General features: G+C 45.1%; 1 protein-coding gene, 1 long non-coding RNA gene and 1 pseudogene across 2 annotated transcripts; 2 read left to right on the forward strand and 1 right to left on the reverse strand.

Annotated features, from left to right (window-relative positions):
- Positions 1–865: 865 nt before the first annotated feature.
- Positions 866–4727, reverse strand: LOC123398088 (protease Do-like 5, chloroplastic). Its single transcript, XM_045092595.1, has 8 exons — positions 4465–4727; positions 4205–4363; positions 3540–3602; positions 3326–3415; positions 3107–3229; positions 2848–2935; positions 1851–1925; positions 866–1080 (listed from the first exon to the last, which is right to left on the reverse strand). Exons 1-8 carry the CDS (start codon positions 4678–4680, stop codon positions 971–973), a joined length of 924 nt encoding a protein of 307 aa, XP_044948530.1. The 5' UTR covers positions 4681–4727; the 3' UTR covers positions 866–970.
- A 15546-nt stretch (positions 4728–20273) lies between these two features.
- LOC123396203 lies at positions 20274–20690 on the forward strand (annotated as a pseudogene).
- A 20400-nt stretch (positions 20691–41090) lies between these two features.
- On the forward strand, positions 41091–42423 carry LOC123397761. Its single transcript, XR_006610023.1, has 3 exons — positions 41091–41355; positions 41705–42014; positions 42109–42423. It is a non-coding gene; the product is annotated as an uncharacterized LOC123397761 (long non-coding RNA).
- Positions 42424–72089: the final 29666 nt, after the last annotated feature.

The following is a 72089-nucleotide window of genomic DNA, read 5'->3' on the forward strand; positions in this document are numbered from 1 at the left end:
AGAGGATACTTCTCCGGAAATAAGCAACTTGGGCTCATGTAACAAGATGCCAGTAACAAACTAAACCTGGGCATTGGCACGCTGGCCTGTCGGGCCCAGCCTAAAAGCCTCGACATCCGGGCTGGACATAGGCTCTTCTTTTAGCCCAAAACCTAACAGAGTTTTTTCATATTTTTTAAAAACAGGTACAGGTATAATCCTTCATTGATTATCCAAAAAATATTTATTTATTTATTTCAGAAATATATTTAAGTACCCATGTTCCTGGCCTGGGCCCAGGCTTGGCATTTTCAAGTCGGACTTTACACGGCCCGGCCCTTCCCGAAACAAAGCTTCGCCCAGTCAATGCCCAATATAGCCCGCCGTCCAGGTTTAGTAGCAATGCTTGCTGGAGAGACCAAAAGCCTGGATCCGGGCCAAGTTGGGACTTCTCTTTTCGCCCAAAAGCCCAGAAAGGCCCTAACAGAGCATTTTTATATACAATTAAAAAATAGGTATAATCCTTCATTAATTTATTCTGAAAATTATTTATTAATTTTTAAACACAAAAATAACCACTTTCCTGGACTGGGCCCGGGCTTCGCATATTCAGGCCGGGGCTTTACAAGTCCTGGCCTGAAACGCAGCTTGACCCAGTCAATGCTCAGGTTCGTAGCAAACAAATACTTGCTGGAAAGACCATTGTTATTAGGAGACTCATTTTGTGGGCCCGTCTCTCTCACATCAATATGTTGCTATTACTATTTGTCTTAGTAACACTCTAGTATTGGAGAGCTCGTTACTATTGATGAGTCGAGATATTCTCTTTTATCTTACCAGAACCTCCCTTGAAGAAGCATCATTGAGCAGATAGCAGTAAAGAACGTAGCAAAGAGACAACTTGCATTGACTGAGCAGAGAATGTGCATAGGACCTAAGAGACATCTTGCATTGACTGAGCAGAGAATGTACATAGGAGCTAATTAAATGTTTAATAAAACCTGTTGCTCACATCAGTTCCATACACTATGAGATTCGGTACCGACCGTACAACGGTGTCGATAGGGATGGCGAAGTTCACCCCAGATGAGATTCCAGATCCTGCGAACACAGAGACACGAGGATCCGTCAGTTTGCAGACACGCTTCTGCACTTCAGTATATCTTCTGCACAGAATCCTGCGCACTGAGAGATGGTCCATTGGTGGCTGTACTACACACAGCTCTACATTTAAGTAGTGAGGTCTGCTCCAAGAGTTATGTATGCCAGAACCAGGGGTAGCATCATGTCAATCTAGTACATACCAAGCTGATGATCTATGACTACTAGTTTCTAGCCGGTACAACCAACAGGTTTGCCAAGTTGCTGTACATCTATCATTAAATGAGTGAAAGTAGTGTAATCTTGACAGCGAATGTGCTTGAGTTTTGTACAAGAAGAGAAATCTAGCTTTCCGGAGAACCAAGGCAGAAAATGGAATAGCTTAACCATGGCGTAAGACACTTTGCCTACCGCCTAGGGAATATCATGAAAAGGAGAATAAATATTGATCTTGACATTCTGTTAACCATTCCTTCCATTTTTTTTTTTGAACTGAATCCTTTCATCACATAGAAAAGCAGGCTTAATAGAAGAATTCACAAGGCATGAAGTTAAATTTGCTTCGGTTAGTGCTACAATATGTTAACAGAAGATACTCAAGGATTAGCAAATATTATTGCCTATTTGATTTCATTGTGCAAAAATAAAGCCTACTCTAAACCATGCCATGTGACAAAAAGGAAAGCCGAGGGGCCAAAATAGTCAAGACAGAAAACAGGAGGGAAAACAAAATATCTTCAGCAATCCATCTTTTGATATTGAGGCAATACCTTTACGTGTGAATGTAGCTGTATTAACTCCAATTACATGGCCATAAGAGTCAATTAGTGGGCCTCCTGAGTTACCTGTCGACATTAGCAAATTTCGTAAATTATGTTATATATTATTCAATGCATGTTAGAGGTCAAATTGAGTTTATGTGGTCAATGAATTGTGCACAATGAGCAACGGGACTAAAGAAATGAAAAAAATGGAACATAAGTGATAAGAGGAACAGTAGAGTAAGAAACATATAGTTACACCCCAACTCTTTCAAGGATTAATGGGCTGGTGCCTCCTAAACGGTAGTTTATCGCGCTGAACCACGAGATATGCACACTGAAACGTTGATCTCTCCCTTCAACTAAACGTGCTTCTATGGCTTTGTATGTGATCTTTTAAAAGCAAAAGGAAGTCGGTCCGTCGGTGCAGTATGCCTGTGATGTATTTCAACGTATGGAGGGATGCAAATTACAATCCAACTATTAATGCCAGATTGACAGCCCCAGAAGGTCCCTATCTCCCTGCAATCGGAACGCATCACAAATCCTTTTAGCAGACACCATATCTAGTATAGGTAGACCTTAGCAGACTAGCAGTGCCTCCACAGCTGACCCTAACTAGACTATTGTCAACTTATATACAGAAAATATATCAAGAATTTTAGTACAGTTAAGATCAGGACAATGGGGCCATCAGTCCACTGACTAGCCAAGGGTATCAAGAAAAAACCTCCTGACTTCTCTTTTCTACAATCTCATTGAGAAAGTTATACAGGAGAGATTTAGTTAGGGTGCATTTTGGGTTTCAATTCCTGGATTTCATCCACCAAGAAGGATTACGTGTTTGGGCCAAATAGATTCAGCCATGCTGTCCCAAAAGGTTACTGTCTAAACTGTAAAGAACAATCCTTCACCAACAAGTTATTATCCATAGTTCCATATAATATAAATGTGTTCCCGTGTAATTTACTGGCAATGCATGATATGCAGTGAAGCAAGAGATTACCAGCATTTATAGCAGCATCTGTCTGTATGGCCCCACGAATCACCCTCCCATTTGGAGATGGTATCTCCCTCCCCAGTCCACTAACCACCTACAGGATACTTCAGATCACAATCAGATAATCAGAATACTTTGACATATCAAGGCAGCTTTAAAATTATTCAAAATTCCCTGGGTGCATCCATCTTGGAATGATGAACCTCTGGCAATTTAAGTAGTTGGTATCTAACGAGAAAAATGGATAATCTAAGGGTGGCATTACCCCAGTAGTTAAGGTGTGTTCATATCCTAAAGGGTTCCCAATAGCAAAGCAGCTCTGCCCAACTCGCAAACCCTGTGATGTGCCAAGCAGAGCAGGCCTCAACTTATCACCATCAACATCAACCTGCAGAACCAATCTGACTTCAAAGAGTGCAACATGGAACCAAATTCATATCATTGCAACTGCACTACTCCAGCCAAAAGAAGTGTCATTGCAAACCTTCAGAACAGCAAGATCATATGTTGGATCATATCCTATTAGCCTCCCTTCCTTTGAGTAACTAGTGCCACTTGAATCCTCCAAGAACACCTAAAAGACCATTAAACAATGGCTAAAAAAGGCATACACAACAGTCTCTCCTCTCTCCCTAAAAACAGTCATAAAAGGTAGCACTATCTTCAATGAGTAGATTGTAGGAACGAAAGGGAGAAACCTTGCAGCGATGAGACTCAGACCCATCCCCAGCTAATTTTGCAACCACATGGTAATTTGTCACCTGATGCACCAACATAAACAATCAATTAGAAATTCCAACAACATATTAGATGATTCAAGATGAATAATATTCCTGCAGTGTGCTCTAGTGAAAGACAAACGTTACATAGAAGTTCCAAGACAAATAGTTACTGAAAAGTCTTGCGGGATAACATGATTACAAGTACGGTTCTATTAAAGTTTTAAGAATCTACTTAAATTAGTGAAATATATCTGGCTGTTTGCTGTCATAAAAGTAAAGCAATAGTGCATGACAAACTTAGTCCAGGGAGATCAGAAGTTCCAGACTCACTGTGAGTGAGTGAATCAGCTCTTCAGGTTTGCATCAAACGATGCAAGCCTGCATCTGCACAAGCACATAAAAACTGCACAAGGGGGGAAATGCCAGTGGAATCGCCAGTTTGTGTACTTGTGCACTGTGAAGTACTACCAGATATCATTGAGATGTCAACCGAGCTCTGATTCCATCACTAATTCGCATCAAACAGTGGCCAAACCGCACGCAAAACGCCCCCACACTGTCTGCTCCCATTTTATGATTTATCTGAAGCTCGGTAATGAAACTGAACCCAAAAGGAAGGAAAAATTAAGGTGCTGACTCACGATGTGGCCGAGGGAGTCCCACACGAAGCCAGAGCCGGTCCCCTCCACCGTGGCGCCGCCCTCCTCGTCCTCCACCGGCTGCGCTCCCCCGCCGTCACGCCCCCGCGGCGGCGGCGCGACGAGGAGGTCCTTGATGAACACCACCGACGGCGTCGCCTCCTACATACATACATACGGTGACAGGCGGAGAGAGGGGTAGGGCCTCGCGAAATGCGCGGGCGAAGCGGAGGCCGGGAACCGGGGGTGCTGACGGATGGTACCTCGAAGAGGCGGACGACGTGGGGCTCGTCGACGTCGTCCTCGCCGTCCGGTTGGGCGCGGGCGGGCCGCGGAGGAGGCGCGGCGACGGCAAGCAGGAGGAGCGCGGCGGCGGCACCGCGGCGGGTGGGGGAAGGGGCCGGGAGGTCTGGAGTCCGGCGCGTAGGCGGGGGTGGGGGTGGGCGGAGGAGGAGGCGGAGCAGCGGGTGGAGCGCCATGTCGCGTCTTGGGGAGAGGCGCTCGTTCGCTTCGAGCGCGCCCGCTATCTGATGCGTGGGGCCGGGAGTGAAGAGTATAAGAGCATCTCCAACATCAGCGCAAAACAAGCGCCGCGCCTAAAAATATGCCTTTTTAGCGTGCGCGACGCGGCGGGATGCTCCAGCGGACGCGCAAAAACCGCACGCGCGCTAAAATAAGTTGGGCGCGCTAAAACATCGTCTTATCCCGCGCTGGTAATTTGGGACACTCACTTCCGCGCGCGGCAGACTCGAGCGCACGTGCGAACTCTCTCCTTTCTTCCTCCTTCGCACCGCACTCGAGCGCACGTGCGAACTCTCTCCTTTCTTCCTCCTTCGCACCGCGCGCGCCGGCGCCAGCGTCCCTGCCATCATGGACGCGCACACCGGGCTCAACGACTCCAATGGGGCGACCCATTTCATCCGTCGTCGTCCGTTGGATCGGCGCGGACAAAAAAGGCGGCCCAACGCGCTAATCGAACAGACGCGCATCCGGTTTTCGTCCGCGGTCGATCCATTTCCTGCCCATTTTTTAGGCGGATTTGCGTCGACGCGGACACGCGACGGACGCGCGCACGCTCACCTTCTCCTCCCCCGGGCCCGCTGGTCGGTGGCACATTGGTCTCCCCCCATCCAACAACAACCCTCGCCTGCCTCCTTCGTCGCCTACGCCGCCGCCCATTTTTGCTAGCGACTCTGTCGGCGCCTCCACATCCGTCCAGCAACGCCGCCCACTCCCACGTCGCCCGCCGCCGCCGTCTTGCCGTCGGGGAGCCGACTGCTTCCCACCCCCGTGCCCCCGACCAAGAAGCCGCCTCGCCGCCCGGCCAGATACTCATCGGCATGCTCTTCGGAGACTGGCCCACTCGCCGGCAGGGCGGCTAGCTGGTCTGTGCACGTCGCGACTCCCTTCGCTGGCCGTCTCCTCCGACGATGCCCGCAAGCTGTTCGACAGTTTGCCAAGGTACAAAATGGACTCCGCCGACGAGTTTTTTTTCACAATTTCCTTTGCGACTCTGACGATTCGTCGTCCGATGAGGAGGAGGAGATATTGACTGTCGTGTTGGTCCATCACCACCTCAACAGCCAGCGGCCGTTGTTCTGTGCCTCCATTCCGGGCCACCTTCCGGCGTTGAATCGCAACCGAGAGAGCGGGCATTTCCTTCTTTGGAAGGACTACTTTGATACAACAAACCCGTTGTTCAAACATCAACAATTCCGCCGCCGTTTCCGTATGAGTAAGCATGTTTTCAACCGTATTAGAGAGGGGGTGGTCGGCTATGATGACTATTTCGAGTGCAAAGAGGATGTCGTTGGCAAGATAGCTTTTTCGTCTTATCAGAAATGCATTGCCGCCATCCGAATGCTTGCATACGGAGTGTCTGGTGATCTCATTGACGAGTACGTCCGTATGAGCGAGTCTACTTGCCTAGAGTTCTTGTATAAGTTCTGCAAGGCTGTTATTGCTGTGTTTGGCTCTGAGTACTTGAGAGAGTCGACTGCTGAAGATACACCCCGTTTGTTGGCGATGAATGCCAGCAGGGGCTTCCCAGCGATGCTTGGTAGCATAGATTACATGCACTGGGAGTGAAAGAACTGCCCTTCTGCTTGGCAAGGGCACTATAAGGGCCATGCCAGGGCTTGCACTGTCATACTAGAGGCCGTGGCGTCTCAAGATCTCTGGATCTGACACTCTTTTTTTGGCATGGCTGGATCACACAGTGATATCAACGTGCTTCAGCGCTCGCCGATGTTTGCTAGGCTTGCCGAAGGCAACAGTCCACCGGTGAACTTTACTGTCAACGGCCACAACTACAATAAAGGGTACTACCATGGTGACGGTATCTATCCTCAATGGACCACTATTGTCAAGACAGCACTCGACCCTGTCGGAGAGAAGAGGAAAATATTTGCCCAAGAGCAAGAGAGTGCTAGGAAGAATGTCTAGCGTGCCTTTGGTGTTTTGCAATCTCGATGGGGCATCGTTCGATATCCTGCTAATACCTGGAGCACGCAGAAACTGTGGGAGGTGATGACTGCTTGTGTGATCATGCATAATATGATCGTAGAAGACGAGCGCCCGGAATGTCTGTACGATCAAGGGTTTCAGTTTCAGGATGAGAATGCTATGCCTGAGCATGGAGCAGCGGCAACGTTTGAACAGTTCATCCAATTTCATCAAGACATGCGTGATTGAGAAACTCACTGTTGGAGAACTACGCACACGAAGACCTATCATGGTGATGATCATCTACGAGAGGGAGATCGAATCCACATACCCTTGTAGATCGCTAAGCGGGAAGCGTTAATAAACCGGGATGATGTAGTGGTATGTCTTCGCGATTCAAATCGCCGTCCCACGAACAGCTCCGTTCAAGTACCGAACGGATGACACCTCCGCGTTCAGCACACGTACATCTCGATGATGATCTCCGCCTTCTTGATCCAGCAAGAGAGACGGGGAAGTAGATGAGTTTTCCGGTAGCATGACGGTGCGCCGGTGGTGGTGGTGATTGATACATCTCAAATGTATCTATAATTCTTTATAGTTTCACACTGTTATCTTGTCTTCTTTGGTTGTTTTATGTACCTTTTATATCTTTTTTGGGACTAACTTATTAATTCAGTGCCAAGTGCCAGTTCCTGTTTTTTTCCGTGTTTTTGACTCTTTTCAGATCTGATTCTGGAACGGAGTCCAGACGGAAGAAAACCCCGAAATGATTTTTTTTCCGAACGAAAGAAGGCCAGGGGGCTTTTGGGCCAAGCCAGGTGGGCTCCAGGGAGCCCACAAGCCCACACTCCGCCACCAGGGGGAGGCGGCGGTGGGCAGGCTTGTGGCCTCCCTGGGCGCCCCCTGACCTAGGTCTTTGGGCTATAAATTCCCAAATATTTCGCAAAAAATCAGGGGAGCCTCAAAAATACTTTTCCGCCACCGCAAGCTTCCGTTTCCGCGAGATCTCATCTGGAGACCCTTCCCGACGCCCTGCCGAAGGGGACTTTGGAGTTGGGGGCTTCTTCATCATCATCATCGCCCCTCCAATGACTCGTGAGTAGTTCACTTCAGACCTACGGGTCCGTAGTTAGTAGCTAGATGGCTTCTTCTCTCTCTTGGATCTTCAATACAAAGTTCTCCATGATCTTCATGGGGATCTATCCGATGTAATCTTCTTTGGCGGTGTGTTTGTCGAGATCCGATGAATTGTGGATTTGTGATCAGTTTATCTATGATATATATTTGAGTCTTTGTTGATTTCTTATTTTCATGATTTGATATCCTTGTAAGTCTCTCTGAGTCTTGGGTTTTGTTTGGCCAACTAGATCTATGACTCTTGCAATGGGAGAAGTGCTTGGTTTTGGGTTCTGCCATGTGGTGACCTTTCCCAGTGACAGTAAGGGCAGCAAGGCACACATCAAGTAGTTGTCATCAAGGGTAAAAAGATGGGGTTTTTATCATTGGTTTGAGATTATCCCTCTACATCATGTCATCTTGCTTAAGGCGTTACTCTGTTCTTATGAACTTAATACACTAGATGCATGCTGGATAGCGGTCGACGTGTGGAGTAATAGTAGTAGATGCAGAAAGTATCGGTCTACTTGTTTCGGACGTGATGCCTATAGAAACAATCATTGCATAGATATCGTCACGACTCTGCACAGTTCTATCAATTGCTCGAGAGTAATTTGTTCACCCACCGTCTACTTGCTTTCATGAGAGAAGCCACTAGTAAACACTACGGCCCCCGGGTCTATTCACATCCATCGTTTACACCTCCGCTTTTACTTTGCTTTGTTACTTTGTTGCTTTCAGTTCTCACTTGGCAAACAATCTATAAGGGATTGACAACCCCTTCATAGCGTTGGGAGCAAGTTTTTGTGTTTGTGCAGCATCTTGAGATACTCCTCCACTGGATTGATACCTTGGTTCTCAAACTGAGGGAAGTACTTACCACCGCTACGCTACATCATCCTTTCCGCTTCGAGGGAACACCAACGCAAGGCTCCAAGGCTACGGGGGAAATCCTTTGCATACTTGCCTAGGAAGTCCTTAAGGCGTAGCCGCAACTGAAGGATTCCTGGTGCCGTTGCTGAGGAGTATCAAGCAACACTCCTATTTCTGGCGTCGTTGGAAGGTCTTTTGTTGCAGTAGCAGAAGTATTCCTGGCGCCGTTGCCGGGGATACACAGCAAACATCAGAAGTATTTCTGCCGCCGTTGCTGGGGAGGAGAAATCAAGATCTGTCCAACTAGGTCTCACAAACTCTTCTCTCGCATTACTTTTGTTGCCAATTGCCTCTCTTTTCCTCTCCCCCACTTCACATTTGCCGTTTTCATTTGCCTTTCTCCTTTGCCTTTTTCGTTCGCCCTTTTCTCTTGCTTGCTTTCTGTTCGCTTGTGTGCCATGTGCCCTCAGTATGCTTGCATCTTCGCTTGCTGAAAATCTAGTGATATGGATCCTCATCCACTTGCTAGTCTCTTTAAGAGACCCACTCGTGTGGAACAGATTGCTAGTGAGTTGAGGGCAATTGACTATTTCTTTGGAGTTTTGCGTAAGATGCGTGAATCTGAAAATTGTGAGGAAGAAATTCATGAAGTGATTCACGAGGGTTCCTTGGATGAAAAGCATGATTCCAATGGTTTCACTATAAATTCTATTAGTGACAATCATGCTAAGAATATGCAAAACCCTAAGCTTGGGGATGCTAGTTTTTCTATGACCACTACTTATTGCAATAATCATGATTGGGGTAATGATCTTTCTTATGATCTTGAAAATTTGTTCAAACCTCATGATGAGTATGATATTTGCAACAATACTGAAAGTGGGATTGGAGAAGTCATGACTTTATTTGATGATAATCCCACTATTTTTGAAGAGTGTCAACTTTGCATGCATGTGGATCATGAAAAGAATATCCTATGGGATAGCTATATTGTTGAATTTGAATATGATCCCACATGTAATTGCTATGAGAGAGGAAAGTATTTTGGTAGAAACTTTCATGTTACCAAATCACCTCTCGTTATGTTGAGATTGCTATTGTCTCTTTCTTCTTCCTTGCATATGGCAACTATTGGTTGTCTTGACAATCTGTTTTCCTATAAAATGCCTATGCATAGGAAGTATGTTAGACTTAGATGTGATTTTCACATGCTTTATGATGCTCTCGTTGTGCTTCAACTCTGGTCTTTTGTGTGAGCATCATTGATGCCTAGCTAAGGGCGTTAAACAAAAGCGCTTGTTGGGAGGCAACCCAACGAATCTATCCTTTTTTCTTTCTGTTTTGTGTTTTCCACACTTTCATAATTCTGTTATGATTGTGTTTTTTGTGTTTCTTTTTGCGTTTGTGCCAAGCAAAACCGTTATGATTAGTCTTCGGGATGATCGTTTGCTCATGCTGGAAAAGACAGAAACTTTCTGCTCACAAAAAGAATTTTCATTTTTTCTGTAAGAGCTTTTGAGTTGATTCTTTTTGCTGCTGATTGCTACGCAAATTCTTCAGACTGTCGTAATTTTTCAGAATTTTTGAAGTACCAGAGGTATACGAAACATACAAATTGCTACAGACTGGTCTGCTGTTAACATATTCTATTTTTGTTGTGTTGGTTGCTTATTTTGATGAAACTATGGATAGTATCGGGGGGTATTAGCCATGGAAGATTTAAAGTACAGTAACCCAACATCAGCACAAGTAAAATTTAAGTTGCTACAGTATCTAAGGAAGTGGTGGTTTGCTTTCTTGTACTAATGTTATCACGAGTTTCTGTTTAAGTTTCGTGTTGTGAAGTTTTCAAGTTTTGGGTGAAATTCTTATGGACAAAGAGATAAAGAGTGGCAAGAGCTCAAGCTTGGGGATGCCCAAGGCACCCCAAGAGATTCAAGGATGCCGTAAAAGCCTAAGCTTGGGGATGCCCCGGGAAGGCATCCCCTCTCTCGTCTTCAATCCATCGGTAACGTTACTTGGGGCTACATTTTTATTCACCACATGTTATGTGTTTTTTGCTTGGAGCGTCTTGTATCATAGGAGTCTTTTATTTTTGTTGTGTCACAATCATCCTTGCTGCACACCTAGAGAGAGAGACATGCACACACCGTGATTTTGTCGAGCTTCACTTATATCTTTTGGTAGACAATTCAGCTCACATGTGCTTCACTTATATCTTTTGAGCTAGATACTTTTGCTCTATGAGATTCACTTATATCTTTTAGAGCGCAGCGGTGCGTAGCTTGCTAGTTGATTTATGCTTTGAAAGTAGTCTCAAAAGGGGTAGTTATCCAAAGGGATACGAAAACTTCCACCTTCATGTGCATTGAATAGTTAGAGAAGTTTGATTCATCTCAATTAGTTTTGAGTTGTGGTTATGGTAATATTGAAGTCATGCTAGTAAGGTGTTGTGGATCTAGAAATACTTGTGTTGAAGTTAGTGATTCCCGTAGCGTGCACGTATGGTGACCGCTATGTGATGAAATCTGAGCATGATTAGTATATTGATTGTCATCCTTTGCGTGGCGGTCGGGATCGCGCGATGGTTTATACCTAGCAACCCTTCCCCTAGGAGTATGCGTTGAATGCTTTGTTTCATTACTAATAAAACTTTTGCAACAAGTATATGATTTCTTCATGACTAATATTGAGTCCATGGTTTAGATGCACTTTCACCTTCCACCATCACTATCTTCTTAGTGCCGTGCAACTTTCGCCGGTGCACAAAACCCACCATTAGCCTCCCTCAAAACAGCCACCATACCTACCTATTATGGCTTTTTCAAAGTAATTTTGAGATATATTGCCATGCAACTACCACCATGATATGTGCCACCACGTCTGCATTGCCATTGCATGATCGCAAGATAGCTAGCATGATGTTTCCATTGATGTCTATGCCATGCTAGATCATTGCCACGGTACACTACCGAAGGCATTCCATATAGAGTCATAGTTGCTCTAAGTTTTGAGTTGAAAGTGTGATGATCATCATTAATGGAGCATTGTCCCATGTGAGGAAATAAAAGAGGCCAAAGAAGCCCACAAAAAAAGAAGGCCAAAGAGCCCACCAAATAAAAATAAAAAAATGAGAGAAAAAGAGAGAAGGGACAATGCTACCACTCTTTCCACACTTGTGCATATTGAGCACCATGATCTTCATGATTGAGAGTCTCTCGTTTTGTCACCACCATGTAGCTAGGGGGAAATTTTCATTATATAACTTGGCTTGTATATTCCAATGATAGGCTTCCTCAAAATTGCCTTAGGTCTTCGTGAGCAAGCAAGTTGGACGCACACCCACTAGTTTTCTTTAAGAGCTTTCACATACTCGTAGCTCTAGTGCATCATTTGTATGGCAATCCCTACTCATTCACATTGATATCTATTGATGAGCATCTCCACAGCTCATTGATATGCATAGTTAATGTGACTATCTTCTCATTTTTGTCTTGCAACCTCCACCACATTCCACACCATCTATAGTGCTATAATCATGGCTCACGCTCATGTATTGCGTGAGAGTTGAAAATATTTGAGAAAGTAAAGGTGTGAAATAATTACTTGGCCAATACCGGGGTTGTGCATGATTTAAATTTGTTGTGCAATGATGATAGAGCATAGCGAGACTATATGCTTTTGTAGGGATAACTTTCTTTTGGCCTTGTTATTTTGAAAGTTCATGACTACTTTGCTAGTTTGCTTGAATTATTATTGTTTCCACGTCAATAGCAAACTATTATTTTGAATCTAATGGATCTGAACATTCACGTCACATAAGAGGAATTACAAAGGACACCTATGCTAGGTAGCATGAAAGCATCAAAAATTCATTCTTATCACTTCCCTACTCGAGGACGAGCAGGAGTTAAGCTTGGGGATGCTTGATACGTCTCAAACGTATCTATAATTTTTGATGGTTTCACACTGTTATCTTGTCTTCTTTAGTTGTTTTATGTACCTTTTTATCTTTTTTGGGACTAACTTATTAATTCAGTGCCAAGTGCCAGTTCCTGTTTTTTCCGTGTTTTTGACTCTTTTCAGATCTGATTTTGGAACAGAGTCCAAACGGAAGAAAAACTCCGAAATGATTTTTTCCGAACGGAAGAAGACCAGGGGGCTTTTGGGCCAAGCCAGGTGGGCTCCAGGGAGCCCACAATCCCCCACTCCGCCACCAGGAGGAGGCGGCGGTGGGCAGGCTTGTGGCCTCCCTGGCCGCCCCCTGACCTAGGTCTTTGGCCTATAAATTCCCAAATATTCCGCAAAAAATCAGGGGAGCCTCGAAAATACTTTTCCGCCGCCGCAAGCTTCCGTTTCCGCGAGATCTCATCTGGAGACCCTTCCCGGCACCCTGCCGAAGGGGACTTTGGAGTTGGAGGGCTTCTTCATCATCATCATCTGTCGGGACCCCGATCCTAGGACATAGGAATCCAGCCTGTAACACATCGCATCTCTTTGCGGTCACGCACGGTTAACTCCACGGCTGCAGCCTTACCTTAACCGGGACCGTTTGGGTCTTTTGACTCACGTATGCAATAGTGTCGCTAGCATTCCAATGTCAAAGAACCCGGATCGACAAGTCTAGTCACAAACCAAAGTGGCCGTACCGCACAAGGACAGGCATACATGACACAACAAAGCAGGTGTCGGTCACCAGCGAGTGTAGACGAGTCGTAGCAAGCTACAAGGACTCCATTACATCGTGTGACATTTCCCCAAAGGGGACAGACACAACAGCTAAGAAGGACACATGCCGGTCAACCAAAGTGTCCGGAGCAGTAGCGAACTACCAAGGCTCGTTGGATCACAAAGGGGCATTTCCATGTAAGGAGTGCCACTAAAGTTCACGACTAGGTAATCGAACCCCATACATATCAAGTACGACACACGTACGCATGGCATACCGATATGTATAGATACATCGACGGCATCACAACATAACCATAAACATACAAACTTTATTTAAGAGGCTCGGAAGAGCCACACACATAATATTACACATTAAGGGTCTCACGACCCATAATAGCAGTCATTCAGTTACAAGCCAGCGGAAGAGTTTAAAACTGTCTGAGTACAGACAGGTGCAACTAGAAGGCACATGGCCTGACTATACTACAGACCCAACGTAGGGCCAGATCGTAGCTGGGACACTAGCTACTCGTCGTCGTCGATGTCTACGAAGAACCCTCCATTAGGGTCATTAGCAACCTCTGCAACATTTATTAAGCAAACATGAGTACGGAGGTACTCAACAAGACTTTAGGATAACTATCTACTCATGCAATGTATCAAAAGGTATTGTGGGGTTTCATGCGGGAAGCCAGCATTTGACTTGTGGCTAGACAACTTGCATTTTAAAATAATTTTGACAACTTGATTTCTCGCACACGAGTCCACTAACACCACAACAATACACCATCGTGGAATCATTCCGTCTCCATACGGAATTGCCGTCCACGATACTCACGCTTATCTTGACAATTTTATGAGTAGCCATTGAAGTTATCTATGAACAACATATGTCTCCAAGTAGTCCATATCCGCGGACGCGGCTATTCGAATAGATCATAACCCTGCAGGGGGGTACTTCGTCACACACGCTCTCGCCACTTATCGCCATGTGCACGTCATGCACCTTGGCAACCTTCAAGCGGAAGCCCAGCGAGGGAGTCGGCCACGACCGTTAACCACACTAGTACCTAGTCCAGGTTTATCGCCTATCTGAGGGTAACCCGCACGGAAGTCCGGCCGAGTTTTCCGCCACGGCCCCAAACGATGTGCGCAGGGTTCCCAAGCCCACCATCCGGGTGCCACTTGGTACACCGTGCCACTGCCTACCGCATCACAGCCCACCTCTCAGGTCAGCACCATGCACGGCCTCCAGCATGACTATGAACACCAGAAACTACTTGCAACTCCTGGACCGAGTACTAAGCGACTAATAAGTCGAGGGGGTCAATTAAGTATCCCAACGTGTGGTAGTATCTAGTCTTGGATTACATACACGAAACTCAGTTCCTAAGGACGGTTCCAATGAAACAACCCGCCATGTACTCCTACACAGCCTTTCACCGGTACCTTTACCAAATCAGGTTCAACACACAACCTTTGCTTACCGAACACATTCTCACAATTCTGTTCATCTCCCAGATGACAGACCATACACAACTCTAAGCATAGCATGCATAGCAGGATAAGGCACATCATGGCTCAAGAAACTACCATGTATGCTAGGTTGCAAGGTTCGGCTATTTACTGTGACAAGGATAGGTCATGCAGAGGAAGTGGGTTCAACTAACGTGGCAAAAGCAGTTGAAGCATTTGATCCTAATGCAATAAGTAAGTGCAGGAGCAAGAACATGGGATTTATCGGGATGATCAAAATGGTTGCTTGCCTTGTTGCTCAGAGGAGTGACAATATCCGTCAGACGGATATTCGGTGGAATCCGGGGGAGCGGAGCCTACCGATAGGAATGACAACAATCAATATCAAGCATATGCAATCAAGATGATGCATGAGCATAGCATGAGAATGCAAGGTGATATCTATTATAACTAACATGTATTAGGTTTGAAGTTGATTTGAATCACATTCAAATATCACTTCAAACGAGGTATTCTCGGATACCATTTTAATTGATTCGACCTGATGCTCAGATCAACTTGATGTTAACATGCATGGAATGACATGTTAGGTTGCTGGTTTGTAATTAGGACAGTATTTGATCATGTCAATCATAGTGAAATTTAAATATTTTCCATATTCCATTTATAAAGTATTTATAAGAATTGACTTATTCATTAATCTACATGTTTGGGTTCTGTAACTTTTTCAAACATGTTTGAAAATGGCATATTCAGATTCCTTGGATTTTTCTGATACTTTTTCATATATAAATTATTTTCATTGGAGTTACAGATTAATTTCTATAAATTTTTGAAGTTTTAAACATTTCTGGAATTATTCTTATACTGGAAAATCCCTTTACTGCATCAGCATGACATCAGCAGGTCCAACTGGCCGTTGAAAGTCAAACCTGACCAGTGGGACCCACTGGTCAGTGTCTCTGGTCAATTTTAGATTAGGATTAATCTTATTTAGTTAATTAAACTCACTGGACCCACATGTCAGTGACTTATCAATTTAATTGATTTATTTTTATTATTTCTAAACTATCCAGAGGCTGGCCCCACACGTCAGTGGCTCAGGCCAGTTGAGATCCACCGGCGGCGAGGTCGTCCTCGCCGGCGGGGAGCCTCCGGCGACCACCAGTACGGTGGAGGGCATCGGAAACTCACCTCCGACGGCCAAACTCACGGCAGAGACCACGGGAAGAACGGCCACTCGACGACGCGCACGATGGGACAAGCCCCAGGGGCTAGGGTGGCCGGAATCAACGCCGGCGACGAGCTTGGCGGCGACCAAGTTCGGCCATCGTCGAAGCCATCGAATACGGGGTCAAAACGCGCGGGGCTGGGCACCTAACGCATCTACATGATGTCCTGAGGCTGTTGGTGGCCTCAGACGGACCAACACTTCACTGGAGGGCTACCGGCGACGAGCTGCAGCGGCGGTTCTCGTCGGGCTCCGATGGAACTAAGCCTAGAGGATGGGATCGACGGGGAGAGCTTAGGGGAAAGACGCGCAAGCTCACGAGGAGTGCAGAGGAGGGCTCAGACGGCTCGGGGAGGCACTGAGGGCGACGAATCGAGCAGAGCTCGCCGGCGGCCGAAGGTTGAAGACGGTGATGCCGTGGCCGTTGCAGGGCTCGGGGAGGCTTCGGCTTCTGCCCGGAGGACCAGTTCGTCGAGGCGGAGCTAACGGCACACTCAGAATGAGGATCCTATGGCTAGGGGCACGGGCAGCTCGAGCTCGAGCTCCTGTCAATGGCGGCAGAGAGGATCGGGAGAACCGAGAGGAGAGGGGGAAGAGTGAGCACAGGAATGGATAGCTACGGGCTCGGGGAGCTTATCCCCATGCTTGCCAGCGCGAAGCGGCGGCCAGGCAGGCGCACAAGTGCGTGGAGGCGCGCGGCGACGCGGCGGCCAGCTCCTGCTCCTACCGGCGAGGAGGAAGACGACACGGGAGCTGGGCTGGGCCAGGTGAGCAACAGATAGACTTTTCTCATTTTTCTTTCTGTTTTGTTTCTATTTTAATTATTGACATTGATTTTCTATTTATTTCAGCTACCAAAAAGTTTGTAAAAGCTATTTTAAACACACCAGAATATTTGTTGGAATATTTCCAACCATTCCTAAAGTTTTCAACATTTTTGAAAGCTTAAAGTTTCTGATTTCAAGTTTAAAACTTGAAACCAGTAGCTTTTGCATTTATTTAAAATGCTTAAATTATCAAGAAAATGGTTTTCTTCATTGCTTATTTACTTTCATGAATTATCAGAAAGATTGAACTTTTCTTGAGGCCATTTTGGATTCATTGATTTTAACTAGTTTGAATTTTCCTTCATTTTGAGAAGTGGCTAGGGTTTTAGCATTTTCCTTCATCACTTGCTTTATTCTTGTTGAGAATTTCCTAGATGCAATGCAAAGAAAACATGAGCACAAAGCTAACTTGCTTAAGATGTCAGGGGTGTGACATCATCGCCCCTCCAATGACTCGTGAGTAGTTCACTTCAGACCTACGGGTCCGTAGTTAATAGCTAGATGGCTTCTTCTCTCTCTTGGATCTTCAATACAAAGTTCTTCATGATCTTCATGGGGATCTATCCGATGTAATCTTCTTTGGCGGTGTGTTTGTCGAGATCCGATGAATTTTGGATTTGTGATCAGTTTATCTGTGATATATATTTGAGTCTTTGCTGATTTCTTATATGCATGATTTGATATCCTTGTAAGTCTCTCCGAGTCTTGGGTTTTGTTTGGCCAACTAGATCTATGATTCTTGCAATGGGAGAAGTGCTTGGTTTTGGGTTCTGCCATGTGGTGACCTTTCCCAGTGACAGTAGGGACATCAAGGCACACATCAAGTAGTTGCCATCAAGGGTAAAAAGATGGGGTTTTTATCATTGGTTTGAGATTATCCCTCTACATCATGTCATCTTGCTTAAGGCGTTACTCTGTTCTTATGAACTTAATACACTAGATGCATGCTGGATAGCGGTCGACGTGTGGAGTAATAGTAGTAGATGCAGAAAGTATCGGTCTACTTGTTTCGGACGTGATGCCTATAGAAACAACCATTGCATAGATATCGTCATGACTCTGCACAGTTCTATCAATTGCTCGACAGTAATTTGTTCACCCACCGTCTACTTGCTTTTATGAGAGAAGCCACTAGTAAACACTACGGCCCCCGGGTCTATTCACATCCATCGTTTACACCTCCGCTTTTACTTTGCTTTGTTACTTTGTTGCTTTCAGTTCTCACTTGGCAAACAATCTATAAGGGATTGACAACCCCTTCATAGCGTTGGGAGCAAGTTTTTGTGTTTGTGCAGGATCTTGAGATACTCCTCCACTGGATTGATACCTTGGTTCTCAAACTGAGGGAAGTACTTACCACCACTATGCTACATCACCCTTTCCTCTTCGAGGGAACACCAACGCAAGGCTCCAAGGCCACGGGGGAAATCCTTTGCATACTTGCCTAGGAAGTCCCTTAAGGCGTAGCCGCAGCTGAAGGATTCCTGCTGCCGTTGCTGAGGAGTATCAAGCAACACTCCTATTTCTGGCATTGTTGGAAGGTCTTTTGTTGGAGTAGCAGAAGTATTCCTGGCGCCGTTGCCGGGGATACAAAGCAAACATCAGTGATCTATTCCTACAGGGCTTCGCCTAAGCACCACAGAAATCCGATCTAGAGGAAGAACTACGAACTAGAGGTTAGTGTTGCACGTGGAAAAGTGGTGTCTCAAAAACCGTAAAACATCTAGTATATATAGGAGGAACCAAGGGGTGGAGCCTTGCCTCCTACTCCAAGTAGGAGGGTTCGACCGAGCTAGGGAGGAAGGATTCCTCGTCCAATTCGGTTTGGAAGGAGGAGTCCTTTCCTTCCTTCCCGCCTCCTCCTTTTTTCCTTACCCTTGTTTGTTGTCTTGGCCGAAATAGCCCTATTGGGCTGACCTCACCAGCCCACCAAGGGCTGGTGCGTCACTCATGGGCCTATTAGGTTCTCTCCCGGGTGGATGGCCCCTCCCGGTAAAACCCTTGAACCCATTCGTCACTCCCGGTACTTTACCGGTAATGCCCGAAATCTTTTCGTAAGCCAAATGCAACAATCCTATATATCAATCTTCGTCTACGGACCATTCCGGAACTCCTCGTGACGTCCAGATCTCATCCGGGACTCCGAACAAAACTTCGGTCACCAACATACATAACTCAACTATACCAAAACGTCACCAAACCTTAAGTGTGCAGACCATGCGGATTCGAGAACTATGTAGACATGACCCGAGACACCTCTCGGTCAATATCCAATAGCGGGACCTGGATGCCCATATTGGATCCTACATATTCTACGATAATCTTATCGGTTGAACCTCTATGTCAAGGATTCATATAATCCCGTATACTATTCCCTTTGTCCTTCGGTATGTTACTTGTCCGAGATTCGATCGTCGGTATCCAATACCTATTTCAATCTCGTTACCGACAAGTCTCTTTACTCATTCCGTAATACAAGATCCCGTGGCTAACTCTTTAGTCACATTGCTTGCAAGGCTTGTTTGTGATGTTGTATTACCGAGTGGGCCCCAAGATACCTCTCCATTATACGGAGTGACAAATCCGAGTCTTGATCCATGCTAACTCAACGGACACCTTTGGAGATACCTGTAGAGCACCATTATGGTCACCCAGTTACGTTGTGACGTTTGATACACACAAGGCATTCCTCCGGTGTTAGTGAGTTACATGATCTCATGGTCATAGGAATATATACTTGACATGCAGAAAATAATAGCAACAAAATGACACGATCACATGCTACGTTTATAGTTTGGTCTAGTCCATCACATCATTCTCCTAATGATGTGATCCCGTTATCAAATGACAACAATTGCCATGGCTAGGAAACTTTGGCCATCCTTGATCAACGAGCTAGTCAACTAGAGGCTTACTAGGGACATTGTTTTGTCTATACATCCACACATGCATTTATGTTTCCATTCAATATAATTATAGTCTTTACCTAATAATAAAGAGAATAGCGTTTCTGTCGGAAAACCCGCCGAGTCTTTTTTACAAAAAGGCCCTCCTCTTTTTTGGTAATGAAACCCGCACTCTATTTTTAAGTTAAAAAACGTTTTGGTTTTTATATAAAACACCCCAGACAATCACCACTGCCGCTTAATTAAATTGGTTCACCACTCGTGGCTGACGTTGGCGAATCCTTTCACGCCGGCAGCGGCTTCCGACGAGGAGGCGAGGGAGCTCGGGCAAGGGGGAGGTGGCGCACGTACGCCAGGAGGAGGAGGGGTCGAGGAGGCGCAGGAGGTTCCTGCCGGTGGCGTACCACAAGCTTGACCTCGACGGCGACCTCACTGTCGCAGTCAAGGTGCTCGACCTCGCCGCCGCCAACCGCGCCGAGGCCGCGCCCTCGCCCTCGCAGCCGGCGAGTGGCTCCAGGTCCGACATGCGGAGGGTGTAGCGGCAGCTCGAGCTGCTCGCCCGGGTGAGGCATCTCAACGTGATGAGCCTCAAGGCCTACGTCCGCGACGCCGACCGGCTCTCGCTGGTCTACGACTTCGTGCCCGGGGGCAGCCTCGAGGACATGATGAAGAGGGTGAGGTCGCAGCAGGTCAGCCTCAGCTGGGACACCAGGAACAGGATTGCGGCCGGGGTGGCCAAGGGACTGCGCCACGTGCACTTCGAGTGCAACCCCAGGATACTGCATTGCAACCTCAAGCCATCCAATGTGATGCTGGAGGAAGGCTTCGAACTGGTGCTGGCGGATTGCGGCGTTGCGAGGCTGATCGATTCGAGTTCGCCTGATCCGGAGTCGTCCGGCAGCCTCTACACCGCTCCAGAGTGCTACCAAAGTAGCAGGTAAAAATTTATATGTTATCTTTTTTAAGTTTTCAGTGCTCAATTCAGTTAAATCTATTAGCTTGCAGATTGCAGTGTGCCTACTATTTCTCAAATTGACAATGTGCTTTGTGTGTCTGTTCATTCTAAATTATAATGAGGGGAAATTGAACCTAGGCTATTGCATCATTATCACTGTAAGGAAGGTAGCTCTGAATAAAACTTGTGTAGAATTGAGGTGTTTGTTGTTCAATTTTGTGCTTTTTAAAACAGAAATCATGCGTTGACATGTTCACATGTTGTATACTCAAGTTTATACTAGATATGATGCAAACAAGTCAAGGTATTTCAGATAGCTAGAAATCTATGATGTGTGATGTCTCCTATTGGCACTCAATAGCTTAAACTTTAAGCTATAAATCATATGGTAACCCATACTTGTATATCTGGCAGCTAACATGTGTAAATTGTGTAGTGATAATATCGTGTCATTTTCTTATTTAAAACATAAGCATTGCAACATTATATACTACCAAAACAAGTGTTTGACATTCCTTTTCATTATTGCTTGCATCCGTAGTTTCATTTGATTTGTGTCCCCAGTTAACAGTGCGCAATCATTGGCTATCAAAAACTGTTGTCTGTTTCCTCTCATAGTCTCATTAGACTCTTCTGAATTTGGTTTTCTAAGTTATCTAACTGTGTTGACGATAAGTGGACTTCACTTCCATGCCATTTGGATCTAATCAGTGAAATGAGTAAGAGAGAAGGTATAAAGCACATTTATAAAGAATACCCAGCTTTTGCTTTTTGTAACTGAAGAATCTTTTACTTTGTTAGGGAACCTGCATCTAACCTTTTTGAATTACCTTTGATTGTTACGCTTTCCATATATTCCCGCATGAGCACATACAGTTGTTGGCCCACCCCCTGTTCTACTAAATATATTGATATATTTCATTCTAGCCTCTTGTATAATGTATATCAATCAGAGAATAGATGCTTTGCGGATTGGTGTTCTATATTCTTATCTTTACCTAATAATAAAGAGACTATCGTTTTTGTCAGAAAACCCCCCGAGACATTTTAACAAAAAGGCCCTCTTCTTTTTTGGTAATGGAACCTGCACTCTATTTTTAAGTTAAAAAACGTTTCGGTTTTTACATAAAACACCCCAGACAATCACCACCGGTCACCACTGCCGCTTAATTAAATTGGTTCACCACTCGTGGCTGACGTTGGCGAATCCTTTCACGCCTGCAGCGGCTTCCGACGAGGAGGCGAGGGAGCTCGGGCGAGGGGGAGGTGGCGCACGTACGCCAGGAGGAGCGGTCGAGGAGGCGTAGGAGGTGCCTGCCGGTGGCCTTGTCTTTTTGGCTGCAGATCGAGCGGCGGCGCTCCCGATCTGATTTGGAGCAGGACGGAGCACATGAACGGTGCGGGCGGCACGCTTCCTGGACGAGAGGGGGAGTAGGAGGTGAGGCGCGGAAGTAATCAAACAACCAAGACAATAATAAAAAAGAAAGAGATATGTGCCCAGCTCGAGCAGAGAGAGACACTTGGATCCGGCGGCCAAGCGGACAGATTGAGGAGGTCGCCGAAGGCGGCGAACTCCAAGGCGCGACGCTCAGGTTGTGTTCCATGTGCGACTCTCTTCCGTGGAGAAAAAGAGATTAGAGAGAGAAGAAGGAGAAGGGGAGATTAGAGAGAGATGGCCTGCTCAAGGAGGCGGCTCGGAAGAACATAGGAGCTCCTCTCCACGCGATGTTGGAGGAGTCGGGGAGGCCGACTGCTGTCAGTGAGTGAGTGAGCGGCTGTAAGTGGGTCCGTGCTGCTCACCAGTTCCTGCAACTCCCGCCCAACCATGCCCTGTTGTCCGAAGCTCCGAGCCCGTGCCCCCACACCCCTTCTTATCTTATTTTGTTGACATATTATTTTCTTTTTTTTGTACTAGCTTAAAAAACATAACATGTAGTGATGGCTTAACCACGTGATATGTTGTTTTTACTCTCAAGGTATAATTTACTCCGTAATGGACCAATACTCGAATAATTGACACTCATCTACGTTCTTTTTTGTAACGACATTATTATATCGCAACAATAATTTGTATGTTTTCATATTATTACATCACATGATATTTTTCCGTAGCAACGCACAGACATGATAAGTAGTCTACCAGTCTAATAATACTTTGTAAAGTGAGAATAATATGGTCCCCACGTTTCTTCTAAACCTCGATTTGTGCGCCTGCTAGCCGACGGTGACACTGTTCGGGTGTCGTACTACATCGGTTGGGCGTTTTGAAGGATGAAACGATTAGTTTTCCTTCGTATCGAAGCACGGAGTGTTGTGTTTGCACATGCACGTCAATTTTTCCTTCCCGTTGCAACGCACGGGCATATGTCCTAGTATGGATAATAAACGATTATTTTGTATCAGGAAATATAATAATAACTATTTTATTATTGCCTCTAAGGCATATTTTCAACACTCACGTGCAACTGCAAAATGATTTGGTTGAGCATATGTGGGCTCATGTTGACAATCAATAGATTTATCTTCTTTTATTCGTTTGCAAAAGTGTGTAAGAACTATGTGAGACATTTTTATTTTTATTCGGCTTGTAATAGCTATGCTATTTTATTCGGTCCAAACTATAAACTATGCAAATGTACGCAAAAAGGGCGGCCGACCGGCCACATAGGCACACATGGGTCGACGCGTTGGGCACGCTGCCGGCCCATATCTAAAATAGAGCGGACGCCGGATGGCCGGCCGACCCAAACGGACAAAAAACGGACGAAATCGCCGTCCGTTTGGATCGGCGCGTTGGAGTTGCTCTTATATACTCTTTTACCCTCGTCAATAGTGTTTATTTCAAAAAATAAAAAACCGATATACATTCTTTATTTCAACATGACGTCTCGTATGTGTCATAGTTTATACTCCTTTTCCCTCGTCAATAGTGTTCTGGTGCTCATCTAATTTATCCTGTGCATTTGGGTACCCTAATCCGTTACCCGAATCAAATTACCTGAATTGTCGGGTAATTCAGGTATCAGGTTATTAGGATTCAATTTTTATTTCTTGGCTATTTAGTTTTTGGATTAGGGTTCAATTTCAGTCTAGAAATTCGAAATACCCATATTATCCAAATTATTCATACTGCCTAAATTATTTATTATATTATTATACCGCCATGTTATCCATACTAGCTAAAATACCCATACTACCCAAAATACTCGTACCCTAACCCGTTATATTATTACACTGCCATGTTTTCTACTTTTGACAAATATTGGCAAAAGTTTCAGGTGTTTGCAAAGAATTCTCACGAAATCACATTAGTGTAAGGCGTGGCGAGAAAACAAAAGGAAGTCTCCAAAATGCTTCTCGGAGTAACATTTTCAGACTATCAATTTTTTTGTTGGAGCGTCTTCTAGAAATGTGATACTATGACGATTTTTTGCAAGAGCTTAAAACTTTTGTCAATGTTTGTCAAAAAAAAGTTCAGATTTTTTTATTTTATTGTTCACTGAGCTCATTTGAACCCGGGAGCAGAAACTCTGCATCCCACACAAGAGAGTTAATGATGTTGTGGACTTGCGAAGTAAAGGGTAAAGAAAATGTAGAAAACCGAACCGTAGACATGCTAAATGAGTTGAATTCATTGAGACTTTTTAGTACGTCATTAAACGGAAGAAGGGTAAAGAAAATGTTATTGCTGATGCATTATCTCATTGTTATACTATGCTTTCACAACTTGATTTTAAAATATTTGATTTGTAGACCATCAAAAATCAATATGTGCATGATGCTGATTTTAAAGATGTGTTAGAGAATTGTAAAGAAAATAAAATATGAAACAAGTTTATCATTAATGATGGATTTGTGTTTCGTGCTAACAAGCTATGCAAGCCATCGGAGTATTTGTCCCATTTCCAACTAAGATTATTTTAAAAAGAAATCTAAACAAACTATAAATACGATGAGCAAATAAAATGTAATTTGATAAAAAAGGAAATGAACATATAAATAAGGGGACAATGAAAACAATTACAAAATGAAATATAAAAAATAGTAAAAAGGAAAAAAGTAAGAAAAACGACATGGAAAGAACAAAAAAGATAATAAAATAAAGGAAGTCGTCTAATGGGCCGCCCCAAGAAGTGAAACAAAGGTAGGGTTCTAACCCGCAATTCTAGTTCCGTCCCTAATCCCCCCAAACCTCCGTCGCTGGGTCTCCGGCGAGCTCTCCGGCCATGGCCAACCTTAGAGCCGGCGCCAGCATCGGCCATCTCCGCGTCTACGGTACGTCGCTGTTGTCAGTACTGAACCTGCAGACCAAGGTGGCGCCATCTTCAGTTAACGGACGGTCAGGATCGCCTACATCCAACGGCTCACGCAGCTCGCCGTCACTGTATCGTTTCACTTGTCGTTACTGTTTTAATTCCGTTGCCACTCGCCGTTGTCTGTCGCCAGCAGGCTATAAAGCCAGGGGCTCGCGTCTGTAATGGTTATGGATTGATTTGCTAAGAAGCTTATTACTATACAGTACATTTATATCAATATAAACCCTAGAGGGCTACTTTCCCCTTTCATCTCTCTCGATCTGTCTCGAGTTCGTTGTGTTCTTGCCGAATTCCTTAGCTAGGGTGCGACAATTGGTATCATGAGCAAGGTTTTTCCTCGGAGAAGAGATAGATTGTAGCCACCAATCCTTCTCCCACCCTTCCCTCCCTTATTCTCGGCATTGAGCGGCGATGGTGGCGGGGTAGGCGGTCACGACGGTGGTAGACTAATTCGACGGAGCTCGTTGGGCAAGACTGGTTGGAAGAGCACCCTGCTCCTCCAGTAAAATCCCAGGTCAAGCGACGGGTGGTGCTGTTTCGGCGGCGTTTTCTCGGGCGGCGGCAGGATTCAGGTTAGATCGGGTTACCGGAGCTATTCCGGCCGTAAAATTCCTCTCTGTACCACTGAATCACGATGGGGCACTCCAAATCTACCCTGGAGGAGTCGGAAGTTGCGGATCTACTCGCCATGAAGGGCGAATTCATGCAGCATAGAGAAGAAACTGCAGATCTGAGAGGTGAGGTTGACGACTTGCGGAAAGATGTCCACAACATAAACCTCAAGCAGGACACGATGGTCTCTGATTTGGATGGAGTGCAGAAAGCAGTCTCGACCCTCAGTTCGCAGCTGTCAACTATGGCAGACGTTCTTAAGTCTCTTCGTTCCACGGAAGCCTCAAGTTCAGCACAGCAGGGTAAATCATCCCCTGATCTGCCTCAAAAAGAAACTACAACGGTGGATAGAGCCATGTCTGAAGAAATACGCAGACAACTGGTGTTGGAACAGGAAAAATCCAGATTAGCTGCAGCACAAATCCCGACCCACTTACCACCCATCCAGGTACCCAGGCCTGCTATTCCTCCAGGATTTGGGAACAGTTAACCAGTGGAAATACATTCGGGCAATGCCACTCCTACTGCAGCATACAAGACTGCTAGGACACCTGGTTTCCATGGGTTTTAACCACCAGGAGTTCGTCAGAGCTGGGATGATTTCCAGAAGCATTATGATCAAGAAATGCGTACACAATTCCTGAAGAGCATCACCAAAGGGCCACATATGGATTTTCCTTGCTTTGATGGAGATAACCCAACAGGGTGGATCAGGCAATGTGAGAAATATTTCCAGATGGTGGAGCTCCAACAGAATTCAAGGTGAACCTGACCCAGCTCTATGTGACAGGAAGAGCTGATGTTTGGTTAAGGCGCTTTGGAATCCTAAAAAAGCAGTTGACATGGGCACAGTTCTATGAAGAGATCCTGCGCAGGTTCTCCTCAGCTAGCTCTTATGAGTTAACTGACAAATTTAACACCTTGAAACAGAACACTCTCATTGTGTCTGAATATGCTGACCAGTTTGAAGAGCTCATGGCAGAGGTTCAGCCTGATAATCCTGTCATGGATGAAAGTTGGTTTGTAAGGTGCTATGTCAATGGGTAGCGTTCTCAAATCAAGTTCCAAGTAAGAGCCTTGAGACCTACTGGACTAACAGAAGCTTTTTGGGTAGCAGTGGATCTGGAAAGGGGAGCTGCTGGAAAGAAATCCTACAGTAGTTACTCTGGAACTACTAAGTCCACCACTGGCTATCAGAAATTTACCACTGTCCTGCAGGAAAAACCATCTGAATGTAAACCTATTACTGTCAACCAAAGAGCCAGGGAATCTGGTAAGTGTTGGAGATGTGGTGATGCATGGTTTCATGGGCATAAATGCAAAATGGCTCCTGCATTGAATGTATTGGTTGGGGAAGATCCCACTGACCAAGTCAAAGATACTGAAGAAGGGGAGGAACAGGATGTGGAGGAACATCTGCAGCAAGAGGAGAACTGTATGACACTATCTGCACAAGCAATGAAATCTGATAATGTCAACACTATATCCCTATTAGTGCAGAATGGAGGGAAACATGGGATTGCTTTAGTAGACTCTGGAAGCAATTCAACCTTTATCAGCCTCAAATTTGCCCTCTCTACTAACTGCACCATTTTGAAAGACACTTCCAGGGCAGTAACTGTTGCTGGAGGAGGGACACTATGGTCTGGCTCCTATGTTCCACCCACTACTTTCATTAGAGGTAATACCAAATTTACTCAACAATTCAGAGTACTGGATCTTCCTGGACATGACATAGTTTTGGGCAGTGATTGGATGGAACAACATAGCCCTGTGGCTTTTCACTATAACCCCAGGCAGATTTCTGTTATGAAGGACAAACAAACTCGAGTGACAATTAGAGCTTATGACACACTAGCTGATGCTACCCCCATAGAAGCAAATGAAGTGGACAAATTATTGGCTCTAGGGGCACCTGGTTATGTTCTGCAGCTCATCAGAGATACTTCTCTCAAAGCACCAGCTCCACAAGAAATTTCACCACCAGTGCAGGAAGTACTGCAACAGTTCCCTGAAGTTTTTCAAGAACCAAAGGGATTACCCCCAAAAAGAGACCATGACCATAAGATTCCCCTTAAGGAGCAATCAGTACCACCCAACTCCAGGCCCTACAGAGTACCACACATGCAAAGGAATGAACTGGAGAGACAAATTGATTCTATGCTCAGAGATAAGATTATAAGAGCTAGTGAGAGCCCTTATTCTTCCCCTACAATTTTGGTCATGAAGATGGCACATGGAGAATGTGCATTGACTACAGGAAACTTAATGCTGCAACAATCAAAAACAAGTTTCCCATACCTGTGATTGAGGATGTGCTGGATGAACTCCAGGGAGCTACATACTTCACCAAATTGGATTTAAGATCTGGTTATCATCAGGTGAGGATGAATGAACAAGATATACCAAAAACTGCATTCACGACATACTTTGGTCACTATGAATTCCTAGTAATGCCCTTTGGTCTAGCTAATGCACCTGGGACTTTCCAAGCTTTGATGAATAGCATATTTGGTCCATATCTGAGGAAGTTTGTGTTGGTGTTTTTTGATGATATCCTCATTTTCAGTAAATCCCTCTCTGAACACTTGGAGCACATACAAATTGTTCTCCAGCTCCTAAAGGAACATCAGCTATATGTTAAACAATCTAAATGTGTGTTTGCTTCCAGACAAGTGGATTACCTAGGCCATATCATCACTGGAGAAGGGGTATCAACTGACCCTGCAAAAATCACAGCAGTTGCTGATTGGCCAGTTCCTACTACAGTTAAACAACTCAGAGGATTTTTGGGTCTTTGTGGATACTACAGGAGATTTATTAAGAACTTTGGCACCCTTGCTAGGCCACTGCATGATGTTGTGAAGAAAGACAATTTCCATTGGACAGTTCTTCAAACTACTGCTTTCTCTGACCTAAAACAAGCTATGATTCAGGCACCAGTACTAGCACTTCCTGAGTTCTCTGAGCCATTCACCATTGAAACAGATGCCTCTGGAGTGGGCATAGGAGCAGTCATGATGCAGAAAGGAAAGCCACTAGCTTATTACAACTCCACTCTCTGCCCCAAAAATGCTGCACTCTCAACTTATGAAAAAGAAGCTTTAGCAATCATTGCTGCTCTCAAAAGGTGGAGACATTACTTTCTGGGGAATGATCTCATCATCAAAACTGATCACCAAAGCCTACAATTCATGACAGACCAGAAGATTTCCACAAGCATTCAGCACAAGCTCATGCTCAATCTGTTGGAATTCAATTTCACCCTGCAATGCAAGAAAGGCAAAGAGAACATTGTTGCTGATGCACTGTCTAGAAGAGATTCTCTCATGCCTATCTCTCTAGTTACACCTCAATGGATTTCTGCAGCTGAAAACTCTTATACCCAAGATAGCACATGTCAAACACCGTTGGAGAGACTCTTACTTTCACCAAACCATACTGAAAACCAAAACAGCTTACACTCAGGGATCATTAGGCACAAGGGAAAGATTTATGTGGGGAAGGATATGGAATTAAGAACAAAGTTACTAACAGCCCTCCATTCATCAGCTATTGGGGGTCACTCTGGCAGAAAAGCAACTTATCACAGAATTAAACATATATTTTACTGGCCAGGGCTGAAACAAGCAGTAGACAACTTTGTGGCAGCATGCCCAGTGTGCCAGAAAAACAAGGGAGAAAACTGCCCTTACCCAGGCTATCTGGATACTCTACCACTTCCTGATATGGTGTGGACACACTTGAGCATGGATTTTATTGAAGGGTTGCCTAAATCTAGGGGACATGATGTTATCTTAGTGGTAGTGGACAAACTTTCCAAATTTACTCACTTCATCCCTTTATCCCACCCATACACTGTTCAAATAGTTGCCCAAGCTTTCATTGATAATGTGATTAAACTACATGGTCCTCCTTTGGCCATTGTCTCTGACAGAGATAGAATCTTCACAAGTCAGTTGTGGCAGGACATCTTTAAGGGCATGGGCATAAGCCTCAGGTATAGTTCTGCTTACCACCCTGAATCTGATGGCCAAACAGAGCGAGTAAATCAATGTTTAGAGAACTATCTTCGCTGTCTCAGCTCTTTGCAACCCAAGCAATGGGCCAAACACCTGGCCATGGCAGAGTATTGGTATAATACATCATACCATAGCTCCCTCCAAAAAACACCGTTTGAGGCTGCTTATGGATATCCACCACCAAACATATGTGAGTACATTCCACCTGACAATATGACAGCTGATGCACAGTAGTTTTTCTCTGACAGAGAAGCACTTCTCCAGCACCTCAAGGACAACCTCACTGCTGCTCAAGCTCGAATGAAAAAGTATGCTGACAAGAAACGCACAGAAAGGATCCTGGAAGTTGGAGATATGGTGTACCTCAAAATGCAGCCCTATCGACTCAATGCCTTCGGCCTGCGTACCCACATCAAACTCCAGAGCAAGTACTACGGCCCTTTCCGCGTCATTGCCAAAGTGGGACACGTCGCTTACAAGCTCCTTCTGCCGGAGAGCACTAGTATCCACCCAGTCTTCCATGTCAGCCAGTTGAAGAAGCACGTGGGACCTAAGGCGATCCCTTGCTCCGACCTGCCCTTGGTGAGATCCGATGGGATGATCCTCACCGAGCCAGCACTGGTTCTGGAAACACGCCAAATTCCTCGCAACAACCTGCCGGTCGTCCAATGGCTTGTTCAGTGGGCAAACCTACCTCCGGATGAAGCGTCGTGGGAAGATGCAACATTCATGAAGAAGACGTTCCCAACATTTTTCAAAGATACTGTCAATCGCCGGTTCAATCGCTGACCTCCTTGAGGACAAGTTCGATCTTTCCCGGGGGCATTGTCAGTACTGAACCTGCAGACCAAGGTGGCGCCATCTTCAGTTAACGGACGGCCAGGATCGTCTACATCCAACGGCTCGCGCAACTCGCCGTCACTGTACCGTTTCACTTGCCGTTACTGTTTTAATTCCGTTGCCACTCGCCGTTGTTTGTCGCCAGCAGGCTATAAAGCCAGGGGCTCGCGTCTGTAATGGTTATGGATTGATTTGCTAAGAGCATCTCCAACAGCCGCGCAAAAAGGCGCGCGCGCGCTAAAAACGGCAGTTTACCGCGCGCGGGACAGAATTGTGCGCTGCAGCGGCGGCAGGAAAACCGCGCGCGGGGGAACCGCTAGCGCGCGCGTGCGAAAAGGCGGCAGCCCGCGCGCCATTTTTGCGGCGCCGCGTCCCGCGCGCCCATAAAAGGCAGCGCGCTGCCCTGCCTCTCGCGCCGCGTTCTCTCTCCCTCTACCTCTCGCGCCGCCGCCGCGTTCTCTCTCCCTCTGCCTCTCGCGCCGCGCTCTCTCTGCCTCTCGCGCCGCCGCCACCGCCAACGAGCCACCATGCCGCCGCGCCGCCGTTCTGCGTCGGGCTACCGTGGCGTTCGCCAGCGCCCCAACGGCGGGTTCTACGCCGAGATACGCTCCGGCGATCTCCGGCTGAGCCTCGGCACCTACGACACGGCGCACGAGGCCGCCCGCGCGTTCGACGCGGCGGCGTGGCGCCTAGGCAGGCCGCGCCTCCAGATGAATTTCCCGGACGTCCGCACGCTCCAGCAGGCGTTAGACCTGGCCCCGCCGCCTCGTCTAAACTCCGCACAAGACCGTGCGGAGCACACTACGCTGCAGCGCCGCCTCCTCGTCGCCCAGGAGGACGAGCGGGTCATGGCGGAGTGGCGCCGGCGTCACCTGGAAGACGTCGCCTACGAGCAGGAATACTGGGAACGGCGCCGCGAGGAGGACACGCGCCGGCGCCGCGAGGAGCGGTTGGACAGGCGTCGGAAGGCTTTGGTGTGTGCGCAGGCCGACCTCGTCAATGCAGGCGGGAGGTCCTTCTTCACTGAAGAAGATGAACGTTGGTTTGACATCTGGCTGTCAACCTCTGACGACACCGACGATGATGATGGTGCAGATGACTGGAGCGACTAGGATTAGTTTTTTTTCCGAACTATCTAGCACCGAACTATCTATCTATGTTTTCGAACTACCTATCTAGTTGCAATCTATGTAAAATAACTTTGTATCTTTTTTATTTTAATGTAATCTATTTATTAAAAAAATTTGTGCGGGCGCTGCATTTTTGAGCACTGCTGGAGCGGCGCGCGCTGTGCATTATAGCGCGGCTGTTGGAGCCCGCGCCTATCCCCGCGCTAAACCAGCCGAAGGGCGCGCTGCAAACGCCTTTTTTGGGCACGGCGCGTAGCGCGGCTGTTGAAGATGCTCTAAGAAGCTTATTACTATACAGTACATTTATATCAATATAAACCCTAGAGGGCTACTTTCCCCTTTCCTCTCTCTCGATCTGGCTCGAGTTCGTTGTGTTCTTGACGAATTCCTTAGCTAGGGTGTGACAGCTGTCTGATGATGGCGCCCTGTCGTGGGAGGAGAGAGAGCAGGACACATCGCTCCTCGTCCGCAAGATCGAGCTCCACCGCGACGAAGCCGCCAAGCTGCTCGCCTCGCACCCCGATCTGCTACGGTTCCTCGACGCGGCGACTTGCGTCGGCCTGCTCGACCCGGTCTCCAACATAGTCGTCAGCGCCATGCTTGCCGCCGCAGCAGATCCCGTCGACGGGGCCGTCGCCGACATGGACATGAATCGGCGCTCCTTTGATGGCCTCGTCGCCTTCCTCACATGCTTCTTCCCTCACCTCACCGACTGGGAGGCCGTCAGGTACCTCGTCCTCGCCGAAGCCGACCCCCTCGTTGCCGCGCGCATCGTCGTCGAGGACCGCCGCACCACGTGCTTCCGCCCAGGCTCCGCGGCCACCAACGGCGCGCTCAAGCTCGCTCTCAAGTGCGCAGTGGTGGCCGCCAAGCATCAATGTCCCTCCAAGATCGCAGGCGTTTGGCTGTCGTTGTGCTCCTCCATTGACACCCTCCAGAAGGCCGTCTCCTTGCTCTCAGCGATGCCGCCCAAGCCCAATTCCCCCGGCGATATCCTCGACACTCTGGCCAAGCAGACGCCATGTCTCCCTTGTCCTGCTCCTGATGGCATTGGCAGCAGTCTCATCAGGCCATGGGAGCTTGCCGCTAGTCGCAGGAAGCACACCGCCAAGGTGACCCACCAGTATTCCTGGTCACTGAGGCGAGTGCTCCTACATACGATCCATGGTTTCTACCTGCAGGCCCTTGCAAGGATGCCGGGCGGCGAGCTGCGGTCTCGTTACCACCGTAGCATGCTCAAGGCTGGCCATTGCTACGGCCCTTTGTTGGTATTTGATCTAAGGCCCAACGGGCTGTAGAGAAAAGAAAGAAAGAAAGAAAAAAAAAGCCAAAGGATAAACATGAAAGAAACGAGAAAGAGAGGGCCACGATCCAACGAACGTGCCCTCGTCACAACAGAAGCGCCCTGATCGGAGGCACCCTAACCAACGTGGTTTTGGTCCCCTGTCGCCAGCGCACATAAAAGGGTTGGGGGCAGCCGGCACCTGCGTGTGAGATCCTATTCGCGTACGGACTACTGCTGCCCCCTACATCCCTAAAACCCTAACCGATCTGGGGGAGCGCTGCACGACGGGAAGACCATCACCAAGCTCTGCCCCTGTTCCAGGGCAGTGCCGGTGGCGCCCGGAGGGACGCCGCTTCCCGCCACGATCCTCTACCCCGAGCCTGCATCACGCCTGCATCGAGCAGGCACGGGACATCGCATCGGCTACACCAATGGCCTCAACCATTGGTGGTAAGACCCAATCTCTCTCTCTCTCTCTTATATTGTTTAGGTGGTCTAATTACTAGGCATAAGATCCAGTCATATGAATCCTACGGGATTACATCTAACAATGGTATCTTGAGCCGTTAAGCCTAGATTAGATCCCTAAGATTGATCTGGTTCATGATTATTGGCGTTTTAATGCCACGGGACAGTGCTAATTATCTCAAAAATGGTTAAATCACGTCTGATTAATGTGTTTATGCCACACTTCCGCTTTAAGTTTTGCACTTTAGGCACTGTTTCCGAATCATGATTAAGAAAGTAGAAGGAGGGGAGTCAAATGTGTCAAAGAAATCAAGCTATTTCCCCATTTTCTGAAACCCTAGTTTTTTCCCCATTTTTGTTCATGTCAAAATTCGAAATCAGAGGCAAAAGAATTGGAATTTGGGGTAAAATGTTTTGGGTCTCACCAAAATGACGCCGCTCCGGTGCTTCCCCTTACGGATTCCACCATCGGTGATGCCGTCGTCTCTCCGGACGACGCGTGGAAAGAGCCGCGCCCATGGACGCGTGGGTTGGTAGGGCTGCCTCCGCCCCGCAAGCAGCACCCGTCGTCGTCTTCATGGTGCAAGAAAGCACCGGCAGCCGCCGGCGAACATGCGTCACCGGAGCCACGCTCGACGGAGGAGCACGCGGGACGAAATCCCTTGCAAGCTGCCCCGGCAAGCGCAGCTGCCGCGTCGCCTTCTCCGGCGTGATTGCCGCCGCCGCCGTGCGGGTACTCTTCGCCGGCGCCCCCCGTGGCCGCGGTTCGCCGTCGCCGTCGTGGACGAGCTCTGCTCGGGGAGTGAGGCGGACCGAGGAAATGGGGAACAGGGGCTCGACCCGCCGTCACGGCGCGAGATGCGCGAGGGAGGAAATGGATTTGGGGGCTAGGGTTTCCCCCTATCCCGGTTTTCCCTCTGCTGGGAGCGATCCGAGCCGCTGGCTCGATCGCACGGACCAGCCGAAGCGGCGCCCAGACTGGGCTTCGGCCGCCTAACGGGCCGGTTGCGCGCATGGGCTTCGGCCCGAGTTGTTTTAGGCCACAGACAAATAATTTTTTTTTTCTTTCTGTTTGTTTTTATTTTACGTTTTTTTTGCTGGGCTAGAAGTTATAATGGGCCACAATAAGATTCTGCGCATTTTCTGTTTTACTCAGTGCATTTTCTAAAGTTGTTCTAAAAATGTTTTTGCACTGTTATAAATAGAAAATTAACAGAAGAATAATGTTGACAAATTATGTTTAAGCTTTCTGAATAAAATGGAACCAACGAGAAATTTTATTTGGAAATTTTTTATGAAAATAATGTCTATGTCATTTATGGCATATTAATGTGATGTTTTTTTTTTGTAATACAACCAACGTTGTTTTACAATTCTGATTCATATATATTTTATTTTATGTTAATTCCTTATTATTTTCTGCCCAACGGTGATATATTTTGGAATTAAATTTTTGCATGAAAATTGATCAACCAACGTAGGTTAATTTTTCTGCAATTTAATTTAGTTATGATGTTCTTTCCCTTTACTTATGATATTTTGAAATTATGACAGCTTCCGGTCCTCGTGGTTTCGAAAACATCGAGCCACTAACAGGAAACAACTTCCAAACATGGAAGGACTCGTTGCTATTGCACTTAGGTTGGCATGAGGTTGACCTCGCGCTTAGAGAAAGTAAACCAGAGGAACCTCAAAAGGGTGCCACTGGGTATGCTGAGCTTAAGAAAGCCTATGACACTAAAGTTGAGCAGTGGGAGAGGTCGAATAGAATGACACTCCTAATTATGAACTTCTCCATCTCAACTGAGATTAAAGGGGCTATTCCCACTAAAGAAAATGCCGCTGAATATTTGAAATCGGTGGAAGAACAATTTAAGGGCTCAGAGAAAGTGTATGCTGACGAGCTTTTACACAAGCTGCTTGCAAAATATGATGGGCAAGGAAGTGTGAGGGAACACATATTAAGTATGAGCAATGCCGCGGCAAAGCTTAAAACCATGAAGTGTGACTTGAACGAAGAGCTTCTTGTGCTCCTTGTTTTTAGGTCACTACCCTCACAGTTCAATCCATTTAAGATAAATTACAACTCTCTTGAAACTAAATGGAAACTACCTGAGCTCATTGCACCATTGCACATTGTGTTCAGGAGGAAGAGAGAATGAAAAGTGAACAAAAGGATCAAGTTTTCCATGTTAACTCTGGAAAAAGGAAGCAGGAGAACAATGCTCCTGGCAATAATGTGCCCAACAAAAAGCAGTTTTTCAAAAAGACTCCTCCAAAACCTAAGCAATGCAATGAGGCAAGCTGTTCACGTCTCGCTCCTCCAGCGGCTGCTCCACTCAATCTCAAAAATGCCACTGGAGAAATGATTTGCAACTTTTGCAAAGAGCCTGGTCATGTCAAGGCAGACTGTCCTGGTTTCCTCAAGTGGCTGAATAAAAAAGGTAAAGATGAGATCATTCTCGTAGATGAATCTCTATATGTTGATTTTTCTGAATCTACATGGTGGATTGACTCAGGATCGACTGTGCATGTCGCTAATTCCTTGCAGGGATTCCATACAAGCCATACCCTAAGAAGGGGTTCAAGAAGACTTAATGTCGCAAATGGAAAGGAGGCTGAAGTTGAAGCTGTGGGCTCCCTCACCTTGAAGTTGCACACTGGTTTCCTACTTCAGCTCCAGGACGTACTTTATGTACCTACATTAAGTAGGAATTTGATTTCAGTTTCATGTTTAGATGATTATGGTTTTCATTGTTCTTTCGGGAAGAAACAATGTTTCTTAAAATATTGTAATAAGGATGTTGGTCTCGCCGTTCGACGAGGCAAACTTTATATGTTGAATCTTTTCGAATATCCTATATGTGTGAATCTCTGTGAGCTGAATATGAATGTATGCAATCATGAAAAAAATGGGAGAAGTACCAATCCTTCTTCGAAATTGTGGCACCGTCGCTTAGGCCACATTTCGAGGGGGAGAATGGAACGATTGATTAAAGTAGAAATACTTCCTCCACTAGATTTCTTTGACGCAGGCAATTGCATTGACTGCATTAAGGAAAAGTATGTAAAAACAATTAAGAAATGAGCAGTAAGAGCCACAAGGGTCCTTGAACTTATTCATACTGATATATGTGGACCTTTTAACGTAAAATCTGTGGATGGTTTTGATTCTTTCATTACCTTTACGGATGATTTCTCTCGCTATGGCTATATTTACCCCATACGTGATCGGTCCGAAGCTTTGGACAAATTTAAGATTTATAAAGCAGAGGTTGAAAACCAACTCGATCTAAAGATCAAGGTAGTACGATCTGATCGCGGGGGAGAATATTATGGCAGGCATGCTCCTTATGGGCAAATTCCAGGACCGTTTGCTAAACATCTTGCTGAAAATGGAATTATTGCCCCAATATTCAATGCCTGGTGAACCTCAGCAAAATGGTGTAGCTGAGCGTCGCAACCGCACCTTGATGGATATGGTACGAAGCATGCTTAGTCATGCAAGCTTACCAGTAAACCTTTGGATGGAGGCATTGAAAACAGCTGCACACATCCTGAATCTTGCTCCAACTAAGTCAGCACCGAGCACACCTTATGAGATGTGGACGGGAAAGAAACCGAGCATGAATTACTTGCGTGTGTGGGGCTGCCCAGCTGAAGCTAAAGTATTCAATCCACAAATTAAGAAGTTGGACCCAAAGACAATTAGTTGTTTTTTCATTGGGTACCCTCATAGAGGAAAAGGATACCGTTTTTATTGCCCAGGTCACACCACCAAGTTTGTGGAAACCAGGCAAGCGGTATTTTTTGAGGATAATGAAGTCACTGAGGTTAGGGCAATTGATCTTGAGGAGAAGCGGGTGTACGTCCCATCCCCGACTATCCGAGAGAGCTTTATCCCTATGACTATCACGCACGAGACACCGGCTGGTGATCCCGAACCTGAAGTGGATTCTCAATCTGACGAGGAGCCTCAGCACAATGAAGATCCTCCTCAGGACGAGGACTCCCAACCATATGATGATCCTCAACCTAATGTTGATCCTCTACCTTCTCGGGCAAGAAGAAACACGCATACTAATGAGCCCGTGAGAAGATCGCAACGAGATAAGAAAAAGGCCATCCCAAATGATTATGTCACTTTCATGTGTGAGGATGAAAATGACATCGGGAAGGCACAAGATCCGACCTCATATAAAGAAGCCACTAAAAGTGAAGACGCGTCCAAATGGATGGTTGCCATGGAAGATGAATTGAAATCTATGAGCTCGAATGATGTTTGGGACTTAACAGAAGTTCCCGATGAAGCCAAAAGGGTAGGCTGCAAATGGGTCTACAAAACCAAATATGACTCCAAAGGGAACGTTGAAAGGTTCAAAGCGAGACTTGTAGCAAAGGGTTTTACACAAAGAGAAGGGATCGACTATAACGAAACCTTCTCACCTGTCTCGGCAAAGGACTCCTTCAGAATAGTCATGGCACTTGTAGCTCATTATGATTTAGAGCTGCATCAAATGGATGTCAAGACGACATTTCTGAATGGTGACTTGAAAGAAGAAGTCTACATGACTCAACCTGAAGGTTTTGTCATGGAAGGAAAAGAACATATGGCATGTCGTTTAAAGAAATCCATATATGGCTTGAAGCAGGCTTCAAGACAGTGGTACCTAAAGTTCGACAAGGTTATTAGAACTTTTGGTTTTAAAGAAAATGAAGTGGACAACTGCATATACGTTAAGTTCAAAGGCAGTAGGTTCACAATTTTAGTCCTATATGTGGATGACATTCTGTTGGCTTGCAGTGATAAAGATATGCTGCAAGAGACCAAGAGATTTTTGTCCTCGAATTTTGACATGAAGGATCTCGGTGAAGCCTCGTATGTCCTTGGCATTGAGATTCATCGAGATAGGTCCAACGGAACAATAGGACTATCACAGAAGGCATACCTTGAGAAAGTACTAAAGAAATACAATATGCATAAGTGCTCTTCTACACTTGCCCCCATAGTCAAGGGTGATAAGTTTGGGACATTCCAATGTCCAAGGAACCAAAATGAAGCTGATCAGATGAAGTCGGTTCCCTATGCTTTGGCTGTCGGAAGCATCATGTATGCTCAAGTGTGTACACGCCCTCACTTAGCTTTTGTAACCGGGATGCTTGGCAGATTTCAATCTAATCCAGGACCGGACCACTGGAAGGCCGCAAAGAAAGTCTTGCGTTATATGCAAGGCACTAAAGATTTCATGCTTACATATAAGAAGTCCGATAACCTGGAAGTTATTGGTTACTCAGACTCTGATCTTTCCGGGTGTGTGGATAGCAAGAAATCCACGTCAGGTTATATATTCACACTCGCCGGTGGAGCCATATCGTGGAAAAGCTCCAAGCAAACGATAGTTGCCTCATCTACGATGCAGGCAGAGTTTATAGCATGTTTTGAGGCCACTAGGCAGGCTGTATGGCTAAAGAATTTTCTTCCCGGACTTAAGGTGGTTGACAACATTTCCAAACCACTCACATTGTACTGCGATAATGAACCCGCAGTTTTCTATGCCAATAACAACAAGTCAAGTGTTGCTGCCAGGCACATTGACCTAAAGTATCATGTTGTTCAACATAGAATCCAGGATCAAACCATTAATGTTAAGCATATCAGTACGACACGTATGCTTGCGGATCCGCTCACTAAAGGCTTACCACCCAATAGATTTCGTGAGCATGTAGCCGGCATGGGATTATTGAAAGCCTCTTGATTCTGGAATAATGGGACCACTAATATAACCACTCCCCATTAAGTAATATGTATTCCGTTTCGAGATAGGATGAGTGCTATGAGTATGGCGGTTCAAAGGCATGGCATTTTGTCGTTGTAACACCTTACTCTGGTACATCATTCCTATGGAGAATGGACAAATGTTAATGAGCCTAACGATCAAGGGGGAGAATGTTGGTATTTGATCTAAGGCCCAACGGGCTGTAGAGAAAAGAAAGAAAGAAAGAAAAAAAAGGCCAAAGGATAAACATGAAAGAAACGAGAAAGAGAGGGCCACGATCCAACGAACGTGCCCTCGTCACAACAGAAGCGCCCTGATCGGGGGCACCCTAACCAACGTGGTTTTGGTCCCCTGTCGTCAGCGCACATAAAAGGGTTGGGGGCAGCCGGCACCTGCGTGTGAGATCCTATTCGCGTACGGACTACTGCTGCCCCCTACATCCCTAAAACCCTAACCGATCTGGGGGAGCGCTGCACGACGGGAAGACCATCACCAAGCTCTGCCCCTGTTCCAGGGCAGTGCCGGTGGCGCCCGGAGGGACGCCGCTTCCCGCCACGATCCTCTACCCCGAGCCTGCATCACGCCTGCATCGAGCAGGCACGGGACATCGCATCGGCTACACCAATGGCCTCAACCATTGGTGGTAAGAACCAATCTCTCTCTCTCTTATATTGTTTAGGTGGTCTAATTACTAGGCATAAGATCCAGTCATATGAATCCTACGGGATTACATCTAACACCCTTTCCATCCTGTCACCAACATCATCGTCAACACCATCTGGTACGAAGTCACATTCCCACCACTGAGTCAACTGGACGAGCTCGACATTCTCGGTACCTTGAACCTGATGCGGATCGAGTCACAATCCTTTTACGGACTTGTCTCTTTCCTCTGCACCCATGACAAAGACCTCAACGCCGATCAGGCCATAAGGATCCTGCTCGACACGGATCTCAACTTGGCCGCGACAAAGCACTGCGGCAGTGTTCAGGAAGAACAAGAAGAAGCCTTCAGGGCTGCTGCAACTGCGGCATGGCACCCCAGTCCTGATGCCCAAGCAGCATTCCTCAGTTCTTGCAAGACGCTTGCAGTCCTCTCACTGCTGTCAGATAATGGGGGCCAACAACAGCTCTCATCTCAATGTGTCCAGCAGCTTGCCATGCTATTGTCATCTGCTTTCCGTTCCACTGGCATGTTAGCCCAGTAGAAGCAACCAGTTGCCATTTACGAACGACGGTTCCATCTTACCATGTCGGAGGGACGCGTACAGCGATGGGCTCATAGAAGAATCTCCAGAAAGGTCAAGGCTGCACTAAGCATATATGAGGTGCAGAATTCATTAAGTTAGTTTATCCCTCATATACCTCTATATATATTTGTTTGTGTCCAAATTCCATCAACCAAAATCTTACTTGGATCAAAATAGCTGGTGGAACTTGCTACTGACCCCCTTTGATTAATAATTTACCCCGCGGACACCTAAACACTTTTTAATAGAAATTCCATCAGTTAGAAGGCGTGCTCGATCAAAACATGAGGTGGCACTTGTTGCTACCGACCTCCATCGATGATCATTAGACTGACTGAATGTGCTGCTGCAGTTCTTGTGATAAGCCTTGAATGTTCATTTATGTATTCCTTTTGATTATCCCGCTGAACCGTGGCCACCCACAGCACCATGTAAACAGAGTTTGGACAAGACCAAGAAGATTTTTGTTTGAGTGCATGATTTGGGCTAACACTTGGATCAAGGGGTTGGGTGGCAGTAGAAGAATTGTTGGTGGGAGATGTAGAGTAGTTCGCAAATATGTTGTGCTATAAGGGCCAATTTGCTATGAGAGGAAGTTGTTTTAAAAGATGAGCAATTAGTTTTGTCTTACATCTATGCCACATTTCCTGATTTGCTCGGTTTTTTTTGCCATCTTATAGGGACAAGCCTGTTATCAGCTTCATGTGGTCTGAGGTGTGAATAAATATGTGTCTGGCCCTGACAAGAGTCTACATTCCATCATGAAGCAAAATACTCCTGTTGAAGATGACTACTACCATCACACACATGCCAACTTTCTGGTGACCCGGAATGTTGGCTCTGTAGGTTCAGTTCGAGTACTCTTCTTTGCTGAGCTTAGCAACAAGAACGATGGCGACCAGGATAGCCAGCTTCTATGCTGCCCTGTGGAGTTTCCACTACCAGGGGCTGGTATGCATATATATGCTCCCGTTCTTTCATTTAAGATTCTTTTTTCATCTGATAAATAAGGATCTTCATTAATTATTCTGATGCTCATACCACACACGGCTATATCCATATATACATGATAAACTGTATCCATATATACATGATAAACTCTCAGTCCTTGGAAACGGTACAGTTTACATACAGCTAACACACAGCTCACCAGAATATCTAACTTCTGAAGTCAAGATAGAAAGGATATGTTTATATATTTTGTAGTTTAAATACCGATGTTGCCTTTTTTGTTGTTGTAAATTAAGCGCATGTAAATCAATGCTATGATTACTAATTGTGGTCTGCATAAGTGTGACAGAACCAGTGCGATGCCTTTTCTGCGAGCAAGAAGGGATCAGGATTGTGCACCCGGCTAGTGGGGAGGGATTCCATGGGCACGAGGTGGAGTTTGGGAAGATGGTTCGCGGGGAAGATTTATTCGAAAATGTCGACTATCCGGAGGAGTACGACAATGATCGCATACTAACTTATAGCGAATATGTTACGGACACTGTGGCCGATGGACTCGATGAGGACTGCATGTACCTTGGTAGCGATGACTTCACCATCAAGGAATCCGACGGTCATGAGTCAGATTTTTATGGAGAGGAGTAGTATATATAGTGACGGTGAGGGGTGTCGTATTCACTTCATGATTATCCTCGTTTAAGTAATAGCTAGTTTGTTTATTCACGGTGTGCTCCTTACTTTTATACTGGGCAGGTGTTCTGAAAGGAGGTGATAAAACCAAACTTCAGGAAACGGTCAATCAAGGAGTCTTGCATGTTGCTGATGCCTGACGCTGTGCTGTAGTTTTTCTGCTCCTTTGAACGCTGTGGTCCTTTGGTTCTAGTTCTCTCTACTGCTTTGAACTCTAATGTTGTGGTTGCAGGTGGTAGCAGGTTTTCGCCCCTTAGAGTGCTGCGATGCCGATCACTCAGAGCGTGTTTTCCCCCAACTTGCCGCCTCTCTTTTCCAGTTTGTTGCTCTTGTAAGAACTAAATATACAGGTTGAGCGATTAATGGAAAGGGGTTAGCACGGATGAAAAAAAAACAAGCTTGTTTCATAGGATCAGCAAGTTGGCTAGTCCTACATATATGTAGGTTGCGCGATTAATGGAAAGGGGTTAGCCCGGTTGAGAACAAAAAAACAGGCTTGTTTCATCGGATCAGCAAGTCTGTTGGCTAGTCCTACAGATGTATAGGTTGACATCAAAAGAATTTTGCTAAGTCACACTAAGTGGTTTTGATGAAAAGTCACGTGATTGCCAACTGAAAGCAAATTTGCCAACTCCTGAAGAAGGATGAAAGAAAATCGTTTTGCGCCCATTAAAGACCTGTTTGCTAAAACATTGTCTCCCTAGAATGAAAAATATCTTTCTATGGGTGGAAAGGAGATTATTGTTAAATCATGCACGTCGATCATCATGTCCATGTTGGACCAACGGGACATCGAAAATACTTAAGATTTTTAGATCCGTATTGGCCCGACAGGTTTCAGATGTTTTTAGTCCCACCTCGCCGCCTTACGAGCTGACCGACCAGCTTAAATAGCCAGACCATCCAACTGCAATAAGCTTCGGTCTTCACGGTCTATCTTCTTCACAAATGAAACATTGCTGTTTGCACGGCTCTTTTCCATTCACAAAGTATGTTTACACTGCTTTTTTTTTTAATCATAAAATATAAATCTCTTTCATTGTAGTAGGGGCATCAACGTACATGCATGAGATGAACTTGACACAACGAGAATTGATCCATCTATGCAATTAACACATAATATTGTACCTATCCAACGGCATGGGCCGAGCGGGTCTGGCTACCGCGGTGAGGTGGGCTTAACATATGCTCTTTGAGTGGCTGCAGGTGGGACCACTATAAAATGGAGCGGAGTGACCGGTCGCGTCTGGGTGCCCGCATATCGTCACTACATTTGGTCCCAATTTAAGGGATGCCGGTCAGTCCGGACGTATAGGGACCAAATGAGGAGTCCGACCGAGTCATCTTTTTTTGACCGGACACTGATCGGACGAGCGCTTCAGACGTTGAGGAAGGAAGCGAGGGAGGGGGGGGGGTCCGACTGTAGATGCTCTAAGAGCATCTATATATCATCTACAACCGAACTTAGCAAATATGACCCCCTAAACGTTTGTGGACGCGCCCGGTTAGTGACCGGGCGTGTTTCCTATTTGTCTGTCCGCGCAGTCACATTTCTATTTTTTTTCCTCATATGTCCGGTCCCTTGCATATGATTGATGGAGAGGAAGAAAGAGAAAGAAAAAAAATGAATACAAACAAAGAAAAGGTGGTCCGGTATGGGGTCGTGTCCTACGTGGAGGATTGATCGGACGCGTCCGCGAGCCCTCATATCGTCTCTATATTTGTCCTCAATATGAGAGTTCGCGGACAATTCAAACGTATATGGATGATATGAGGGTCCGTTTGGATCGCCTTTTTCTTTCTTTTTCATGTCCGATCATTGACCGGCGCATCTAAAAATATATGAAAGGTAGTTAGGCGTCCGGTTGTAGATGCTTCAAGAAAACAAGAAGAAGATGGACAATGGCAGTTCATCCATAGGAAACAACCAAGGCAAGAAAAACAGCAAGAGCAAGAAACGTGTGCTGACCGCGGGTGGCTAAGAGTGTGTTTGTGTTTGTTTGTGTGTGAGATTTTTCTTGTTTGCTTAAGTTTCTTGCATAATTAGGTAGAAAAGCAAATTAAAGCATGTTAAATGGACATAGTCGGGGGATGTCGTGTTCTGATGGTGCGTGTGCGGCGGGCAATACGCGATGGCGAGTCTCCTTCGCCCCCGATATCGGCACGCGGCGGCTGTGGTTCGCCGACGGCGAGATGCTCCTTCGACAAGAGGCTCTTAGGTTAGTTATATGGGATGAGAAAGGGGAGACCATTGATGCTCGCTGCCTTCGTGAAGGGGAAACCCTAGATATTGGCGAGATGGTAGCGTTCCCTTGCCATTTTGCGAGGATTTGCGACCGGCTGCCGGCGGTAGGGGTGGCTCCGGTGAGGGCAGCCGAGGAGGTAGCTGCGGCTGAGGCGAATGAGGTGTTGGGTGGGGGTGGTGACGCTCTACGAGGGATTGGGGCGGGTCCCACCACCACTCGCACGCCAATGGCGGATGGTCGGCACGTGGGGGGAATCCGAGCGCTCGTTCTGGTCATGGTGGTGGTATAAAAGCCCACAACGCCCCGAGGCTTGACCAAGAAGAGTCACTCTCCCACTTCTGGTCGGCGGAACCCAGAAACACTAGATCGAGATTCTCAGACTCCTTTGGTTGGTGGAGAGGGAAGGTTGGGGGTGACCAGAGATCCTACGCTGTTGTGGCCGCGTCTCCCCCTGAGATGGGTCCCATGAGTATGCTCCTTCGTTCTGTCCACAAGCTTTCTGTGAAAGATGTGGTAAAATGGGTCATCTAGCTTCTGTGTGCTGCGAGTTCTTACCGTGGGATTGTGTTGCTTCTATGTGTGCCTTTCAATCTAGGGGTCAGGGGTTTTACTTTATTCATGATTCATGCTCGGCTAATCAGATGAAGGAGATGTCTAATAACATTGTAGTCACTATTGTAGAAGGTGAGACTTCCACTAGGCAGATGGAACTTGATTTGAATGATTACTTGGCCACAGGTTGGCGCTGTTCGGCTCATGCTGTTGGTCCTGGAGTCTTTGTGGTGAGGTTTCCTAATCCCCGGGCTGTGGCACAAATATGTTATGTGGGTAGAATCATTCTTAAAACTAGTGGTGATGTTATAAATGTGACAAAATGGTCGTCAGCTGTTGGTTCAAAAGGGGTGATGGAAGTTGCGTGGGTTAAAATCAGTAATGTGCCTCTTGATAAAAGAAGTGAAAGAAATATGGCCTATGTTGCTTGCTTGGTGGGTGTCCCCTTGGAGATTGATAATGCTACCTTACATCGCCCAGCTTCTGCTAGGGTGAAGATTGGGTGCAGAAGTATTGATGATATTCCTTCTATGGCTAAGGCTGTTTTGGGTGATCATTTTTGTGATTTCTATTATGAGGTGGATCAGATTCTGGTGAGGGATCCTAATAGGGGTGATTACATCAATAGCTCAGTGAGGAGCAGGGATAAGGAGAAGTCTCATGATATTGATAAGAATTTGAGTAAGAAACTTAAAATAGATGAAGCTCCCAGGGGGCTTGAGGAGAAACTACATGATAATACTCAGGTTGGGAAAAAAAGAGCAACTCCAAGAGTCTCAAGAGAGTATAGAATATGATGTATCTTTGCATACCTCCTTGTTGATTGAGTCTATGGCAATGGATTTCATGGAGGAAGAGAAACATGTAAGTCTTGAGAGGTTGGAGGTTAAGAAAGATGAAAAATCAATATCCCCTGGAAGTAATAAGAAGTCCTTTGCTGATATCGTGAGAACTGTTCCTCAGGTTGTTACTGTTGATGCTGATGTGGGGGAGTATGAAGCTGGAAATGTTGGATACATGGTGGAATCTCCTGATACTGCTGTAGGTGTGGAGGTGATTCCTACTCCTCCCCTGGCTATTGAAGAAAACTTGAGAGTCAGTCTTCGTAATGTGCAGAGCAAGATGGAAAATGTGCAGTTGAAGGTTGTTGCTGTTGTCAAGAAGAGAAATATTGAAGGTACCTCTCATATTCATAATTCCTTTGATGTTTTATCTAATCCGAATATGATATTAGCTGCATCTAAAATGGGGGTGCTTATACCTGATGGTGATTTTGCTAATATTGATGTGATTAGGGAGTTGAAGAAATTTAGGAATAATAACTCTAGCAAGGAGAGAGTGGACAAGGTAGATGTTGAGGGGGATATGAATAATATGGTTTTGATTAATTCTAACGGAGAACCAACCCCGCTAGATTTAAACTGGGTTGAAGAAGTTAATATAGATGATGATGAGTTTACGGTGGTGCGGTCTAGAAAGAAAAAAAAATGAAAAAACCTGTTATGATTGCTAGACCTGTCACGAGGAGCCAAAAATGTGAATCATCTTCAGAAAAAAAAGGAGGGTGCCCCTACTATGCTTCCTAGTAGGGTCCCCAAGGAGAGAAAAAAAATCAAAAGGTGTAATATGAATGGTTTTTTTTGGAACTGTAGGGGAGCAGGTAGGAAAGGGATGGCTACCTGTCTCGCTCACATAATTAAAGATCATTCTCTTGATTTTATTGGGATCCAAGAAACCAAGAAGAGGGAGTTTCCTGCTAAGTTTTTAAACATAGTGGATCCTTTTAGTAACTTTGTTTGGAATTATTTGTCTTCAGTGGGGAGATCGGGTGGTATCGTGTGTGAGATAAAAAAAGAGAGCTTGGAAGTGGTTTCCTGGGTGGTAGGGAACTTTCTGATTCAGGTGAATGTTTTTGATGTTAAAAATAAGTGTGTGTGGGCGCTGATTGTGGTCTATGGAGCTGCCCACGATGATTGTAGGGAAGATTTCCTGGAAGAGATGCTTAATACTTGTAGTAATATAGATATCCCCTATATTACAGGGGGTGACTTTAACATCATTAGAGGGGTGCATGATAAGAATAAGAAACCTGGTAACCTAAAGTTTACTGACAGGTTTAATAATGTCATTCACTCCTTGGGTCTGAGGGAGATTGATATGGGAGGCGGTAGGTATACGTGGACGAATAAACAAAATCATCCTACTTTGGAAAAGTTGGATAGGGTGTTAATGAGTTTTGGCTGGGAAGATTTGTATCCTTTGGTTTCAGTTCGAAAACTGTCCAGGGAGGTGTCTGACTATAACCCTTTACTTCTGACCACGAATTCTGATAAGAAGGGGCCTCGTGTGACTCGAGAATTTAGATTTGAGCTTTCCTGGTAAAAAATGAAGAATTCTATCCGAAGGCAAAGAGTATATGGGAACAATCTGTTAGGGCGGAGAACCCTATTGATGTTCTTAATATCAAGTTGAAGCGTATTAAGAAGTATTTTAAAGGATGGGGGTCCAACAAGTTTGGACATAGTAGGAAAAGAAAGGCTGAAATCAGGAAAGAACTGGAGGAGATTGAGAGTTTGGAAGAAATGGGTCCATTAGATCCTGAAGTTTATGAGAAGAGAACCATGCTTTGTGCCGAGTTTAATGAAATTCTAGCTAATGAAGAGCTATTTTGGCTCCAGCAATCGAATGAGCGGTGGCTGTTAAAAGGGGACCGAAACACGACCTTTTTCCATAGAGTTGCCAATGGGAGGAAGAGGAAGAACACGATTCATTCTTTTGTTAATGAAGAATAGTGATTGAGGGGACCTCAAACCTTTTGGCTCATGCCACTGAGTTTTACAAGGAGCTGTCCGGTCCTGCTAGTGGGAACATGTTTCACCTGGACCCCGAGACATGGTCGATGGAGGAAAGAAATCAGTATCGAGGATAATGATTATATCACTAGAGAGTTCACGGAGGAAGAGGTGAAGAAGGCTCTGTTTTCTATGGAAAGCAATAGAGCTCCTGGACCTGATAATATTCCAGCTGAATTTTATAAGCATTGCTGGGAGTTTGTTAAATATGATTTGCTGAAGTTGTTTGAAGCTTTTCATAACAATTCTTTAGATGTGGCTCGCTTAAACTATGGGGTGATTACTCTACTTCCTAAATTGAATGGTGCTAACAAGATTCAACAGTATAGACCCATATGTTTATTGCGGTGCCCATACAAGCTGATAAAAAAAGTTTTAAATGATAGGGTGGCTTTATATTATGATATTCTGATTAGCAGGCATCAGAATGCGTTCATTAAGCATAGGAACATTATGGATGGAATCCTTACATTGCATGAAGTTTTACATCACACGCAGCGTAACAAAAAAAGGGGATAGTTTTAAAGCTGGATTTTGAAAAAGCCTATGATAAGATTAACTGGGACTTTCTTCTGGAGTGCCATAGAAATAGGGGATTCGGAGACACCTGGTGTGGCTGGGTGAAAAAGATTTTATATGATGGCACGGTGTGCATCAAACTGAACAATGAGAAAGGTCCATACTTTCAAAGTCATAAAGGGGTGAGGCAGGGTGATCCTTTTTCTCCGTTCGTGTTTAATATAACAGTTGAGGCACTGTCTAAGATGGTGCGGAATGCACAGAGGGAGAATCTTCTTACTAGTCTTGCTCCTTACCTTATTGAGGGAGGGGTAGCAATTCTCCAATATGCTGATGACACGGTTATCTGTTTTGAGCATGACTATAGTGCGGCTGTTAATTTGAAGTTCCTGTTATATATGTTTGAACTGATGTCTGGGCTAAAAATTAATTTTGAGAAGAGTGAGATTTTGTGTGTGGGAGGTGATGATGATATCCTGAAAAGGTATGCCGACATGTTTAATTGTCAAATTGGGCATTTCCCTATGAAATATCTGGGGGTACCAGTAAGCTTTACTGGCCTCAGGAATCTGGAATGGGCTTTTGTGGTTGAAAATTTTCTTAAGTGCTGTGAGGCTTGGATAGGTAATGCGGCTTCCTCGGGGGGGGGGGGGGGGGGGTAGATTGATCTTGATGAATTCATCTCTTACCAGTATTGTGTATTACTACATGGCGATGTTCTTGCTTCCTAAAATGGTCATTTACAAACTTGATAAGCATAGGAAGAAATTCTTTTGGCGAGAATTTGAGGGGAATAAGAGATATCATTTGGTTAGATGGGCTCGCATTTGTAGATCTTAAAAGAAAGGGGGCCTAGGAGTGAAAGACTTACACAAGCAAAATATTAGTCTCCTTGTCAAGTGGTGGTGGAAGTTGGAAACACAGCAAGGGTTGTGGCAAGATGTGGTTAGAGCTAAGTATCTCAAAAGAGATGATGTGGCCTCAGTTACAAGTAAGTTTGCGGACTCTCCTATTTGGAAAGCTATAATGAAAGTAAAATCTCATTATATGGCTGGTAGAGAAGTGGTGCTGAAATCTGGAAATATTACGAGGTTGTGGCATGATTCTGTTGGTGGTAATCCCTCGTTAAAAAATACCTATGCTGATCTGTTCTACATCTGCAATCAGAAGGATATTACAGTGGGGGGGGGGGGGGGTTAAAGCGGGGGTGGGGAATGACTTCTTCAGGAGACAGATGACTTATTTGTTGGCTGGCCAGTGAGTGGAGCTGAGGAAGACTGTTGATGGTTGGATCATATCTGATGAGCCAGATCTAATCTGTCTGGAAGCTAGGGGGTGGAAAAAGGTTTTTTACTAAATCTGTTTATGAGTATCTAGAAAGGAATGTTGCTGGTTGTGACTTTAGATGTATCTGGAGAGCAAAATTGCCTCTGAAGATCCAGATCTTTCTATGGCAATTGTTTTAGGATGCTATTCTCACTCGGGATGTGATGAAAAAAAGGAAGTGGAAAGGGAATCCTAGATGTTCGTTTTGTTCGGAGAGGGAAACTTCTCAAAATATGTGCTTTACTTGTCCTGTGGCTAGGGTGGCATGGAGAACTGTGGGCTGTATGCTTGGTACCATTATGGGTCCTAGTAATATCTGGCAGTTTTATTCCTGGTGTTATGTTTATCTGCCTAATGGAGCTAGATTTTACACCTGTGGTCTTGCTGCTATTTGTTGGGCGTTGTGGAACTGTCGCAATCGTGCGACCTTTGAAAATAAGAAGTTGAGGTCTCCTTTTGATGTTATTTACTCTGCTTGTGGCTTCCTTACATATTGGGTAGGGCCGTTGACAGGGGAAGACAAAGATGCAATGGAGCGAGGGGCTAAGATGCTGAAGAGCAACACGTCGGCTATGATGAGGATCTGTGCGGCTCCGGAGGAGGCTTAATGGAGGGGTTTTCCAGTTTGATGTCTGGTGGTGTTTAGAGGTTTAGGAGCTTTAGTTCCTCCCTGTGTGGAGTGGTTTCAGGCAGAGACCTGTGTTCTTCTGTAGTTCTGATACTATTTTGAAGTTTGGCTTGCTGGGGCAAGGTTTGTTGTGCGAATTGGATAGGTGTTCTTGGATTTTCGTCCTGCGGTAGGCTGCTCGATGACGAGTGCCTACGGTGGGTTTCCCAAGAGTGCTTTGAACTCTCACCCCTTTCTGTTTTTTCCTTTTGAATGGACTATGTATTTCCGTTATGTCAAGTAATGGAAAGGGGTTTGCTCGGTTCAAAAAAAAGTTTCTTGCATAATTATGGTTGTATACTACGTACCTGCAAATCTTCTTGAGAAAACATGCTTGATAAGTTTGTGTTCTTTTCACAAGAAAGACAAGATAGAGAGTGACATAAATCGTTTGGATTTCTCTAGACACAAATCGTGTCAATAAAGTTTGCTTGATTGCACCATTTTATTAGGAGAGGTTAATAATTCGCATTCGATAGACATACAAATCTTTCTAGAGCCCCGCTTCGGTACCCCCACAAAACGTAAAAGGATAGGAAGGTCATTTCCTTCAAACGTATTCGCGTATAGTATATACGTACGCTGCCACGTCGGCCCGCCCCGCCCCACCTCGCCAGGTCGGCACCGCTCACGTGGAAAACCATCGCCTCGTCACGTCGCACCCCACGCCCCCGACCCCGGTTGACTCGTCGTTCATGCTGGGCCAGCCCGTCGCTTGACCTAATTCACGTCGCCCGCGGTTGACCTCGCCGCCGCCGACGCCCGTGACGATCAGCCCCCGCCGCACCTTCTCCACATCGCCGACGACGACACCGCCCCGTTCCGGACCACCACGTCGTCGCGGATCACCCCGCCGCCGGCCCGTCCACGCATTCGCCAATACCGCACATCTACACATCGCCGCCTGCGACGCCGCCTCGTTCCCGGCAACCACTCTGCCGCCGACCCATCCACGTTCACCGCTGCCGAACACCTGGCAATCGCAGCCGCCGATGTCACCCCGTTCCCGACCGCCACTCCGCCACCTCGTTCCCGATCACCAAGCCGCCGCCCCATCAAGGATCATCCCCTACCGCCGGAGTCATCGTAGGTTTGCGACCTAAGCTGTTGAAATAAAACCGAGTCTTATACAAAAATTTAATTGTAATTTTTTTATATCTTTACTGTTGTATAGTGCTTGACGTGTTTGAATGGAAGAGTACACTGGTTATTCAAAGGATGAGTATGATATAGATACCGTTGATGCAACTGATAACAGTTCTATTAATGATGATGATTATAATAGCGGCAATGAATCATGGTCTTCATATGATAATTTACCTTCGGAGGATTTTCAAAATAATGAAGATGATACATGCAGTGAAAACGTAAGTGATATATATTTAGATTTTTAAGTTTGTAAAATACAATACAATGTTTATTTCATGTGTGTATTTATTGTACAGGAAGATGTGGATGTTGAGAATGCGAAAAATAATAAGGATGACTCTTTCTACGATAATGTAAATCAGGTATGTTCAATCATTTATGTACGGTAGATAGTAGTGTGAACTAGATTGTGATAGAGCATAACTCTCATGGTTTTTTATGTATTTTTTCAGGAGGACATAAATGATTGTATCGATGATGACGGTGAAGTAGAGATTGACATTGCGGAGACTGAGAAGCTGGAAAAGATGATGGATACGCACTGTAAGGTTATGAAAATGACATTTAAATTCCAAGGGGATGCGTACATGTTCTACAACAATCACGCGAAAGAGCGTGGGTTCGACATCAGGAAAGAGAAGGTGAAACGGGGAAAAGGTCCTGCAGGAATTATAAGGTTCAGGCGGTTTGTTTGCTTCAGAGCAGGAAGATGGCGGAGGAAATTCATAACCATGGATGGCCGCACCCGCAGGTTAAGGGGGGGGGGAGACTCGTTGCGATTGCGGTGCGCACTTGGTGGTGAAACTGGATAAAGCCCGTGGAGTTTGGTTCGTCACGACATTTTTTGATGAGCACAACCATGACCTCGCTCGACCCGATGAGGTGCCATTTTTGTGGTCACATAGACGGATAGATGATTTCCAGAAGGCGGAGATTTTAGCGCTATCAGGGAAGGGGATCCGAAAGCACATCATAGTTGATAACTTTATCAGCAGACACGGTTCGTATGATAAATGCGGACTTGTGAGGCGTGATGTGTACAACCTATGTTGCAGAGAGAAAAGGAAGCTCCTTGCTAAAGGTGATGCTGACACGACGATTGGTATAATGAGGAGTAGAAAGGAGAAAGATCCGGACTTCTTTTTTGAGTATATGCTGGATAAAGAGGGGAGATTGAAGAGCATGTTATGGTGTGACGCATAGTCTAGGCGAGACTATCAGGATTATGGAGATGTGATTGTGTTTGATAGCACGTATAAGGTGAACATATACGGTATGCCGTTCATCCCATTCGTCGGTGTTAATAATCATCATTGCACCACCGTGTTTGCTTGCACCATTGTGTCCGACAAGACCGAAGGAACCTATGTGTGGCTGCTCGAGACCTTTCTGAAAGCAAATTGTCAGGTAAAACCGAAATCAGTAATCACACATGGAGACGCTTCAATGATTCGAGCTATTCGTACTGTTCTTCCGGATAATTTCCATCGTCTTTGTTCATGGCATGTGGAGAAAAGTATGCAGAGGCACCTTTATCACAAATCATTTATGGAGTTCAAATCACTGATTTATTATGCGACCTCGCCAGCCAACTTTGAAAAGAGATGGAACGCTTTCATTGTTAGGTGGCAGACAGCTAAAACTGAACAGTGGCTTAACAGGATGTACAGAAAGAAGACACTATGGGCAGCGTCATATCTTTCAGATGGATTCTTACTTGGTATGCGTAGCAATCAGAGAAGCGAAAGTCTGAACTCCTTCCTTCATCTCCATTTAGACTATGGTATGACTATTGTTGATCTGGTAGTACATTAAGAGAACTGTATAGATCGCCTATGTGAGAACGAGGCGGAAGATGATTGCACTGCTAATCAGTCACTTCCACCATCAATTACTGCATATAAGGCTATTGAGGATCATGCTGCCCTTGTTTTTACTCCAGCTAATTTTTATATTCCGCAAAAAGATCTTTTAAAGCTGGCAGAATTGGAGATATTTGAGACGCTTGTGGGAGTTCAGCGGTCTACTTATATTGTCACATGGCAGAATAATCACAAGTTCAGGTATGATGTTATATATGAACCAAGTAACTCAGATGAAACGATATCATGTAGTTGTGGAAGGATGGTTCGAAAAGGGCTGCCTTGCAAACATATTTTCTTTGTGCTGGTGAATGTTCTTAAATTGTTTGAAATATCAAATTGTTGTGTGCTACGTCGGTTGACGAAACATTCGAGACAAGGATTGCCTGCGCAGTGCAAGAGTGATCTGTTTGGCTGGGGTTGGTCAGGGGAAGAACATCATTCTCGGTATAGTAGGCTTAGCATAAAAGGCGCACAAGCTTTTCATGTTGCATCAAATGATACCTTCTTGTTCGATGATTTGATGGAGTGTCTGGATAATATAATATTACAGAGAAAGATCACACTTGAAGAAATGATAGGCCAGAGAAGGTATAAGAGGATGATTGCAAATGCACGTGAAGAAAGTGGAGGTACTATTGGTGATCCTGCGAATATAAGGTCCAAGGGTGCACCTAAAAAAACCAAGAAAGGTGGTCCAGAAGTTACAAAAATGGTAGACCAAAATCTTTTAACGAAAAATATTATGGTCCTTTGTGCAGCCTATGTCACAATCCGGGTCATAACAAGGCAACATGCAGTAAGAGGTACGTTTTACACAAATTGAGTTTTTCAAATGATATATTTTATTGACTTTATTTTCTAAAAAATATTTTATATTTATTATGTAGGTACGAATGGTAAACATGATGCTTTATTTGTTAAAAGAAGACAATATGAGACATTTGTTATTTCAATAAAATTACGTTGTACTTGAAATATTATATTTTGTGTGATGTGAGAAATGTACGGTCGCTGTGTGTCGTTGTTGTATTGAAAATCTATTTTATATTTATCTATGAGACATTTTTGAGGTGTTTTCTTGATTATGATGTTTTGGTTTATATTATTAGTGTTGATATTATGTTGTACCGTCGCTGAGCGTCGCTGTAGCCGTTGGTCCGTCGCTACAGCCGCTGGACCGACGTTACTTACGACGCAAGGCCGCTGGACCGACGTCATGTACGACGGGAGGCCGCTGGACCGTCGTTATGTACGACGCGACGCAGTGTTAGTATAAACATGCTCGCTCGCGCAGCGGCGGTAGCCCAGTGCCTTTCTACTCACCGCCAGGTCGCCGGGTCGACTCCAGCCGTCGCCTGCGACGGATTTTTTATATTTTTTTCACATGTCGTAGGGCGCGCGACGGTACAACGACAGGGGCTGGCGCAGAGCGTCGCTGCAGCGACAGGGGCTGGCACAGAGCGTCGTCGCTACAGGGGCTGGGACAGTACATCGACGCAGCGACAGGACACAGCAACGGGGGCTAGCGCAGATCGTCGCTACAGGGGCTGGGACGGTACAACGACAAGACACAGTGATGGGGGCTGGTGTAGAATGGGGGCTGGTGTAGATCGTCGCTACAGGGCTGGGACGGTACAACGACGCAACGACGACCAGAACAACACAACGACGCAATTACAGGTATATTATTCATAAAAACATATGAGACGTACAATCATGACCATAAAATCAATACAAACTTATTTCATGGAATACCAAACAAATTATCTTTCAAAGTATATTGTATCATTACAATTCAAATAAGTATCGAACACATCAGGGAAACCTTCTACGGGACAAAAACCCTCCGTGTGCTACAACTTAAGCTTGCGAAATAAGTCTCAATACTTTGTGCTTCACTTTCTCAAGAATGTTGTCCTCTGAAAATATAAGTTCAGCAAGAATTCTACTCCTTGATTCATTAATTTCGTCCGGATCAAATGTAGATGTCCACTTTTCTCCATCCCAATATTCGATACATCTCAGAACGAACAACCCGCAAGAAACTCTAAAAAAACGTTATGTTAGGTAATGATTGAATTAAGCTTATTACAATAAAAATGTCATAGCATTTATGACTTACCCATCAGTTTGTTTTGGCATTTCATACTCCACAATGAACCATGCAGAGACATCAGGAAATTTACTTTCAACTTGTTTATTGACAGCCGCAATATCTATAGCAATTTGTGCTTTCTGATAAAAATAAATTTAACGTTATCATGATACATGTTCCAACACGGTAGAAAATATGTAACGAAGAAAAGTAAACATACCAGAGTTTGAATGGTTTTACGAATATTTCTGTCAATTGGACCAAGTGAATCAAGAACTTAAAACTCTTTCTTAGTGTTGTGCATGAGAACAGTTATCCAATGATTACCATTCACGTTCATAGGAAAATAAGCCTACGAAAAAAATCTTATTAACTTAGTAAATAAAATGTTAACTTTATTAAGAAAACAATACCTTGTCTGTGCTGAAACACTCGTCCATGACTCTAGTGATAGTTGTTGTTCTCTTTACCAAAAGCTCCATCTTGGTCTTCCGGCCTGTCACGCGACCAGCAGCTCGGTCTAGAAGCCATTTCGACACCCATGTCGATAATATATGACGATCTGCTACTTTAGAACGCTTCTGAATTTGTTTACAATAAGCATTATAATCTGTAAAAACAATGCAATATTAACTTATAAGTTCATGGTCATACGCGAACCGAAAAATAATTATAAGTAGTAGCACTTACACACAACCAGTTCTTTTTTATGTGTCTCCAAGCATATCTGCGGTACAAATGTCTACATCTGGTGCGGGTATCTTAACCACTACATCTTTCCTATGTTTACCATTTTCTATGAGAGTGTTAATATAATCATTTGCAGCCTCTACGTGCTCTGCATCCAGGTACTCCGTACTAACCATAACGACATAATTTCCAAACAAAGCCGCATAACAATTTAATTACAGTCACATATAACTATGAAAAAACTAACAATTGTAATTTAAGTAATACTTACATTTCTTTACACGTTTCGGCCCATCCATTTGTTCGTAAGGAAACTGTAGCCATCTCGAAGCTTTGCGCACCCGCTTGGCATCCTGTATATCCTCATTCAATTTGTCAATGGTAGCCTCGGACCCCATTGGAGAAACATCATTTTGCATATCATCCAGTATTAAAATGCCACCATTCTCTGGGTTCGTGTAACCTTAGGGAATTCATTTGTTGGTAACGAAGATGACGATCTCACAGGTGAATTGTTACCATTAACAATGAAAGGATCATTTGGGGTACCTATCCCCGATTCATTGATGCGTGCGCCGGTGTCATCATTCAACTCCTCATCAAGAGGCATGTTCGTGAAAGATGCATTATTTTTCTCTTCCTGACGTTCACCCAAAGGAGATGAGTCAACTTCTGGAAAATATTTGGGAGCGTACTTCCTCTTCACTCAAACCTCACTTTCATCCACACCGTTTTCTTCGGGATTGATGTCCTTGAAGGAAGGTTTGTATATCAAACCTTCCTTCTTAAGCCTCTCAATGACGATCTGCAAGAACAAATTGAACACCTTCAGTACATGGCATCTTACAATTAATAAGTGATGATGCAATCTTTACCTCAGCACATTTTGTGGGAAGGGTAAGAACATCCTTCTGAATTTGTTCCATCATATTGATGACTCCACTTGCACCTCCATTCCGTTTTGATGTCTCTGTCTATGCCTCCACCTCCGGAAGTGTTCCTTCTTTGGCTATCTCCGCTTCTGTGTGATCTTCCCCAATTACATCATCGAACTGTATAATGTCGAAAGACACTCAATTAAATGACATAAACAGTGACAAAAGAAATAACTTGACAATAAGGCATAACTTATTACCTTCCCATGGCCACGCCCGTTTTCTGAGTCGTACTCGTCACGCTTGTTGGCCTTAAGTTCAGACCAATTAAGCATTAGTGGATACTCATATGACAAAGATTCGTCTATACCTGTCGGCTGCACTTTTTCCCAGTATGAGTACTGCATGGTACATAAAATATTAGCACTATTACAAGTTTATAAACAATATTTAAAATGCATTAATAAAATACCTGAATTAGCGATAAGTTGCCGACCGGCCATTTGAATTTGTGCTGATCTTTAACTGTCTTTGCTATTCCATCAATGCACACGTGTAACATAAACGCATTCCAGTTATATAACTTGATAGTGTCTACATCCTCCATCAATGAATACAAGTGACGAGGAACAGTCTTCGTGGAGTGTGGTGCTATGACGGTGCCAATAAGAACAAGTACGACCCTCCTCACAAAATCATCATCAAATGATCCAGACTTAACAATGTGATCGATCAACTCGTCTATGACTATTGTACCAGTTTTTTCATTCAAGAATCTACTTGGTATATAATCTTTTGATCCCTCTTCTAATGTTGCTAAATGTTTTATCACATCTTTGCCTTTATTTTTTAATCCATAAATGTGGAACACATCAGCGGACTGTACTGTCATCTCAACCTTTTTAGGTTGCAAAACAAACCTTCTTTTAGTCACATCATATGATTTAATCAACGTTTGAAGTAGATTCTTTCTCATAAGCACACTAGGAATACACAACATATTTTGTAAGCTAGTACCACGTAGCCGCAAACGTTGCTTCGGATTCAACTTTTCCACTAATGTGCACCATTTTTCAATCGAACAATATATTGCATTGTGCTCCTCTATACTACACAAACAAAATTATAGTACATATTACTAATTTATAATATTTCTAGAAATTACAGGAAATTAAAAATTAACAAACATAAAAAATTAGTACCTTCTGCCGTCGGTGAATTTATCACGGCGCGTCGACGTCGTACGCCACTGCGGCAGAAACCCCGACGGACGGGGACGCACCGATCCCGCCTCGCGACTCGACGTCGCACGTGACGCAGTGCGGTGACGAGACCCCGATGTCAGTACTGATGACGCTCGGCGAGACCCCCGTGAAGCAGCGCGGTGACGAGACCCCGACGTCAGTACTGATGACGCTCAGCGATACCCCCGTGAAGCAGCGCGGCGGCGAGACCCCCGACTGCGTGACGAGAACCCCGAAGTCAACCTTAACGTGCTGACACGCGTCGGGACGGTAGTGGACGTTAGGTTTAAACGACGAACGTCGGTGTTAGGTTTACCTGTGACGACGGCGGTGGCGGCGTTACCTCAGCTCAGATGGATCTGCGACGTTGCGGGAGGGTATGGCTAGGTGCGGGGTGGAGGCGACGCGACGTGATAAGGAAATCCCAACAATCACGGTACACCCGACGATAACCGACGCGACCACGTCGTTAGACCCGACGAGGGAAGGAAATCCCCAAAGATGCGGGCACGTCAGTAGACCCGACGAAAACCGACACGACCACGTCGTTATAGCCGACGATTGGAAAAAACCTACTTTTTTTCTTCATAAAATGCCCGAAAAAGTCCCGAACGTGACAAATCTTACCAACTTTGTTGAAACTCGTTCAAAACTTGGCATGCACACCTAAAATATCAACACCAAGGGGCTACCAAAATATGAGATCGTTCGGAGTTGGTCGAAAAATCGACTTCTCTAAAACGGGTCTCTCACACTAGCCTTGTAGGCTCCGTCTCGGAGCACCTTCATTTTTCGACAGTCAAGACAACACCCCATATTTTTTTTACAGACTCACATGATGAAAACAGCATCACATGCACAATTCTATACAAATTTTACACTAGTTACATATTATTTTATTTTATTTTGTACAAAAATCACAGAAATGACCCCCGGCCATCTATCCCCCTAGACGTCGACACATGGGGGTAGCAACTGCTTCATTACACCACCAACATGTTAGGAAAAGCCTTACAAACATCCTACACCATCATGCTACCCTGATGATCAATGTGTGCATTACCATGTATTCACTCCGATCAATTCGTAGTGTACACATGAATCTTTCTCCTGCATACTTCACTTTGTGAAGCAACTGGATCTTTACAGACTCAGAATGATGTGTAATTTTTTGTAGTAACTACCTACATCGTGCAAACCAAGCATGCCAAATTTGAATTTGTTTGCAATGATTATCCATTTTCTGCATTTTTTCCGTCTAAAATGCCCGAAAAAGTCCCGAACGTGACAAATCTTCCCAACTTTGTCGAAACTCGTTCAAACTTGGCATGCACACCTAAAATATCAACACCAAGGGCCTACCAAAATATGAGATCATTCGAAGTTGGTCGAAAAATCGACTTCTCTAAAACGGGTCTGTGAGACTAGCCTTGTAGGCTCCGTCTCGGAGCACCTTTATTTTTTGACCGTTAAGTAGCATCCCATGTTTTTTTACAGACTCAGATGATGAAAACAGCATCACATGCACAATTCTATACATTTTTTACAGTAGTTACATATTATTTTATTTTATTTTGTACAGAAATCCCAGAAATGGCCCCGACCGTCTACCCCCTAGACGTCGACACATGGGGGTAGTAACTGCTTCATTACACCTCCAACATGTTAGGAAAATCCTTACAAACATCCTACACCATCATGCTACCTTGATGATCAATGTGTGCATTACCGTGTATTCACTCCGATCAATCCGTAGTGTACACATGAACCTTTCTCCCGCACCCTTCACTTTGTGAAGCAACTGGATCTTCAGAGACTCAGTATGATGTGTAATTTTTTGTAGTGATTACCTACATCGTGCAAACCAAGCATGCCAAATTTCAATGTGTTTGCAATGATTATCCATTTTCTGCATTTTTTCCGTCTAAAATGCCCGAAAAAGTCCCGAACGTGACAAATCTTGCCAACTTTGTCGAAACCCGTTCAAACTTGGCATGCACACCTAAAATATCAACATCAAGGGCCTACGAAATATGAGATCGTTTGAAGTTGGTCGAAAAATCGACTTCTCTAAAACGGGTCTCTCAGACTAGCCTTGTAGGCTCCGTCTCGTAGCACCTTCATTTTTCGACAGTCAAGACAGTACCCCGTGTTTTTTTTACAAAATCACATTATGAAAACAGCATCACATGCACAATTCTGTACAATTTTTACACTAGTTACTTATTATTTTATTTTATTTTGTACAAAAATTCCAGAAATGATCCCCGGCCGTCTACCCCCTAGACGTCGACACATGGGGTAGCAACTGCTTCATTACACCTCCAACATGTTAGTAAAAGCCTTACAAACATCCTACACCATCATGCAAACCAAGCATGCAAAATTTCAATTAGTTCGTTATTTTTTCTTTTAAAATGACCGAAAACGCCGAACGTGACAAATCTTGCCACCTTTGTTGAAACTCGTGCACCCGCTTAGCATGCACACCTAAAATATCAACATCAACGGCGTATCAAATTTTGAGATCGTTTGAAGTTGATCTTACAATGGACTTCTCTAAAACGGCGTCAAGTCGGGTAGCAAATCCTTCATCTTGCCACCTTTGTTGATTTTTTTTTCATAATCTGTTTATTTTTTTCTTTTTATCGTTTTCTAAAATTTTCATTTATTTCTAATAATTTATGGAAGTCCTAATTTTTTAAAAATAGTCAAACAAATTTAAAATATTATGAAAAATAATACATAATAACTTCGATAAATAACTTAGATAATATAATAAAATTCGATACATAACTTAATAAAACATAGTTCACGATTACATTCGAATATAACTCGATTTTAATTAAAATGACTAAAAAAACTAATCAGACTCGTTGACGTAGATGACGTCCTGCCCAACCCCCGCGCCGCCCCCATCCGAGCCGTCGTTGTCGTCGGAACTGACTGCGAGCCCGTCCCAGTCGACGTCGTCGTCGTCGTCGCTGACGACGGGCTGCGGGTCCGCCGCTCCCAGAGCCTGCGCCGCTTGGATGGCCACCGCGATCTCCGCCTCCTCTCTCACCGCCTCCGCTGCCACGGCGGCCGCCGACGTCGCCTGAGAAGCGCGCAGGTCGACGAGCAGCCCCGGCGTGTCGTCGGGGTCACCGTCCTCGTAGAGGACGATCTGCTCCGGCGGTAGGTCGAACTCCTCGGGAACCGGCGTGGCCGCCGGCGGGGCTGGGGGACGGGCGCCCGCCTCCTTGGGCGGAGCTGCGCGACGACGACGTTGTAGCTCTTGCCGTCCCAGAAGGCGTGACGGTCGCGGACGTTATACCGGCCACCGCGGTGGGTGCGAAGCTCCTCCGCCGTCACCGGGTCGCCCTTCGTCGGGTAGCCGTCCTTGCTGATTCGCCACGGCTTCGCAAGGCGGCAGCCTGACGGGACGAGGAGTCCAAGCCGGTAGAGCTCCTCCGTCGCCGGCTGGTCGAGGCTATTCGGCCAGTTGCTCTCCGGGGCACTGCCGCCGCCGGAGCTGCTCCCGCCGGCGTGGGCCATCGTCGTCGGAGGAGGGAGGGAGGAGAACGTCGGGCAGAGAGCGACGGGAAGAAAGGGGGAGGAGGACGTCGGGAAGAGATGGGGGCCGACGTGATGGGGGCGCCGGGTTTTATAGCGCAGCGGGGGCAGGGGAGGCGACGGGGTAGGTGGCCGGCATTACTCCGGGGGAGTAAACGCGGTGCCTCGGGAGCGCGGCGACCTCGAGAACGCGGCGGACCCGCGGTCAATAGCCCGCTTCGCCTCGGGAGACGGCGGAGACCGACGGTCAGTTGGCGGCGGCGCCAGGGAACGACGCGCCTGAGGCACTGACGACGCTGCCGCCATTAATGGCGCCCTCGGAAGACGACGAAACGACGGGGCACTGACGCGGGTCGGTATTAACTGCTCCCCCGAAACGACGGGACGAACTGGCGACGCGGCTGCGCGATTGAAGGCGGCGGCCTCGGGAACCGACGACGCGGCAGGCCTTAGGAACCGACGGACGAACTGGAACCGTCGCGAGACGACGTGGACGTGCCATGTCATGACGGTTGGCGCGCTGACGACACGTCACCCCGGCGGCTGTACGTCGTCGACATTTCGAAGGACCATCCTGCCCTTTGTTATGAAGAGTTATCGGCTCATGTCGGCCGTCGTTGTGTTAGGGGCGGGTGTACCGAAAGATAAGTGATCTTTCTACCGTGCAGAAGAGAACCGGTGGCTTGAGAACTCCTCGAGAACATACAAACAGAAATTGTATGATTCCTTGTTGGTTGATGAAATGGACAATGGCTTGAGAACGTCCAACCGGTACACAAGCAGAACTCTTGGGACGATGAGTGTACGTACGGCGCGCCATGTTTGTTCTCTTTAGGTGCAATCTTCTTAACTTTGAGTGGACTTGCGAATTAATTTTGGTCTGTACTGTGTGCTACCTGCAGGGATTGTAACACTGAATATCGATCACAGATAATGTGGTGGAGGATGAAGACACTAGTAGCATCGTGAGCAGTTTCAGACACCCTTTCTCGACCGACACCGAGGAGGAGACTGACAAGGAGGAGGCTGGAAATGAGGAAGAGGAGGAGGCTGACAAGGAGGAGAGGAGGAGGAGGAGGAGGTTGACAAGGAGGAGAGGAGGAGGAGGAGGAGGAGGCTGACGGAGACTGACCAGAAGCAGAATCAGACTCACGACGACGATGGCAACCAGCTGACTCCAGGTTCTGCTTAAGACATACTAGATGATTTGCTGGTAATAAGAAGTCTTATGCATTTTCTGGGCAGCTATATTATCTATAGCCGAAGCCTCCTGTGTTTGTTACGGCGCTGTAAGATAACTGTTGATAAACTTTGTCACCTAAGATATATGATGATGTGGTAATAAATAAATAAAAAAAGAGAGGAAAATTGTATGTAAAGTAATCAACAGCTCTTGCACAAGCTTCAAGGTTACATAGAAAGCAATTGCATTTATTATCTCTTCTCCTATTGAATAATTTAGATATAATTATTGGAGTAGTTGTATGATTCCTTGTTGGTTGATGAAATGAACAATTTTACCAATAAGACAACATACAAACTATTGAAGATGCCCTTATTGGTTTCAAATTCAAGTGTTGTGTTTGTTATAAGTCTGCACTTCAATTTGACCAATAACAAACATAAATTATTTAACACACGGAGGTGCTTGTGCAAATTCTGTTCACTCCTCGAGAACCTGGACTTAACTTCACAATGAGTGGGTTCGATTGGATTTGCTCTCTATCATCCCAACACAACACAATATCCAGACAACAACAGAAAACTGCTCGACGAACCTGTTCCCTGCCTACTAGATCAATCAAGCGGGAGTCGGATCCAAGTCTAAATTGAGCAAGATCCTCCTCACAATCACACGGAAAGCATGTCCTCCTCCCATTCGGTAAGGCTGGCCATAGTGAGAGCAAGGCTGGTCATATTGGGGGTATCAAAGCTAGTATTATAATCTTGGGACTAGCAAACATGATGATGCGATACATAATTAAAGAAAAGAGAGAGGGTTAGAGTAACATAGGTAGATACCATAACATGTTAAATAATATGCTATTATGTGTCATGCATCTCAATAAATGAAAACATCTATGATACTATGCATTATTGAGGTAGTATCATACAATACTATCATATGTATGATACCATTATATGATGACGAGAAAACGGTTTCCCCCCGCTTTGTATTACAAAGCAACCAACCGATACATCCAGCTTGCTGGGGCCACAGCACAAAAAAGCCCAAACAAAAAATAAAAGAAAGAAAAAGAGAAACAAATGCCGACATCGACAGATTGACTAGGAGAAGAAGACCAGCAACCGCTACACCCGCCGGAGATGTACCACGGCGTCCCAGCAGTCCGAAGCGTCGCGCCACCAAACAACACCTCCAAGAAGGAATGCGATGATGTAACCGTTGTTGCCCGGACAAGTCCTAGGGTTTCCCCCGGTATGCGGAGGGTAGTGGAGGATGGGGTATCGCCGACGCCCTTCAGGAAGGCCGGCGGCACCTGCAAGCGTCACCGCATCGGTGCCGGGCAAGCCGACAGGGATTTCTCCCGATCCACAACCACCACCACCATTCCGGACACTTAGTCGTGCACCATCCACTCAACCTCCCACCAGTCTGTGCCACCCCGATTACCGGACCACCCTCGCCGTCTCAATGGAGCTGCCAACACGAGGCCTGGAGGAGAGAAGGAAACAACGGCCACGGAAGCGGCCACCACTCGACCGGAGGGCTGGGATAACCTCCACCACCAACGCAGAGCCGACCGAACGCAACGATAAGGACTTGCCAAGCCCTACGGCCTGGCCGCCTCGCCCCACCAGGGAGTGGAACCGTCGAGCGCCGAGCAACCAACCCATCCAAACCCAGATGGGGCCCAAACGGTCCCAGATATGGGCCTGGCGGGCGCCGCCGGCCTCCAACGCCACAAAGTGGCCCACAACCAACGGCCGTGCCGCCGCGTCAAGAGCCGCCGTGGCACCGCCTCCAACAGGCCACACCGCCGCCGGCCGAAGCGCACCGCCGGCCAGCCGCCACAGCCCGAACCGGCGTACCGTGCGCGCGGGGAATGGCATACCTGCCGCCACCAGCACCACGCGGGCAGTGCCTAGCGGCGCGCGCTGGCAGCGGCGGGGGAGGGGAGGGGAGGACCGCTGGGAGGAGGAGGGGGAGGAGCCCCCGATCGCCTCGCTCGGGGAGGCGACGCGTGAAGGAGCTGGGATGGGGGGGCCTATGATACTATTATATGATATTCCCCACTATGGCTAGCCTAACTATTTCTTTTATATAGAGATATATGGCTGCATGATGAATAGAATAACCTATGAAGGAGTGGAGCCACGTGGTCCATGACCAAAGGGAAGGTTATGCCACAAATTGGTTTGGAGGCGCAAGGCCATCCTTTCATGGTTGGCTGATGGGCATCTCTAGGCATACATTTATTACATTTATTTAAACTTAAAACATTTATTTTAAAACGGAGAGAGTAATTATTTATTATATTCTTATAACTTCAACATTAATCAATGATAAACGCTTCGTTACTTGTAATACTAGTGGATGGATCAGAATTAGACTAGTGCCTCATAGTACAAAATGAGATATGAACTTATACCCCGGGGTCAAATTATGTAGTTTATTTTGGAAGATTCACATAGAACATTCTCATGCCACTCACTTGTCATCTTGTTTGATCTCCCCTGATGTTGCTTTTTCATTTCATTTGTCTTCAAATTTTAACAAGAAAGGAAAGGTTCTAGAGCTTGTATTCACTTCCAATGATCTATGCACCAGGATTATCAGTAACTATGCAACCTGGTCAATCTAATGTATATGTCGAGGCGCATCATTTTAGATCCTAACGGGCCTCTAAAATAAGTTGGATTACATTTGCTCACAACTGAACTGATATAAACTGATTCTAGTGCTGCATACAAGCACACACCAACTATATGCATGGCGTTTCTAAAATTCACATGATTCACATCCAGTTTGAAATGCAGCTCCTCCCGGTTGAACAACTTGCAGATAGACCTGACCCATATAATTCACAAGTCCGTTTGAGGAAATTTGCAACAACAAGTTTCAAAGTCTTTAGCATACGACTCTCAATCATCCGAAGCATTCTTCGCATTGCAAAGTCAGCACAAGTAAGCCAACCACCAAGAAACCAAACCATTTTTATCTTATGTACAAGATAACAAGAACAACTATCACCACCCGCACCCATATAATTTGGCACACTTCGACAACTGCCACACAACAAAGAAAAACACAAGTCCAGCTCATCTTGCCTTTTTTTACATAATGCTTCCATGTCTCGGCTGTTCAGTGCCTTGCCATGATGTTGGCATTATCAATCTCAATGGCACCATATTGTCACTACCGTGCATCTGCATCTGAGAGCAACACATGCAACAGTCAATAGCAGTTTAAAACTTCCCAGATCCTAGAATGTAGAACAAATTACTAGCAAATCTGGAAAAGCAAACTCATCCGTCTATCGAGTCAAATAAAATGCCTAGCATTGACATGCAATAAATATATGAATCTGCGGCATCAACGGAAATATAAGTAATCTGCTCTAACATAATTCAAACATGATATACTTCACAACATGAGGTTATAAGAGAAAACTTTTTATATAGATCATGACATGATAAACGTGCCCCCGATTTACTCCCCCCCCCCCCCCCCCATTAGTCCAATCCATTGCTAATTTACAAGCGATAGCCATATATGCAAATTCACCTGCTAATTGTCGTGTCGTTCAGTTGTCACCCACAAGATTAGTATTCCTCATTCATCACCCTTGAAAAATATCAATACTCCCTCCGTCCGAAATTACTTATCTCATAAATTAATTCATAAAAATGAATCATATATCTAGAAATAAAATACATCTAGATGCATTCATTCCTGAGACAAGTATTTTCAGACGGAAGGAATAATAAACTACCTTTGTGTTTTCTAAGCGAAAACTGCAATATCAACTTAATTTTTTAGAAGAGGAGAGGATAACCTCCGGCCTGTGCATCAGCGCGATGCATGCAACCCCTTTATTAAGAAAGCAAACACATAGTCTGAAGATTCGAACAATCTTTGGAAATAAATCATAAAAATAAAGGATGCCACAACTAGCTAAAATAGGCCAAGATGCCTAGTCATCTATCCTATTACCGGACCACCATACAAATCGGTTGTAGATATCCCGAGCTACCGTCTCCCATCGGATAGACCCAGTAACCAAAGGCTCCCTGGTTTCCGCATGAGTGAGTAAGGACCATGTACGGATCGACGCCGATGTCGTGTGAAGTACCTTTAAAAAATTATATGTGTTTGTCCGTTAAGAACCAAGTCATTCTTGCAATTCCATATCGCCCAAAGAAGTGCACAAGCTCCTATGGGAATATGTCTAGCCATAGTTATGTCAACTCCACTGAGCCACGTACCAAACAACGTGTCAATGCTATAAGCAGGTATGATATTAAAAGCTATGCGGACTGTTTGTCATAAATTTTTGTTAGCAAGCATTGGAGAAAAAGGTGTTTGATTGTCTCCTCATGATCACGAAGGCTACAACGTGTACTTCCCTCCCAATTGCGCCTTGCCAAATTATTCTTAGTGTGAATCGTCTTCTTGTGAATAAAACACATGAAGACTTTGATTCTTAAGGGTACCTTAACCTTTTCAATGTGAATCGATTTGGAGATTATTGTTGTGTCAATAAGGTTCAGATACATGAATTTCACAGAAAAGATGCCATTAGTTGTTAGCTTCCACTGAAGCCTATCGGACTCATCCAATAGGTGAACATCCATTAGTCTTCTGATTAAGTGTATCCACTGATCCCATCGATGTCCTATCAAAGCACGTCGAAATTCAATATTTAGAGGATTTGGCTGTAATACTGTGGCAACGTACACATCCTTACGTTGCACAATATTATAGAGAGACGAATATTGTATGGCTAGAGACGTCTCCCCCAACCATGTATCTTCCCAGAATCTTGTGGACTAACCATTTTCAATAATAGATTTAGTTCTATGAAAAAGGATGCTTTCACTTTCATCAAACCTTTTCAGAATGGTGAATCATTGGGTCTTACTGTGACTTGGGACAAGGTTTTAAATTATAGGTACTTATTACGCAAAATTTGTACCCACATACATTCAATCTCTACAGATAGTCTGAATAGCCACTTACTAAGCACACATCTATTCTTAACCTCTAAATTCTCAATTCGTCTCAGACCTCCCTGGTCCTTGTCTACGTATAATGTCCCATCTAGTAGGTCTGTATTTTTTCTTAACTTCATCACTCTGGCAAAAGAAGCGGGATCGATAAAAGTCCAATCTTTTGCGTACTCCTGCCGGCCTTTAGTCCCGGTTGCAGTCACCAACCGGGACTAAAGGTGGGGCTATATAAACGGGACTTTGCAGTTTTTCCAAATCCACTATTTTCTTCGATCTCCTCCTCTCCCCCGACGGCATCGAGACCGCATCGACGCCGCCAGCACTACTAGAAAAAGGGCTATAGCTAATATAGACATTAATGGGCATCATTTATGTGGTGCGCCACTGCTATATAACACTGGCACACGAGAGACTGGTGCGCCATTAGTGTCCATATTACTAATGGCGCACCTTGTGGGTGGTGCGCCATTACTATCTTTGTCCTGGCCCCACACCCTTTCTTATACATATCCGTGACGCACCAGTGGAAGTGCGCCATTACTAGTTTTAACTAGTAATGCATGGCGCACCACATCCACGGTGCGCCAGAACTAACAATTGTTTTTTCAATTTTTTTTCAAAACTACTAATGGCGCATTCTTACCAGGTGCGCCATTAGTAACCCTGGTTACCAATGGCGCATTCTTAGGTGGGTGCGCCATTGATAACCAGAAGTGAAAAGAAAACTCCCGCTCCCTCCCCTCGTGGCTCTCCTCCCGATCCAATCCAGCGAAACTCCCCCCCTCACCGCTGCGCCACCGTCCGCCTCGCACCGCGCCCTTCCTGCTCCCTGCCTCTCCCCACCGCCGCTAGGAACCCCCGATGATGGGCGACGACAAGGGCGCCGCCGCCTCCCCCTCCGCCTCCGCCGCGCTCCCCTCCTTTGGCCACGAGGTTCGCCCCCTCCCTCCCCCGTATAGAACCCTCTAAGATAAGAATGAGCAGATAGTTTCTACAATTCTACTAGAGAACACATCACATGATTCTCATAGGTGATTCTATTCCGAGTACACGAGAATAAATGACATTTGAAACCCAAGTACTAATGGCCCTGCTTAAGAAACAACCAAGTCACTGGCCCTGCTTAATGGTTTCTAAAGGAGTCACCACTTATTTAATATAGTTTCTAAAACAATCACTAATGGTGTTCCAACAAATAATCATCAGCCTTGCCCTGCAAAAAAAGGTCTCTAGTTCTAGTACTAATTAATGGTTTCTAAATCATTTATTTGGTTAAATAAGAAATAGTCTTTTCCTGTGAAAAAAACTACCGGTCCTACTTACTACTAGTTTCGAAATCAGTTATTTGGTCCATAAGAAACAGTCCTGTTCTGCAAAAATCTATTTATCTTCACGTGCAAACTGAATGGTGTGCGTTGGTCATTTTCTGTTGCTGTGTAGACATAAGCATGTCGATTTCATCGCTGCACATTCACAACATGTATGTTGTTCATCACACAGTTAATTACTAATGACAGGATGTTGATCCATTTGCCTATGCTTGTTCTGTAGACAAACTAAAATGCATACTAACCTTCATACAAGGGGTATAAACCCATCCATCTCTATCTAGTTCCTGCTTTTGTTGGGTTGCTTGGGTCGATTCTACTATTTGGTTGTTGTTGTCAACATAGTCAATACCGCGACATTTGAAACTTTTCAACCTATACATGCACATGTAAATGACAGAGGTCTTCAAAAGCTACAGTGACATTCGAAACTTTGATACATATACATGTGCCCAAGCTTTTGTAATATCCAACCATGCAAAAAATGCAATACTCTCTCTTAATTAATGAATGTGGCGAAGGTTTTTCCCTTTTTAGAAAATAAAATAAAAAGAATAGCAGGCTCTACCGGAGCTATGTGTTATGGCCATCCAAATGAATTCAATTGTTCGTGTGCGTTGCTATCTGTATATGTGTGTGTTGTTGACCCGGCTAGTACTAGTGCATATTTCGAGCAAATGGTCAATTTCATATCAGGCACCAAACGGTCCTAATTAATATAATCAACACCAAACGGTCCCTAATCAACACCACCCCACTCCCTTATAAACACCAAATTGTCCTAGTTAATTAATATAATCTAAAGCATCATTCATCTTACTTTTACCATGAACCATGAACCATTGTACCGAGAAAGCTATCATTCATCTTACTTTGTGCATTGCTTGACTTGCCATGAACCATGGTACCGAGAAAGGTATCATTCATCTTACTTTTACATTTTACATGTTAATATTACTATTGTGCCATGGTACCGAGGGAGGTATCATTCATCTTACTTTTACTTGCCATGAACCATGTTACCGAGAGAGATATACCTGTAATATATTGCACCGAAAGAGTGATCTTCATGTTTGGTAGCTTTGCTTGTTTTGCCGGAATGTTGATTCATTTCCGTTCCGGTAAATTTCAGGCGTTCCATATGTCCACTTTTTAGTAAATGTCATGCCCAAATTTTCTCTATTTTAGGAATTGTCGTCTCACGACGAATACGTTATGTGCGAATACTGCGAAGACAAGCACGGCCTTTGCGACACGCCTTTCCTAGTTGATGATAGGCGCTTTAGCATCATGCTGGATGAGGACTTCGAAGTGGATACAGTAAGTCACAACAACAAGTCTTTTTTCGTAATTAAGCATGACTTCTTTTGTTTCAACTTATATTTTTTATTTTTTTACTATTCTACTAGCGTATCCCGTGCCATGCAAGACATTATGTGTTGGATAAGATTGGTTTCAGTACTGAAGAAACTATGGAGGTAAAGATAGTTCACTTGAGGACCGAGCATGGTTATACTCTTGCCGTAAAATTGTACAATGCAGACACCTACTCCTTTTTTGAATGCAATACTTGGATAGCACTATGCAAGGCTTATGCATTTGAGCCTAATATGCTTATCACCTTTGATATTCGTCCGGAAGATGAAATTTAAGGTAATATCGACATCTGGGTCGATGTGCAGACGCCTCCAGTTCTACCATTATGTGAGTTTCTCAACACATTTATTATGTAATTTATATTGTTTATTTAAAAATAGTTGATAACTTATTTCCATTGACAGCTTATTTTCATTCTTCAAAAAATGTACGGAAAATGGTAGACAGAACCTATTACTACAATGATGAAGCAGAATTAACTTGTCAGGAGATACATCATCTTCTCCAATTTATCATTGATCTTGAGAATTACGATACCAATCAGCAAACTTCCCAACATTATGGTCAATATGTGCCACTAGTGCACGTGGTGAACTACGGTAACATGCATGGAGATTGCATGGTAAGATTTTCTATTATTACGACATCCATGCATCTTTTGCATAAATTCTTGTAAAACTAAACTACATTGATAGCTACAAAGCTAATACTATGTTTTTCAACAGAAAATCCCGAAAGATTGTGTGCCTCATCTGATGTTACCAAGAGGTCGTGTTGATGTTATGATGATCCAACCAGCACGGCCAGGTCAGCCTAGGTATCTGATTTACTCATGTCCATACCGGATTTCTAAAACCGATGAAGTCATGACAATCAAAGATTGGAAAAAATATATGGTCTATCCTAGAGAGCTACTTGGAGGCAACATTGTGTGTAGGCCAAGAATTGGAGACAAGATGATCTTCATTCTTCATAATGGAGAGTCAGGACCTATCTTGTTTTTTGATATTCTACCTAAGCAGAGGAGTAGGTCCTAGGTTCAATGTGTTATTATGTGCTACAATGTGATGATGTGCTACAATGTGTTAACGTGATGATGTGCTACAATGTGATGATGTGCTACAATGTGTTAATGTGAGGATGTGCTACAATGTATTAAATAGTATTGGTGGTAATGACTATGATGATTATTAGCTATTTCTGAGATGATGTGATGATGTGCTACAATGTGTTAGAGTTGACGATGATGAGGAGGAGGAGTTGTGATTATGACTAGTGACCAACTTTTGTTATATCATGTCTCATTAACTATGATGATTACTTCTACATCACTATGTATCGCTATTTTCGAGATGATGTGATGATATTTTATGAAACTATTGTATAGAATATGTATCACTTACTTCTACATCACTTATATTCTGTGTTGTAATGTATTTTGTAACCTGTGCAAATATCAGAAAAGCAAAAAAAATTCCTAATATTCATAGTAGTGGGGCACCATCTAGA

Source organism: Hordeum vulgare, chromosome 5H (genome assembly GCF_904849725.1).
Source record: "Hordeum vulgare subsp. vulgare chromosome 5H, MorexV3_pseudomolecules_assembly, whole genome shotgun sequence".
In the NCBI taxonomy this organism is placed as follows: domain Eukaryota; kingdom Viridiplantae; phylum Streptophyta; class Magnoliopsida; order Poales; family Poaceae; genus Hordeum; species Hordeum vulgare.

Bases quoted from the DNA above. Each gene is read 5' to 3' on its own strand.
- LOC123398088 (XM_045092595.1), bottom strand. From the start codon at position 4,680: ATGGCGCTCCACCCGCTGCTCCGCCTCCTCCTCCGCCCACCCCCACCC. The intron at 1,926-2,847 runs GTAATCTCTTGC...TAATGTCGACAG, and splicing joins AGATGCTGCTATAAATGCTG to GTAACTCAGGAGGCCCACTA. The intron at 1,081-1,850 runs GTATTGCCTCAA...CTGTGTTCGCAG, and splicing joins AGCTACATTCACACGTAAAG to GATCTGGAATCTCATCTGGG.